This window comes from Pavona decussata, unplaced genomic scaffold, assembly GCF_977016875.1.
Source record: "Pavona decussata unplaced genomic scaffold, jaPavDecu1.1 SCAFFOLD_174, whole genome shotgun sequence".
In the NCBI taxonomy this organism is placed as follows: Eukaryota; Metazoa; Cnidaria; class Anthozoa; order Scleractinia; family Agariciidae; genus Pavona; species Pavona decussata.
Genome location: NW_028145585.1, coordinates 1960069 through 2031059, shown reverse-complemented (window position 1 = coordinate 2031059; position 70991 = coordinate 1960069). Strand labels below are relative to the sequence as shown.

Below are 70991 nucleotides of genomic sequence, written 5' to 3'. Positions count from 1 at the left end.
CGTCTGATTTTAAGTGCACGCTGTTTTGACTGAAGTGCCAACTTGAAGTCTTCCATTTCATGTTGTGTAACCCCAACTGAATGGTAGCTCTCAGCAGTCAGTGGGTGTTTTTCATCAAACAATTCACGTCTGATTTCAAGTGCACGCTGCTCTGACTGAAGTGCTGACTTAAAGTCTTTCATTTCATATTGTGTAACCCCAAGTGCATGGTAGCTGTCAGCCGTCAGTGAGTGTTTTTCACCAAACAATTCACGTTCGATTTCAAGTGCTCGCTGTTTTGACTGACGTGCCGACTTTAAGTCTTTCATTTTATGTTGTGTAACCCAAAGTGAATCGTAGCTATTAGCCGTCAGTGAGTGTTTTTCACCAAACAATTCACGTTCGATTTCAAGTGCTCGCTGTTTTGACTGAAGTGCCGACTTGAAGTCTTTCATTTTATGTTGTGTAACCCAAAGTGAATCGTAGCTATTAGCCGTCAGTGAGTGTTTTTCACCAAACATTTCACCTCTGATTTTAAGTGCACGCTGTTTTGACTGAAGTGCCGACTTGAAGTCTTTCATTTCATGTTGTGTAACCCCAACTCGATCGTAGCTGTCTGCCGTGAGTGAGTGTTTTTCACCAAACAATTCACCTCTGATTTCAAGTGCACGCTGGTCTGACTGAAGTGCCGACTTGAAGTCTTTCATTTCATGTCGTGTAACCCCAAGTGAATAGTAGCTATCAGCCGTCAGTGAGTGTTTTTCACCAAACAATTCACGTCTGATTTCAAATGCACGCTGGAATGACTGAAGTGCCGACTTGAAGACTTTCATTTCATGTCGTGTAACCCCAAGTGAATGGTAGCTGTCAGCCGTCAGTGAGTGTTTTTCACCAAACAATTCACGTCTGATTTCAATTGCACGCTGTTTTGACTGAAGTGTCGACTTGAAGTCTTTCATTTCATGTTGTGTAACCCGAAGTGAATGGTAGCTATCAGCTGTCAGTGAGTGTTTTTCACCAAGCAATTCACGTCTGATTTTAGGTGCACGCTGTTTTGACTGAAGTGCCAACTTGAAGTCTTCCATTTCATGTTGTGTAACCCCAACTGAATGGTAGCTCTCAGCAGTCAGTGGGTGTTTTTCATCAAACAATTGACGTCTGATTTCAAGTGCACACTGGAATGACTGAAGTGCCGACTTGAAGTCTTTCATTTCAAGTCGTGTAACCCCAAGTGAATGGTAGCTGTCAGCCGTCAGTGGGGCTGACGGCAGTCAAACGCTGTTTGACTGAAGTTCCAACTTGAAGTCTTTCATTTCATGTTGTGTAACCCCACCTAAATGGTAGCTCTCAGCAGTCAGTGAGTGTTTTTCACCAAACAATTCACGTCTGATTTCAAGTGCACGCTGGAATGACTGAAGTGCCGACTTGAAGTCTTTCATTTCAAGTCGTGTAACCCCAAGTGAATGGTCGCTCTCAGCCGTCAGTGAGTGTTTTTCACCAAACAATTCACGTCTGATTTCAAGTGCACGCTGCTCTGACTGAAGTGCTGACTTAAAGTCTTTCATTTCATATTGTGTAACCCCAAGTGCATGGTAGCTGTCAGCCGTCAGTGAGTGTTTTTCACCAAACAATTCACGTTCGATTTCAAGTGCTCGCTGTTTTGACTGAAGTGCCGACTTGAAGTCTTTCATTTTATGTTGTGTAACCCAAAGTGAATCGTAGCTATTAGCCGTCAGTGAGAGTTTTTCACGAAACATTTCACCTCTGATTTTAAGTGCACGCTGTTTTGACTGGAGTGCCGACTTGAAGTCTTTCATTTCATGTTGTGTAACCCCAACTCGATCCTAGCTGTCAACCGTCAGTGAGTGTTTTTCACCAAACAATTCACGTCGTATTTCAATTGCACGCTGGTCTGACTGAAGTGCCGACTTAAAGTCTTTCATTTCATGTCGTGTAACCCCAAGTCAATAGTAGCTATCAGCCGTCAGTGAGTGTTTTTCACCAAACAATTCACGTCTGATTTCAAGTGCAGGCTGGAATGACTGAAGTGCCGACTTGAAGTCTTTCATTTCATGTCGTGTAACCCCAAGTGAATGGTAGCTGTCAGCCGTCAGTGAGTGTTTTTCACCAAACAATTCACGTCTGATTTTAATTGCACGCTGTTTTGACTGAAGTGCCGACTTGAAGTCTTTCATTTCATGTTCTGTAACTCCAAGTGAATGGTAGCTATCAGTTGTCACTGAGTGTTTTTCACCAAGCAATTAAGGTCTGATTTCAAGTGAACGCTGTTTGACTGAAGTGCCAACTTTAAGTCTTCCATTTCATGTTGTGTAACCCCAACTGAATGGTAGCTCTCAGCAGTCAGTGAGTGTTTTTCACTAAACAATTCACGTCTGATTTCAAGTGCACGCTGGAATGACTGGAGTGCCAACTTAAAGTCTTTCATTTCAAGTCGTGTAACCCCAAGTGAATGGTAGCTGTCAGCCGTCAGTGAGTGTTTTCCACCAAACAATTCACGTCTGATTTCAAGTGCACGCTGCTCTGACTGAAGTGCCGACTTGAAGTCTTTTATTTCATGTTGTGTAACCCCAACTCCATCGTAGCTCCATGCCGTGAGTGAGTGTTTTTCACCCAACAATTCACGTCTGATTTCAAGTAGACGCTGTTTTGACTGAAGTGCCGACTTGAAGTGTTTCATTTCATGTTGTGTAACCCCAACTGAATCGTAGCTGTCAGCCGTCAGTGAGTGTTTTTCACCAAACAATTCACGTCTGATTTCAAGTGCACGCTGCTCTGACTGAAGTGCTGACTTAAAGTCTTTCATTTCATATTGTTTAACCCCAAGTGCATGGTAGCTGTCAGCCATCAGTGAGTGTTTTTCACCAAACAATTCACGTTCGATTCCAAGTGCTCGCTGTTTTGACTGAAGTGCCGACGTGAAGTCTTTCATTTTATGTTGTGTAACCCCAACTGAATCGTAGCTGTCAGCCGTCAGTGAGTGTTTTTCATCAAACAATTTACCTCTGATTTCAAGTGCACGCTGGAATGACTGAAGTGCCAACTTGAAGTCTTTCATTTCATGTCGTCTAACCCCAAGTGAATGGTAGCTGTCAGCCATAAGTGATTGTTTTTCACCAAACAATTCACCTCTGATTTCAAGTGCACGCTGTTTTGACTGAAGTGCCGACTTGAAGTCTTTCATTTTATGTTGTGTAACCCCAACTGAATCGTAGCTATCAGCCGTCAGTGAGTGTTTTTCACTAAACAATTCACCTCTGATTTCAAGTACACGCTGTTTTGATTAAAGTGCCGACTTGAAATCTTTCATTTCATGTTGTGTAACCCCAACTGAATCGTAGCTGTCAGCCGTCAGTTAGAGTTTTTCATCAAACAATTTACCTCTGATTTCAAGTGCACGCTGCTCTGACTGAAGTGCTGAATTAAAGTATTTCTTTTCATGTTGTGTAACCGCAAGTGAATGGTAGCTGTCAGCCGTCAGTGAGTGTTTTTCACCAAACAATTCACCTCTGATTTCAAGTGCACGCTGTTTTGACTGAAGTGCCTACTTGAAGTCTTTCATTTCATGTTGTGTAACCCCAACTCGATCGTAGCTGTCTGCCGTGAGTGAGTGTTTTTCACCAAACAATTCACGTCTGATTTCAAGTGCACGCTGGTCTGACTGAAGTGCCGACTTGAAGTCTTTCATTTCATGTCGTGTAACCCCAAGTGAATAGTAGCTATCAGCCGTCAGTGAGTGTTTTTCACCAAACAATTCACGTCTGATTTCAAGTGCACGCTGGAATGACTGAAGTGCCGACTTGAAGTCTTTCATTTCATGTCGTGTAACCCCAAGTGAATGATAGCTCTCAGCCGTCAGTGAGTGTTTTTCACCAAACAATTCACGTCTGATTTCAATTGCACGCTGTTTTGACTAAAGTGTCGACTTGAAGTCTTTCATTTCATGTTGTGTAACCCCATGTGAATGGTAGCTATCAGCCGTCAGTGAGTGTTTTTCACCAAGCAATTCACGTCTGATTTTAGGTGCACGCTGTTTTGACTGAAGTGCCAACTTGAAGTCTTCCATTTCATGTTGTGTAACCCCAACTGAATGGTAGCTCTCAGCAGTCAGTGGGTGTTTTTCATCAAACAATTGACGTCTGATTTCAAGTGCACGCTGGAATGACTGAAGTGCCGACTTGAAGTCTTTCATTTCAAGTCGTGTAACCCCAAGTGAATGGTAGCTGTCAGCCGTCAGTGGGGCTGACGGCAGTCAAACGCTGTTTGACTGAAGTGCCAACTTGAAGTCTTCCATTTCATGTTGTGTAACCCCAACTGAATGGTAGCTCTCAGCAGTCAGTGAGTGTTTTTCACCAAACAATTCACGTCTGATTTCAAGTGCACGCTGGAATGACTGAAGTGCCGACTTGAAGTCTTTCATTTCAAGTCGTGTAACCCCAAGTGAATGGTAGCTCTCAGCCGTCAGTGAGTGTTTTTCACCAAACAATTTACGTCTGATTTCAAGTGCACGCTGCTCTGACTGAAGTGCTGACTTAAAGTCTTTCATTTCATATTGTGTAACCCCAAGTGCATGGTAGCTGTCAGCCGTCAGTGAGTGTTTTTCACCAAACAATTCACGTTCGATTTCAAGTGCTCGCTGTTTTGACTGAAGTGCCGACTTGAAGTCTTTCATTTTATGTTCTGTAACCCAAAGTGAATCGTAGCTATTAGCTGTCAGTGAGTGTTTTTCACCAAACCTTTCACCTCTGATTTTAAGTGCACGCTGTTTTGACTGAATTGCCGACTTGAAGTCTTTCATTTCATGTTGTGTAACCCCAACTCGATCCTAGCTGTCAACCGTCAGTGAGTGTTTTTCACCAAACAATTCACGTTGTATTTCAATTGCACGCTGGTCTGACTGAAGTGCCGACTTAAAGTCTTTCATTTCATGTCGTGTGACCCCAAGTGAATAGTAGCTATCAGCCGTCAGTGAGTGTTTTTCACCAAACAATTCACGTCTGAATTCAAGTGCACGCTGGAATGACTGAAGTGCCGACTTGAAGTCTTTCATTTCATGTCGTGTAACCCCAAGTGAATGGTAGCTGTCAGCCGTCAGTGAGTGTTTTTCACCAAACAATTCACGTCTGATTTCAATTTTACGCTTTTTTGACTGAAGTGTCGACTTGAAGTCTTTCATTTCATGTTGTGTAACCCCAAGTGAATGGTAGCTATCAGCCGTCAGTGAGTGTTTTTCACCAAGCAATTCACGTCTGATTTTAAGTGCACGCTGTTTTGACTGAAGTGCCAACTTAAAGTCTTCCATTTCATGTTGTGTAACCCCAACTGAATGGTAGCTCTCAGCAGTCAGTGGGTGTTTTTCATCAGACAATTCACGTCTGATTTCAAGTGCACGCTGCTCTGACTGAAGTGCCGACTTGAAGTCTTTTATTTCATGTTGTGTAACCCCAACTCCATCGTAGCTCCATGCCGTGAGTGAGTGTTTTTCACCCAACAATTCACGTCTGATTTCAAGTACACGCTGTTTTGACTGAAGTGCCGACTTGAAGTGTTTCATTTCATGTTGTTTAACCTTAACTGAATCGTAGCTGTCAGCCGTCAGTGAGTGTTTTTCACCAAACAATTTACCTCTGATTTCAAGTGCACGCTGCTCTGACTGAAGTGCTGACTTAAAGTCTTTCATTTCATATTGTGTAACCCCAAGTGCATGGTAGCTGTCAGCCATCAGTGAGTGTTTTTCACCAAACAATTCACGTTCGATTCCAAGTGCTCGCTGTTTTGACTGAAGTGCCGACTTGAAGTCTTTCATTTTATGTTGTGTAACCCCAACTGAATCGTAGCTGTTAGCCGTCAGTGAGTGTTTTTCATCAAACAATTTACCTCTGATTTCAAGTGCACGCTGGAATGACTGAAGTGCCAACTTGAAGTCTTTCATTTCATGTCGTCTAACCCCAAGTGAATGGTAGCTGTCAGCCGTGAGTGAGTGTTTTTCACCAAACAATTCACCTCTGATTTCAAGTGCACGCTGGTCTGACTGAAGTGCCGACTTGAAGTCTTTCATTTCATGTCGTGTAACCCCAAGTGAATAGTAGCTATCAGCCGTCAGTGAGTGTTTTTCACCAAACAATTCACGTCTGATTTCAAGTGCACGCTGGAATGACTGAAGTGCCGACTTGAAGTCTTTCATTTCATGTCGTGTAACCCCAAGTGAATGGTAGCTGTCAGCCGTCAGTGAGTGTTTTTCACCAAACAATTCACGTCTGATTTCAATTGCACGCTGTTTTGACTGAAGTGTCGACTTGAAGTCTTTCATTTCATGTTGTGTAACCCCAAGTGAATGGTAGCTATCAGCCGTCAGTGAGTGTTTTTCACCAAGCAATTCACGTCTGATTTTAAGTGCACGCTATTTTGACTGAAGTGCCAACTTGAAGTCTTCCATTTCATGTTGTGTAACCCCAACTGAATGGTAGCTCTCAGCAGTCAGTGGGTGTTTTTCATCAGACAATTCACGTCTGATTTCAAGTGCACGCTGGAATGACTGAAGTGCCGACTTGAAGTCTTTCATTTCAAGTCGTGTAACCCCAAGTGAATGGTAGCTGTCAGCCGTCAGTGAGTGTTTTTCACCAAACAATTCACTTATGATTTCAAGTGCACGCTGGACTGACTGAAGTGCTTACTTGAAGTCTTTCATTTCAAGTCGTTTAACCCCAAGTGAATGGTAGCTGTCAGCCGTCAGTGGGTGTTTTTCACCAAACAATTCACGTCTGATTTCAAGTGCACGCTGGACTGACTGAAGTGCTGACTTGAAGTCTTCCATTTCACATTGTATAAACCCAACTGAATAGTAGCTATCAGCCGTCAGTGAGTGTTTTTCACCCAACAATTCACGTCTGATTTTAAGTGCACGCTGCTCTGACTGAAGTGCCGACTTGAAGTCTTTCATTTCATATTATGTAACCCAAAGTGAATGGTAGCTATCAGCCGTCAGTGAGTGTTTTTTTTTCATAATAGTAAGAATAAGGTTTTCTACCATTAACTAAAACTGTATTCCTCTACTACTGACTCGTTTCCCCCTTTCCATTCCAACCAGTGCACATTTTGAGATGCCGCGGGAATTCCAAACCAGCATCTTCACTACATATCCTAAGGGTTTGTATCAACAAATCGATATTTCGTTCACTCTTTGACCGGCAACAGCCTCATGGAGCAGTTTTCGGAATAATGGCATTTTTCTTTCCCTGCTCTCAATTTTCATATCATTTTAACAACATTTACGGTTCTTAATTGAAGACTGAGCAATCCCATTGGGAAGCAATTCTGGCTATCCACTTCTATACTTATATGACAATTTTATTGGGCTACACTCAGTTTAAAAAAAAACCTATGTCGAACATATACATGGTATGTAGTGATGAGAGTTTAAAAAGGGGAAAGGACGCGAAAGGGACACTTAGACCATCCATGGTGCCTCAGGTTCTCCTCTTCTCTTCACTGGAGACGAGATTGTCTCTTTTTCTCCATCCGTAACCAAGACAAAAGAACCTCTGACTGTTTTCTTGTAGGACGAGAAGGATATGACGCCGAAGTTTGCGAAGACCCGTAGGCTTGATGTATTATCTTAGTGAGGTCAGTCCCCTTCCGCCGCCATTTAATCCACTGGCTTGCTAGACGATACCACTGGATTAACAAAGTGAGCATACATGAACTGAACACTGTCAGTGGCCAGCGCCACTTTTTACTAGAGATACCTGGGTTACCAGGAATTTTTAAATGACTTGAAAAAAGCTTAAGCATATAAAATAACTTTTTGGGTCAGTTATTAATAGAGAGTTTAGACAATTCAACACTGAGAAAATTAACGATAGTAAACAGCATGACGTTTCGACGACTTCAAATCTTCATTGTCAAATGAGTAAAATGGAAATAACGGAAAAGCATATTTATAGGTATTGAAAGTGAGAAAATAAATAAGCATGAAAGCATTCAGATAAAGAGTTTCGCGCGAATGGAATCCGCTTGCGTGTTCAGCTCCTGAATGCTTTCATGCTAATTTATTTTCTCACTTTCAACACTTATAAATATGCCTTTCCGTTATTTCCATTTTACTCATTTGACTATGACAATATGAAGTCGTCGAAACGTCATGCTGTTTTACTATCGTTAATTTTCTTGTTGAAATGTTTCTCTAAATCGTTTCTTATCAGAAGTTTAGAAAATGTTTCACAACACCACGTTATAAGCCATTTTCAATGTTGCCAACAATTATATCTAAACATCGTCTGCTGCTAAGAGCAACAAGAAGGCTTGCATCCCAAACTAGAAAACTAACACTTTTTATCTACCTTAAATAAACCGCTTATAAACAGGTTTGGAGGCCCACTGATCGTCTTAAGCCGCGGCCTTAGTTAGACTCTGTTTAAATAATTGGCCCTATGTGTTTTCCATAAAGTAAGTGCATAGAAACATCAACTTGTACTTCTATGCAGCAACGAATAGCGGTGTTTTGTAACATAGCCAGCTAACTCATTCGACGCTTTAACCCTCCTGACTATTCCTACAAACGCATGGCAGTCTGTATCATTTTTCTACATCAAGGTAACACAGAAAGCCGCAAAAGTTTACAATAAAAATTTGTCTCCCAAATCAGCACTCTTAATCCCCAGGGAATTAACGAACGATTTTCATTCGACTTGTTTATTCTTTTTTTTTTTTTTTTTCACGTTCCCATGCTTCCACCAATAGCGTAGCTCCACTGCTTACTACATAAGCCACATACAACCCACAATTCCATGATTCGTTTGATGAACGGCTAACGCTCAAAACGTCAGCACTCGAATTTCTTTACGGTGGACAAATTTCCTCATCAACTCTGTTGATAAAAGCAAACATTCGTTCCCACTCCTAAAGGTACAGCCCACAGTTTCTTTACAAACTAACCCCCTTAACTCATAGAATAATTTGTGTTATTTTAAGTGATGATTTCCTCTCTATTTCAGTGTTTCGGGTGCATTAAAACCAAAGAAACTTCATCTGCTCGAGTGAAGACAAGCAAAAAGAGAGTAAGTTTATATTTCCTGCTAGAATAATTGATTAGATATGTCCTATGCTTGGTAAACACATTTCCAGTTTCGTTTGAAAACGGAACTTTTTCTTTACGGATTGGTCTTTCGTCGGCACGTATCTGGTGTAAACAATCACCAAAAAAACAACTTTTGCAAAAGCGATCACAAGCAGTAAACATCTGAAGATGGCCCTTTTCGAAAACAATGACTTCACAAGATCGTTCCACGGCCATCATTTGCGAAAAGTTCCATTTTCGGTGAGCGATTTCATCGGATACGTGTGGACGACAGGAAAAAAAACAGAAAGAAACGCTGGCGTTTTCAAACGAAAACGGACAATCGGGATGAGCAAATACCATTCAAAAACGGTAGATGTAAGTTGACAAATTTTTAAAAAGGAAAAAAGCTTTTGCGTTTTTTAAACAAAAACAGATACATGTGGACGGGGCCTTTACAAAACAAACCAAAATTCAGTAAACGAAACTAAAAATCTACCAGCGTGGGTATAAACTTTTCATTCAATATGATTGTTAGACTATCAGACAATTTTTGAATGATTAAGATGGGACATTAAATAACCTATTTTATTTCAATTGCCCTGCATTGTTTTAGAATGTTAACATAATTAATTTGATTTGCTATCTTAAACGTTTTGTTTCTGTTGTTTTCCTTTTTAGCGCCGAGTGGTTATGAAAAATCTTATCCACCGTTATTTATCCGCAAACAAAAAGGCCTCAAAAGAGGAAGCAATTGAGGAGATCCCTCTCCCAGACGAGCTACAGACCGAGGAACCCAAAGAAGACGTCTGTTCCCCAGATGAGATACAAAACAAACTGATGGAGGTCACAAGGACACTGCAGACACTGCAATTCGCGGTGAAGCAGTTCCAGGCTCCGACGGTAAGATACACACTTAAGTTCTGCAATACTTTCGAGTGGTATACCGTGAAATATCCCACGAGTGACTTGATTTTTCTTAGGATACACACGAGCCTTTAGGCGAGTGTGTATACAAAGAAAAACCAAGTCACGAGTTGGATATTCACGGTATACCATGAGAAAGCATTGCATAACTAATTAATCCCATGCCACTCATTGAATTAACAAAAAACGTCACTCTTCAATGCTTTCACATGAAATACAATCAGTGAAAAAATATTCAAAAGATTGGCAACGTTTCTTGAAAGCACATAATTTTAATAAAAATTTAAAAAGTATAAATAGGCACTGCTTATTAAATGTTTAAAAGCCTTTTAGCAAAAGGTAAGAAGTTTTTCAGGAAAAATTTGTAGGCCGCGAGGAAAGCCGGGATTTTTTCGTGGAATACTACCCGTTGTATACCGCTGAATATGCAACAGGTTTCTAGCTTTCTGATTGGCTGTATTCTCTGTGGCATGAGATAAATACCAGTAATAAACAAAGTTTAGGGAGTACAGTAAGATGTACAGGCTCTCTCTCCTTTTCCAAGTTGGTGATGATGTCATCCGCCCCCGCCAAATTTTGGGGGAATGCCAGATACGCGTCCCAAGATCGATTCATTCATTTTTCCATACAATCTCCACTCCAATCTGTATTAGGAGTCCGTTCTTTCTACGTGGAACGCAACTAGTATAACAGATGATTAGGAAGCGCGTTTGAGGCCGTGCGTCTCAACATGTTTCATAGTAACTCAGACATTTTCTTTGGCAACGCAAGATAATTAACTTTGCCGGGTAAGAACGGTAACAAAACGATGAAATGAACAAATTTTTAAGAGTAAAAACTTGATATTGGAGCTTTATGAAGATGATAGAAACGTAGCACAGCATCGTTCCTTCAGGCTTTGAAGTAGTATGCCCGGGAATTTTTTAAGAATGACTGAATAAATGCATTTACCTTCTTCTAATTGATAACCGTACGTTGAAACGGAAATGTAACACCAACGCAAGAGTCTCTTAGCGGATAATCAAAAATGTACAGCGTAAATATACTTCCAGTTTATATTCAAATTTGAATCGCTGTTGTATGAAAATGTATGTCTTCTTCTATAATGTATGTCTTCTTGGATGAATGTCAAAGCCAAGTTCAATTCTGGTGATACCTTTATAGGCGCGTTTGCTTTCCATGTTGTGCAGTGGCCTGTTTAGTGATAGCATTAGTGCCATTGAAATGTTGGATATACACTGTAAGCCCTGTAATACAAGCGAGATTTGAAAACTTCTGTCGAAATTTAACAAAATTTAAAAACTAAATATTGAGTGCCAGTATTTTGGCCATTTCACTGGCCACTCCCGTCAACAAGACATTTGTCAGTAATAATCGGAAATAAGAGGATGATTTTCGGCCGGAGACTTTCCGGGAAACCTTTCCGAAAATCGTCTGTTTTGAACATTCCTAAGTGAGTGTAATATCACTGAAACTGGCATGTATAAATGTGTGCTGTGTAGGCAAATGTTATGCTTTGTCGGTTGCCGGTCCTTTTGCTACATCTTTTTAATATAGGCATATACTCCAATGAGTTCAATTATACAAATATTGCGATACGCAGACGTTTTACCTGAATTCGAGTCACGTTTAGAGCGACAAAATAAGTTCGGGCGGGTACCGCTTTTTTATGGTAGACTTTGGCAAACTTTTCTGTATTCACACGAGCCTTTTAGCGAGTGTGTGCAGTCTAAAGCATTGCATATTTAACTGAATTAGGACATTCACTGTCTTTTATTCTTTTTCAGAAAGAGAAAAGGGACCAGGAAACCGAAGTTAGACATGCAAACGGAAGTGAAGAAGCCGGATTCTAAAAAACGCTCAGCTTGTACTCAGTTTAGTTCATTCATACCCACGCGATGATTTTCTTGCATAGTTCGTGTATGATGGTAATATTGATATGGAGGTAACTAATTCTAGTGAGCGATGAGCTGTCCACTTTCATCATATATGTAGGATATCTCCCTGCCAAAAAGCTGTGAACGCAGCATCTTCCCAACGTTTCTTTGACCAAGCTGTAGCCTGCGTGACAGGCGCTAGAAAGAGGCAGCGTTTACACGAACGCGGTTTCATTTGTAACCGCATCGCTTTCGATGCGGTTACACATTCCGTTTACACGACGCCGGTCGAGACCGTTACCGAAACCGGGTCGATTTGAAAACGCTGACAAAAGTGGAGCGTTTTCAAAACAATACGGTTTCAGCTGTCGTCTAAACGGCGAAACTGCATCGATTTGAATATGGTTATCATTTTGGCACGAAATTTTACTTGGGCGCGAAGATTCAAAATGGTGAACCTCGGCCGTTTTACAGATTTTGTACTCGTTAGTTACTTTCAAACGTTCAAGAGGAGTTCTACTTCGTCGTCAGTCCATGTGAATTGTGCGCTATTTCTCGCCATGTTGCCAAAAACATAATGGCGGCGTAATAATCGAACACAGATCCCCTTCCTCAATAATGAGTGCCTGGGAACCAGATCGGCATAACGTTAGCAATGAAAACGGTGAGATTGGCACTGTGTAAACGCTTTGAAACCGTTTCGTTTTCGATGTGGTTTTAAGGGTCAGTATAAAACCGTGGCGATTAGAAACCGCGCTTGGAAGGGAGAAGGGAAATCGGGCGTGTGCGCGACCCGCGGGGAATGCGAGGGAGAAGGGAAAACTTTCCCCGCGAGTCGCGTGGGCGACTCCCTTTTTTGCGAAGAATAAAGGGAGGCGACTATGACACGTGACAGTCTCTTACAATATTAGCTGAAACTGGTTATCTTTAACGTTTTGCCGATGGCACCTTAAGCCAAGAATCATAAGACAACTTGAATTGAAAAGACATTCACAAATTAAAATCCTGCAAAACGATTGTAGTCAAACCACAAATTGACTCCAGAAAAGGAAAGACATAGACATGTTTTCAAGGACATGCACCGCACGATATTCGTATTAATAGCTGTGGATCTACTGGAGAGGATGCGTTGGAAGGGAAGTACGGACCACTAGTTTGGTAAAATTATGGTCCACTTCAAATGGGAACATTTTTGCACCCCCTGCCCAAGCCCTACCATTTTCCGCAGTGTTTCCCACAAAAGAACAATTCTTAATCCGCCAATGCATAGCTTCCCTTTCTATAAAAGGGGATATTCCAGTTTCTGTTGGAGAGAGCTTAACGAGTCCTTACCTCCGCTACCCCACCGCCCAACCACCCTTCGTATGGTTTCTTTTGGAATGTCAAATATCTTTTTTTTGCCCTGGGTCGAGAGCAACTGCCCAAGCAATTGTTTGATTGTTGGGGGGGGGGGGGGGGGGCAATAATAATAGCCAACGTCCCCCAAACCTTCCCACAATCGCTTGGGCAGCTACTCTCGACCCAGGCCATCACTCTTTTTCAAAGTGGACTATGCAAGGCCCGTGTGTAGAGCAACAGGTTTTTTTTTCTATAGGCGCTCTCAGAATGAGTGTTACCACCAAGCTTAAAATGTGGTAAGAATAGAAACCAAATGCTATTTACAAAAAATGGTAGAAACTTTATTGTACATTGACGAAGAAATATAATACCGTTACCTCAACATCCCCTTTGCCAAATTATATTTGGGAATTCCAATACATAGAAACTGGTATCGATATCAAAAAAGTATTAACTCAAAGATTACACGAGTAAACATAGAAAAGAAATACTCAAGGAACTTGTACATCTGTATGTTCGTTAAGACTAATAACATTGGACCATACAATTAATCAAAATTAAAATAATGCACTTAGTGTGTATGTACACTCCTGTAAACAATTGGTTACAGAGATTCTATATTCGTCTGTAATGGCGTAATTCATTCACCCTTTAAACCCCAGTATCAACAGACATACTCTCCTTACTAGTCTTGATACATTTCTTATGATACTGGTTGGGAGAATATGTTTCACATTAAGGAATTTTATCTTTGATGGATTAAGTAGTGACCGTTTGTAAGGAGAAATTATCAGCTGCTCGCTACTGGGACTTAAAAGCTTAAAAAAAAACTAATGACGGATAATATATCATAACTTGCTTCCTCACTGTTATACAGCGATTGAACGTACTATGCCCTTAAATGTAAAGATTCTTTTCGTTTTTAAAGTAGCCGAAATATCTTTCTTCTCCGAATGCAACAATTTATCTACTAAAGCAATAAAACTAATAACTGCGAGCTCTTGTTCGAGTTATCCCAGCAGAATAATTTAATAGTTTTATATCCTACACAACTCCTACATTATGAGAAATGTTATTTTAGTTAAAACTATCCAAAGGAAACTCTTCTTATCGGTTAAAAAAAACATTTTTTTCAGTATCAGTTTTCGCGCGACTTCTCTACTCATACAATAACTAAAGTAAATAAACCCCTTCAGACGGCTGGTATGTCGGCTGATAATGTCCGTGGCTGATATTGTCCGAAAAATGAATATTTGGCCGAGAAGCGAAGCTTCGAGGGCAAATGTGAAATTTTGAGGACAATCTCTCAGCCAAGGACATTATCAGCCGACATACCAGCAAGCCAGAAAGGGGTTTATTTATTTTATAACCCTCCCATTTTTTTTATATCGTGCGAAAACCGCATATTTGGTTGACATTTTTGTACCTTCCGGAACATCATTTGTGACCAGCTTTTTGCTGTAACCATGACCGGACATCTACAAAACGAGTTTGATTTTCTTCCATGTAAAATAATAAAGATGAAAAGGTAAAACTCTTGAACTGGCTTTTTTTCCGCTGGCTTTGTTTCTTTTCAATGGAAATAATAGTAGGGCAAATATCGATGCAGGCGGGGGTTATTGCGTGTTAACCGTCCTGTGAATTTGCACCACGTGACGTAAAGTAGCCAATAAAATCGCGCGAAAATTGATGGGTGGGTTATAAAGGCTGATAGCTCCGATTAGAGAGCCAGTCAGGGTGCGCAAATGTTCATATCTAGGGGCTGTTTATAATAATTAAGATTATTTTTTTCTAAAACCGGCTAACACCTTACCAAACTGAGACTCAAGTCAACAATAATCTGAAATTTGTGTCGACTTGCGAGTCAGGATGGCAATCAATTACACAAATATCGCCTGAGTATTGTTTGAAGTGACGCGTCGAGTGAACAGAGAGAAATAACGTGATTTGTCCACTCCCACAACTACTGCAGTGTAGAACAGTTCAATCACTCTATTATAGAGCTTGTGCTACAACTGTGGAGTTATTTTGCAGCATTGACAATTAAAAGTATTAAATTATTATATACACAGTTTCTATCACGTATCCCGATACTACGTCATGTAAATTACATTGCGTCCCCTCTGTACTACACGTAGTGACTTTTCTTATTCAGTTTACGAGAAAACACGCTAACTACAGGATCGCGTGACCTACTGTCTTGTTTATTAATTTTCATGTTCAATATGGGAGGAGTCTCTCTATAAATCATAACTGTAACAAAGTTAACGACGGCAACTACTAATTTGAAACTACATCTGGCAGATGGGCAATTCCTCAATGAAGTACAATGGGTTCACCAGCATTTAACTAGCTGTTTAGTGGATAAAGTTGCGTTTTGCTGGAAGTAAAAAAAAAAAAAACCGTTGAATATTTTTAATCTCAAACAAGGTTTTAAGGCAATAAAGCTACGTAATTGGCAATTTTAGCCGCTAAGAGATGGCAAAAACTTTATTAAAATTGATTTCCAAGCAGTTCAAAATAAAAGCATCGCATCGCCGATTTTGGAAATGGTAACGTGAAGGGAAATTCAAGGTTTGTATACTATAAAAGACGCTTGAAATCAGGTTTGATAACGTTTTACCATCTGTAACGTCGCTTGCCATTGGTAACCGCTTTAAACTAGGTTTACAAAATATATAAGTAGAAAAATACCAATTTTGCGCCATTAGGTTTGGTATTAACAGAGCAATAACTTGAAAGGTCCAACCCATGGAGGTAAACCACTGAGCCAAGTTTGTCCATTTAAAAAGGCACTAAATCAGATGGCCGGCGGGCGCCTGCTAATGAGAACTCCATCTTGTTCGAATAAGATTTTTGGTAGTGATGAAAAGCCAAGAACTTATTTTTAAAATGGCGCTTAGACATTCAACTTATTCCACAATGTAAAGAAAAACTTGCATCAGTTTCAGGCATTGATTTCAGTCACTTACGCTCTTCTTCGCGGCGAAAAGCCACGGCTGACGTTACAGACGTGGCCAGCGTAAGGGGAAAATCATCACAGCCAGGTTATGTTTAGAAACACTTTAAGCCGCGCCTCTTCACTTCGATTGTTTCGTCAACACGAATCTGCATTCTTGTAATATCGAATCTGCATTCTTGTAAAATCGTTTCAATTAGTGTTTAGAAAAGCCTTGCATGTACTTCATTCACATCATCTTGTGCAAGTCGCTGTAAATTAGCGCTGAGTTGGCGGGTCCAAGAGGAAAGTGTTTTCTGATAATACTCTCTCGTCCTGATATTCAGCACTGGATGTCAGGAGACTATCCCACAATGACTTAACGTAAGGACGTAGAATGGCGGCAAGGACTCCAGACCACAACTTTAAATACTCTCTACTTGAGTTGCTGGAGAAAGCGCAGGGTGTCCAGGGGTCAGCGATGGCCTGTTAAAAGGCTCTCACTCAGTGGGGATTAAAAGAAAGCTAACCTGAGAGCAAACGCGATAATAAAACACGCGCAGATTGAATTCGAGGCGAATAATGAAGATCTATTTTGATCATGAGTTTGTCTGGGAGTCGCCATCTTTAATTCATTCTCTGTTTTATACTCAGAATACTGCAATCAAATTCACGAAGGAAGCTCTTAGCTTTCTGACCGGTTGTCGTGCTGCATTTCTTCATCCTCACGTTTAAAGCTCTCCCCTTTAGATTTAAATGCTGTAAAGATACAGCGTTATTCTCGTAATTTCCTTTTCTCCTGGGCTGAGTAGCTCGAAGCATGGTTAGCGCTAACCATTGGTTAAGAGGTATTAAAACCTATCGGTTGTCATGGTATTTAACCCGGGTTAGCGCTAACCATGCTTCGAGCAACTGGGCCCTGGGCTTTACTTATCTTTCGCTCATTCTCGTCCTTGCTGGATCTATGTTTAACTTCCTTCTATTGTTGTTTATTTTATCGATCTCACTTCTCCCAACAAGGACGTCTAGCTACGTTCATTAATCAAAGCGAGAAAGCAGTGAACCTTAACTGGGTAGAATCAAGAGGTATAAGGGCATCAGATCTATCAATAAATATAAATATCGCACTACTGTAGCTTCTGTGCCAAGGGTATTGGCACATATTTGAAACGAAATACCCTCAAGTGGATGTTGATACTATTCCCAGACAACCAGCGGTTTGGCATCTTCTAGTTCAATCTAAGGCAGCTTCATCAGCGGAAAGATACACCAAATACACGAAAAACAGAGAAAAGAAACTCAAGGCAGTTAGTGGGTGTTTTTCACCTTAAAATTCACATGTTATTTCAAGTGCACGCTGTTTTGACTGAAGTGCCGACTTCAAGTCTTTCCTTTCAAGTTGTGTAACCCCAAGTGAACGGTAGCTATCAGCCGTCAGTGAGTGTTTTTCACCAAACAATTCACCTCTGATTTCAAGTACACACTGTTTTGAATGAAGTGCCGACTTGAAGTCTTTCATTTCATGTTGTGTAACCCCAACTCGATCGTAGCTGTCTGCCGTGAGTGAGTGTTTTTCACCCAACAATTCACGTCTGATTTCTGAGTACACGCTGGAGTGACTAAAGTGCCGACTTGAAGTCTTTCATTTCATGTTGTGTAACCCCAACTGAATCGTAGCTATCAGCCGTCAGTGAGTGTTTTTCACCAAACAATTCACCTCTAATTTCAAGTGCACGCTGCTCTGACTGAAGTGCTGACTTAAAGTCTTTCATTTCATATTGTGTAACCCCAAGTGCATGGTAGCTGTCAGCCATCAGTGAGTGTTTTTCACCAAACAATTCACGTTCGATTTCAAGTGCTCGCTGTTTTGACTGAAGTGCCGACTTCAAGTCTTTCATTTTATGTTGTGTAACCCAAAGTGAATAGTAGCTATCAGCCGTCAGTGAGTGTTTTTCACCAAACAATTCACCTCTGATTTCAAGTGCACGCTGTTTTGACTGAAGTGCCGACTTGAAGTCTTTCATTTCATGTTGTGTAACCCCAACTCAATCCTAGCTGTCAACCGTCAGTGAGTGTTTTTCACCAAACAATTCACGTGTGATTTCAAGTGCACGCTGTTTTGACTGAAGTGCCGACTTAAAGTCTTTCATTTCATATCGTGTAACCCCAACTGAATCGTAGCTGTCAGCCGTCAGTGAGTGTTTTTCACCAGACAATTCACGTCTGATTTCAAGTGCATGCTGGACTGACTGAAGTGCTGACTTGAAGTCTTCCATTTCACATTGTATAAACCCAACTGAATAGTAGCTATCAGCCGTCAGTGAGTGTTTTTCACCAAACAATTCACGTCTGATTTCAAGTGCACGCTGCTCTGACTGAAGTGCCGACTTGAAGTCTTTCATTTCATATTGTGTAACCCCAAGTGAATGGTAGCTATCAGCCGTCAGTGAGTGTTTTTCACCAACCAATTCACGTGTGATTTCAAGTGCACGCTGTTTTGACTGAAGTGCCAACTTGAAGTCTTCCATTTCATGTTGTGTAACCCCAACTGAATGGTAGCTGCTGGCGGTATCACCATCCTTTTCACCCAGTAGTGTGACTCTTACATCCAGTGCTCGCTTTTGTAGATGAACAGCATTTTTTAAGCTGGTTTCGTCGGACTGTATATAAGGAATTTTCAGAAACTCTTCATTCCCGAGATAAAAGTAACGATCAGCCATCTTAAGAAGCTGCTCTCTCATATTGGCAAGTCCATGTCCAAGTGAATGTTTCTGCGATCGAAGACTTGAGTATTCACAAGAAACCTTTAGCCCAAGCTGGTACAACTGGAGTATTGACTTATAATCTTGCAGTAGGGATTCCTTCACTTGTCGGTCAGGATCGTTGGAGACGCCAGATATTTCTTCATTCTCTTTAGCTAACAGCTTTCTCCTTATTCGGAGAGCAGCTTCAAATGATGCAACAGCAGAATCCAAGTCTCTGGTTTGAATCTGAATTTTTCCCGTCTCAAGGAAGCTGTTGGCTGTTTCCGTGTGCCAAATTTCCTGTCTTATTTCGAGTGCTTGCTTGTGTGCATCAAGAGCTTAGCTGTAAAGGCGCAAATCACATTGTACTAACCCCAGCTGGTAGTAACTTTCGGCTGTTTTCACGTGTTTCTTGCCAAAAAAAAATCAGCCTAATTTCTAGTGCACGTTGGTGGTTCTGAAGAGATGACTGGTATTTTCTACGTTTCCTCTGTACCAGACCCATATGAAAGAGACTGTCACCTATCGCTGTATGCGTTTTATCTAGTTTTTGCTCTCGAATACGGAGAGCAAGCTGGTGCATTACGAAAGCTGACGTATAATCTTCTTTGTAAAAGAACGCCTTTCCCTGATCATAATAGATATCGGCTGTTTCTGAGTGGTTTTCTCCAAGCAGGCAAACGCCGGAAAGTGCAGTGTAATTTGACTGAACAGCTTTGTCATAGTTTCCCATCTGACAGTGCGTGCGCCCTATTTGGTAGAAACTTTGAGCGGTATCTGGATATTGAGTACCATACAATAGCTGTCTAGTACCAAGTGCACGCGTGTGATACTGAAGTGCAGAGGAATACCACTCCATTTCAAAAAGGGTGACACCTATTTCATGGCAGCTGTTGGCCGTGTCAGCATGGTGCTCACCAAACACCTCTAACCGTGTTCGTAATGCGTGATGGTGAGAACGAAGTGCTCCTCGGTAGTCTTTCAAACAGAAGCGTGTTTTTCCCAGTTCATGGTAGCTGTTTGCCGTCAGACTGTGATACGTGCCCATCACCTCAAGTGCAATTGGAAGTGCATTGTTGTGCGAGTCCAGAGCCCTTTCGTATTCTTCCAAATACCATTGTGTGATTCTTAACTCATGATAACTCCTAGCTATGTCTCTGTGTTTCTCATCCAAATTCTCCACTCTAATATTAAGTGCACTTTCATGAGAACTTAATGCAGAGGAAAAGTCTTCTATTTTGCATTGTGTGTGTGCATCGGATATCAAGTGCACGCTCTTGGAAGTGAAGAGCCGAATTGCAATCCCCCAGTGTCCTCAGAATGATCCCCAATTCATGATAACTGTCAGCTATCTTTGGGTGTCGCTCATCATATAATTCCCGTCTGATATCTTGTGCCAGATTCTGCGACTGCAAACTTGCCTTGTAGTCCTCCATACGGAATTGAAGAGCAGAGAGATGAGAGTAGTTTTTCGCTAAAGCTTCTTTATGCTCAACTTCAGAAGAATCATCTTCAACCAACTTGCTCTGACATAGAACCGTTTTCTGACGCTCGACCGCGGCTTGAATTGATCTTATTGCTTCCTTGTATCCTGTCATCTCTGCAAGTACACCAACAATTGACTGATGAACAAAAATCAAACCAGCCTTGGAATTTCTGGAAAGTTTTGCATCAACTTCTTTCCTCATTTGCAGAACGTTATTTTCAAATGATTTCATGGTTTCCGTTTTGGAGAAAATTTTTGCCGCCTTGGTGACGAGGAAATTTACCTCCAACACGAGTGGCAGATTTTCTTCTTGTGATATCATTTCTTCCTGGGTTCTGCAACCACTGCTTGTTTTGGGGAAAACAAGAAGGCTATTGTGAGCGGCTGCTTCACATGCCTCGCTTGCATTTTTGTAAAATACCACAGCCCGTTCAACGTTGTCTTCGGATTTATAATACAGAGACAATATCTGGAAAGTGAGAATCTTTAAAATCTTCAAAAACGGGTCACCAGCATCAAGCAAATACGCAACGGAGTCTTCTAAAAGCATAACGCCCTCCTGAGTTCTTCCATTCGCGAGCTGGTGGACACCACGGTAGCATGAAAGCTTTCCCTTCTCGCCATCTGAAGTGAGCGCTTCAATTTTTTTAGTGCAACTGAAGAGCCGCAATGTTTCCGCTTCTTCCTCTCCCCAAGTTACTTCACTGAATGCTTTTGCGAGAACTATTTGGTCTCAAGTCGCAATGTTTCCGTGCTTCTTTGCTTCTGACATTGCTGAGTCGTAGATCTTGTTAAAAGAAACTCTGTCGCTCCACAAAAGCGTGTCCAAACACAGCACCCCCGAAATCAAAACATTAAAAGCTCTGTTGCGTGTGGCGCTCTCTGAACAGCCTCGAATTAGACTTGAGACGATGCTTTGTTTGTTTTCATGAAAATCAAAACACGCTGACGAAGAATGCCCTGAAAAAAATCGCTCATTCAGATCGTTAAATAAGCTTAGGAAGTGATCAAAGAAGCGAATATTTGAGTCGAGAATTACTTCGCTCATTTCCTGTTCTCCCTTTTCCCTTCCGAACAGCTGAAGAATCCTGTGCACTTTGTATGTTCCTGGTTGTAAACCTGCGTCTATGAGTGCTTTTCGATGAAGACTTCGCAGTGTTTTTTCAGTATCTGTCTGCGCCATCCCTAAGACAGCAGCAGCAACCTTCAAACCAAACGTACCAGGAATCACGGACAGGGATACAAAGGCTTCTTTGTTATCTTGAGAGAGTGTCTGGTATGAGGAATCCAGAACTAAACTCAGGCGAGAAGTAGCGATTTCTTCCGGGTTATCCAACCTAGATAGAACATTGTCGGTGGACCTAATAAACTTATCTATGGCTTGGCTCAGTGGCAACTCATTTTGGGGAAAAGCATTACACATAACGCAAATAAGAATAGGCACATGCCCACAAAATTGCGCGATTCTTTTGCAGTCTGCATTACTAGCTTCAGGAAGCCATTTCTGCACTAGGTTCTGAGAGGATACGTTGTCTAGTGATTCAACTCTAACCTCCTTTTGACCGAGTGATTTCAACACACTGAACTCAGACGATTCTGTAGTAGAAATTATAAAAGTCACTTTGGTACAATTTGTCAGAACATCCTTCATGAGACGGATAAACCCATCTTTTACTTCCGGTTTCAGCAAATGATCGGCATTATCAAGAATGAAGTACTTGGGTTCTTCGATCTTCCTAAATTCTTGGAGAAGGAAGTCAACTACCCGTCTAGAATGTCCTACTGACTGATAACTACAAAAGCGAAGAAGGGCCGATATGAAGTCGTCTTTTGTGTGAACATCATAAAGGTCAATGTGATAAACTTTCTTGCCTTGACATTTGAGATCATGTCCCGCTGCTATGGCAACTTGAGATTTTCCGAATGCTGGCGGACCATAGATCGAAACAATTCGGGTGGATTCTGACGTCGCGTATTTCATGGTCATCCGTCGTTCTCTGTGACGACCAGTAAAGTTGTGATCATTTGGAGGCAAATTAGGCTCGACAAGCACTTCACCTTTACTTCCTTTAAAAGAGATGCAAATTCAGTTCAGTAGTCTGTTGCATGCTAATTCCAACCTGACAAAATATTAAGTTTCTTGAAGAACAGAGAAATTAGGATCGAGAATCGAGGATCGGACTTTGTTGATAACCAATTGAAAGTAAGTTCCAAGCCATTATTAATTTTAACTCAAAGGTAAGTAGCTAACTACATAGGTCAATGTGGTGCTTTAGTGTAATTTTGGGCTCGAGGACACGATTTAGCTTTACTGTATACACAGATAACACTGAAGGATTATAACTAGTACTTGTGATCAACGATCCTCGATCCTCGTTCTCCGTGCCTGTTCTTCAAGAAAACTGCCGCGCGCGAGTTGCAACATTTTCATCTCAACTGTCTTAATGTATTCAATAAAATATGCATGCAACTTGATGGAAGAAAATTAACGGCTTCATGTGTGACACAATGATTTATTCGGGATATAAAAATATCGCCCCAGAAAGCAAAAATCACCTGGACATAGAAGAAATTTAAATGATGTATATTATTCAGTGTGTGAGTGAATGACACCGCAATATCCATCACATTTATTCCATTGCATAGAAGAAATTGTTTTGATATAAATATACCTCAAAAAGGCATGAGTATATCATTAAAACTTGATTTATAAAAATGTAATTTGAAATGAAAAAAAAAAAATGGTCAACTTGATATTTTGTCACATTTTGACTAGTATACTCTTGTTTAACGAAGATTAAATCGGATCAAAAATAGTAGGTTGTTGCTGAACAAGTGCTCAGTTGGTCTAAAATAAGACATTTTAAGTGCACAATAAAAAAAATCTAATCTGTACAGGACGTTACCGCGCCATACGAACATTTGGTGGTGTGTAGTGTGCTGAGCTGGGTAGGTTCTACCTAACTTAACATTCGGATCACTTCCCTTGTTTTTTTAATCATATTATTATTATTATTATTATTATTATTATTATTATTATTATTATTATTATTATTATTATTATTATTATTCTACTGTCAGGCGAAACAAAAATATAACCCATCAAACATAGCAATGAACAAACTCAGTTGCAGTATGGCAAACGACGAGAAAGTCACAAAAATGGAAAACATGCACTCTGTCAACACTATACTTTTACTGCTGTAATTTTTGTTATCGAAGTTCCAGTGTCCACGATTAGCTGCGTAAGCTATAAGTACCCGACACTTAAATTCATTCATTCGTTCGTTCCCTGATTCATAATGCTTCGCGAGAAAGGAGATTAATAATAAGACGAAAATAAAAAATCTAACAAGCACGTCTGACTTTACGCATAGAGACCTCAACAGCAGCAAAACAAGGGAAATTTACCTGGTACGTCACGTTGAAGTAATTCTTCACTGATTTTCTTTAACTCTTTCACTTCATCTTGCAGTGTCTCCACATCGTTCTGGGTCATATCTTTCAGGACTAACAGAAAATGGGAAAGGCCGTAAGCTCAGAAGATTGCCTTGCAACGCTATACTCAGAAAGAGAGTGAGAACCTACGTAAAAACCACCTTTGCTCAGTGTGGTTCGTGCAAGGAACTTCTTGCGAGGATTTTTTCTAACAGTGGTATTTGTTAATGACTGCCAAAGCACTTTGTGGTGTGCCCGGCTAATTTTCCTTGACAAGACTGAGGTCATTATTTTCATGGGAAAAATTATCCTGCCACTGTTTTGCTAGCTTCCAAAGATTGCATCTTCAGGCCTGCAATTCTGGGAGTGCTCATGCCACCTTAACAATTCTTTGTCTATGTGATGCAACAATCTGCTGGATGGGAGAACAAAAGCTAGATCCTACCAACTTCTTTTTTGTTCACTCTGAACAATTTCCTCAAATGGGGGAGCACCAGTCTAGGGAAAGAGTTGCGAAACAACGAGGCCAAAAAGGTAACCACGACTTGAATAATTAACCTTGAGTAGGAAACTTATAAGACGGAGAGATGAACAGAGCCGTACTTGGTGATTTAACCACCCATTGAAAGAACCGACACTGTGGTAAAAACGCCTTAATCGGAAGGGCTGCAGGGAATGCAGGGTCAAAATCGCTGGAGGAGGGGATGTTCATTGACTCTTTACAATAACACTAATCTTGCCATTTGCCCAAAAAATATTTTAGGTTTTGAAAGCCATGATATGCCTCTTCAATCTTTCATTAAAGTTACATTTTAAGCTCTTTGGTCACTCGGCCATTATCCGCTTTGGAACGAGGTAAATTTATTGATCCAGACTCTCACTGGTACACCCGTAAGGTCAAGGAAGCTATCCAAGTAAGACCTCACCCTAACAACATCAACAGGATAGTGGAATTGAAATTCCCGAAGCGTGGATGCCCACGGTCAAAAAACACAACAGGAGAGTGGTACAATAGAGGACCGCCGAGGGGACAACTCGCCGGCACAATGAGGATCGAAATGCACCAATCACAGCCGACCACCGTGATATAAATGGTACCGCGTAACCAGTCGACCTCATCGCCTGATGAAGACTAACCAGTAAGCAGTCGAAACGTCGCGATTTACAACTCCAAGGGACTACATTGTTGAACAAACGATTAAAATTAAAATTAAATTTTAATACTTATATAGCGCCCTTTAACATCTAAATGATCAAAGGCGCTTTACAATCCAAGAAAGCTAATATTTACAAATCAAATCAAATGTCGGTTTTTGAGGAGAGGGGAAAACCGGAGTACCCGGAGAAAAACCTCTCGGAGCAGAGTAGAGAACCAACAAACTCAGCCCACTAATGACGCCGAGTCCGGGAATCGAACCCGGGCCACATTGGTGGAAGGCGAGTGCTCAACCACTGCGCCAACCCTGCTCCCCAATAATACACTTATTGTCATTATAGAGATATTTAGTTGTCGCATAACCCAAACCCTTTTTCAGGGGTTTTGCCCGATAACTCCAAAGGAATAAAGTATTTCAACCTGTTGCTTCAACCTATAAATGTGCTAATGGTAGTAACCCTCTGTGCCAAGTTTGAGCCAAATCAGTGATCTGAGTATTATCACATCCTGCTTGGTCTTCTCGTGGAGACGCCTTTAATTTATCACTCATAAAGAAGCACAATAACCTGTAGTATTTTGCCTACACACTTATCAAATCACCTCTGGTAAATTAGAAATTTTATAGAACAACATATTAAAAAAATAGAATTTTTTTATTTTATTATTATTATTTTATTAAGTATTATTTTGAATGCAAAATCCTTTTCAAATGGGTCCCAAATCTGGAACTTTGGCGGCACACTCCAACCCAAAAAAGTCTAGAGTGTGACTTCACGCCAGGCGCACCGGACCAAAGAGTCGGTGTAAGATATTTTTGCGGTTATTTTATCACCTGATCAAACGTTTCAAGACAAAAAGTTTGGTCGACTGGGTGTAGAATACACCGCTCTTACTGAGACAAGATCCAGACGCTTCGTAACATGAGCTAGTAGCAAAATCCAAACCTTGCTTCTTAGCTATCCCAGCAGTGTAGGCAATCGATTGTTCAATAATCAAACTCAATCTAATCCAATCCAGCTATCAGCTAATAGGGAAGTAGCAACCAGTTCATGTTGAAGGTGAGCCAATTAACTGTCACGTCTCTTATAAAAAAAAAAAAAAAGAATGCCCTCTCACGCCTATTTCTTCAAAACTTTGAATCGTTTTTTCACATTCCACGTCAAACGGGCACTCTTAGCACTCTTGATATCCTTTTACTACGCACTTAATGCTAACAAGCCACATTTCGGTGCTGGTAAACTAAATTCTCCACCTCTATTTTAGTAACACATGTTAGGTTAAGTTCATTTGTGCTTGGTTCTCGAATAAAATCTTAATAAATCGAACTCAATCCAGTTCAATTTAGCCTCCCACGCAGTCGTTCTTTAGCGTTAGGGGACTCGTAATAGAGAGGTTAAGCACCACGTTTACGGCAAACGGCAAACAGCAGAAATGACCACATGACAATGTTTATCCTTCATTTGCCGCTCGCTGTTTTCAGTTTGTCAGAAAAATTGAGTGTTTTGCGTTAGAATTAAAGGCCAGAATTATCTTGTACTATTTTCATCTACGAACTCATATTTTCAAGAAAACATAAACGCGAATCTCACGTTTGCCGTTTGCCGTAAACGTGGTGCTTAACCTCTCTATTAACTCCTCCCCCACAAAGGGAGGAGGTAATACGAGTCCCCTAAAAACGACTGCGTGGGAGGCTGACTTTAATTGGGTTCGATTAAAATTACGTTTGCATGATTCCATTCGCTTGTCTACACTGACTCAAAGAGTGCCTATGCATCTATCATTTAACGAATTTTTTGCTAAGTTGATTGATGACGATATTTGGTTTTCCCTGTCAATTTTATAGGGGGTTCAGTAAGGGGTCAGCATTTAGTCCCCCAAATAAACTTTTTCACCCATTTTTTCGGTGGGAAATCGTTGATAACTGCCGACTGGCACCAGAGTACCCTCGGTCGGCTTTCATCTCACGAAAAAGACATCTGGGATTGGATGAGTTGGCAACTTCACAGGAGCCCACTACACTCTTTTTGTGAGGAAAATTTGTAAATACAATACAATTACATGTTTTTAACTAAACCGTATCAAATTCTTCCTTTCTTAAAACGGCAAAACTACTCCAATAAAACGATAAAAACCTGCACTAGCCAAATGTTCAATGCAACGAAAAGCGATGGAGCACCTGCACAATGTTTAACAGAAAATCTGGACACCAAACACCCAATAAATTGTGAAACGGGAATGTCATACGCTATAATCAAAGAATTATTTACAAGAATATTTTCAGCCTAACATCGGCAGAAAAATATGAATATGCACCCTGGGCCGGAAAAATCATATTCTTATATATATAAAAAATAGAGTGTATGCAACTGGACATGAAATCCCAGAGAAAGTAGCCCATCATAAAAATTTTTGCGACAACTATACGATTTTAAAATTTTTCATAGAGAAGACAGATCCTCGCAGTTAGTACGCAACTTAAGCAGTTGCGAAAGAAAAGCGAGAGAACAATTCAAGCTTGAATGGGATTTGAACCCATGACCTCTGCGATGCAGGTGCAGTGCTTTACCAACTGAGCTATCAAGAGAACTGGGAGCTGGTTATGTTGTGAGTTTGTAATAATATTACATTATTATACCCGCTAACACGCTTTGACCTTAAATTCCTAGTACTTCCTTCTAGGAACTGACTTCATATTCTTGTATGTTTTGTCTGTCATGCTTTAATTAATAGTTAAATATTCATTAAATTGCTGTAATGTAAAGAAACAATTGACAGTTTTATACCATCAATAAAATAGGGAAATTTCTACAGGAACTCTGAAATTTCGCTGGCAATGTTCAAAACTGCCATGTTAATTTCAAAACGCTGTTCAAATTTCAAAACTAATGGTCACGCATGCTGTAGATTGACCGAAACTTAAAGTAAAGATGTTATCATAATATCAACAGTTGAAACAAATTCAATGTATCAATTTTAAAAAAATTCCACAGTTAACCTACTCTAGCCCTTAAAATAGGCCATTGTGATGCAGACACTACTATCACATTTGAACTGCACTGCAGTTTCATCTGATTCAACTGAAACTTAAGATAATCTGTAAGTAAGCTAAAGAAGATAAACGACCATTGAAGTTATCAGAACAGCATGCAGGTGTAAGAAGAAGGTTTAAAATGGATTGAACCCCATGACCTCTACCATTTGAGTTGTGAGATCATAAAATTCCCATTCAAGATTCATGAAATGACCATCAAGCCCAAATGTTTGTCCGCCTTTCTTCCTGAAACTACTTTTAAAGTTTCGTTTGAAGCTGCAATGGGCTTTCATCTATTGGTAAAATGTGACCCTTTGCATTACTTTCAATAAACAAAAGAAAGATGAGAACCAATTAATTCTGCAAAAGGACCACACCTTTTCCAGCAATAAAACTGACCTTGATTACTGTGAAGCCATTCTTGGAAAACATAGGGATCACATAAAATATTCGCCACAAGGGAGAAAACTGATTAATTAGTCATTAAACTAACTTAACTATATGTATTGATCCTGGCCCTTCCTTAAAATAACCTTGAGGAAAGATATGTCTGGCTTATTGCTTAACACCTTTGCTCATTTCAAGAAGTGATAACACTGAAAAGGTGAGGTGAAATCAGGAAGGGACATCCTGCGATTAAAGCATTTCTGTGAAGTTTTCTGAACTAAAAAGCCGATTTCCGTATTCTGGATGCACGCGAAATGAGGTAATAGAAAAACAAAGCAAAAGCAATAGGGGAGGGGAGGAGAGAGGGATTTCCTCCCTCTCCTCTCCCCAACCCTCCCTTTTTTTTCTTTTGCCCTCGTCCTAATTTCTGCGCGGTGAAACAGTGAAAAACGTACAAATCAAAATGCTAGCTGTGCAGGCTAAGGAAAGGAGGGAGGGAAGTTCTGTTGAGGTGACTGATTCTGGTTCGGGGACCAATTGTTGTCAAATCTGAGGAAGACAGCCTGGGTATTTTGCAGAACGCAGAATACTGAGCACCAAACACCAAATCCATAGAAGTCCTAATAATGTTAATAATGTCATAACAACGACTTAAAGCTAACTGTATGTATCATCAGTGCTTAACCCTAAATACTACTCAGACGTGTTTAGGCCTAAATAGTATTGTTCGTTGCTTAATAACCCTAAACTGCTGACAACAGATAGCGTAAAATGCCACGTTTGGTGTTCAGCATTCTGTGAAATAAGCCCTTAAGATCTGCGGATCATTTCTCGCCCTGCAATTATTTTCGGTCCAATTGGCAATCATTTGTGGGCCTGTACCCAAAGCATTCTGAAAGGGGACACTCTATTTCCTACAGGTGCATGAACTTGAACTAGCTATATATTTTCAAGTTTGTTTTGTTGGACAGCATACATCGCAGTTAATGTTACGCCGGACTTGTTTGTTGAGCATTTATTAAAATAACAAAAGCAGTATACCGTACAGTACGTGTCATAGCAGTGCTTTTCTAGTGAATATCTCTACTTGTTGGCTCGACGCAAATAAACGCCGGTACCTCGAACAAACGCTTCCGGCGTTTATTTAAAAATTAGCAGTTTTGACCCGGCGTTTAAACGAGGCCGGCGTTTAATCGGGGTCCGGCGTTCAATCGAAAAAATACGGTCAATTATATTTGAACTGTGGATGAAATATTAACTGGGAGAAAAGATTAAAGAGAAGAAAGATTCTCACAGTTACTTACGCAACTAAAGCAACAAGGTTAAAGGGGGTTGACAGGCTAAACATGACTCCCGCTGTTTCGTGATGTAATAGGTCTTTGACCTTTAGAGTTTAGCTTTAACAAGTATGTCTTTTAGAGATTTTCCTCTTCTGTAGGAGATGAGATGTGGTTCTCTGTATATTTCTCTCAGCAGTGGTTGATTTTAGATTAAATGCCACTTGTTTTTGTTGAAGTGCCGACTTTCTATCTGTAAATTTGACTTCTGCGAGGACTTTGTTTACCAGATTATCTGGATAGCCTCGGACACGCAAGTGTGATCTGAAATCTTAATGCTTTCTTCAAATGTTGCCTTTGAAGAGTTGGTTCTAAGACGGCCTAAGGGCTTCGCCTTTGATAAATCCTTTTTTCATGCCTGGAGCGTGACAGGAAGAGAAATGTGTGTATTGAAATGTCTCAGTCGGTTTAAAGTGCGTGCGGATGTCAAAGATTGAATCTTTGTAGAATCTCTCGCCTTTAAAGATAGTAGTGTCTAGGAAGTTTGTTTTCTCTTCTGATATTTCAGCCGTAAATGTTATGGTCGAATGGTGCCTGTTTGCTTCTAAAATAAATTGGTCTATTTCCTTTCTTTTTGTGTCCCACAGGGAGAACACGTCATCGATGTACCTGCTACTGCTACTTTTGTTCCCATTGCGGTACCATGAGTTTGGAGATTTTTTCCATTGAACTGGAAGGAGTTCTCCTGTAGTATCAGTCTAAGCAAACCTCTGAGTGAATTTGTAGGAATGGGCGTGTCGTTCTTATAGAAAGCTTCTTATGCTTTGCATGCAATGTTTATTCCTTCTTCTTGAGGAATATTGGTGTACAGGCTGGTAACATCCATTGAAACTAGGATCGCGTTGTTTTGAACTTTCCTCTTTCCTATAAAGTTGATAAACTGTGTGGTATCTTTGAGGTAGGAATCGCAATTTGCGAAAAAAAAAAAGCCTGAAAAAATTTCAGGCTTAAAGTAAGTACGAATTTTTTTAGGCTTTCTTTTCACAACTGCTTAAGTTGCGTAAATAACTGAGAGGATCTTTCTTCTATTTCATCTTTTATCTGCAGTTAAAATGTATATTTCATATATTCATATTTAAAGTATGTTTAATTTGTTATCAACTTGTTTTGAAACATTTTTGTTAATCTGTTCAGCCCACCCAGATATAAGCCACTGGCGGCTCCATCCATTAGATACATGTCTGATGAGCTTTCCGAAATCTCTGCTCACAGGGATTCTAAATTCAGGGGTTGCCAACTTGGAAGACACCAGTATGTCTCCGATATGGATATTTTCAGAATTTAAACCATGGCAGGTGCCCACAGAAATCACAGCCTTGGGCTGCAAGAGCCTGCCAGCATTTGTTACGTCAGGTAAAGCACCACCTGGAACTACAGAATGTTTGGAGCATTTTATCAATGCAATCTTAGGCTTTCCCTGGTCATCACTACCCATTGCTCCAAAGTAGACTGGACCAATGTATTTGTGGTAAGTCTTGAAAGGTTTGTCGAGATAGAAATAACAGCTCAAGAACTCACAGTCCTCCACAGTCACTAAAAGAAAATCAATCGGGAGTTGGACTTTGCTCCAATCTGCGAAAGTGCTGAGAAGATCGCTCGTCTTGGGAAGCTTAAAACGGAGTCGTGGTGGCTTGTCATTGCAATCATCAGAGCTACCATACAGGACACTGACAGTCAACATAACAGCAAGAATTAGATCAAATTCACTCATGTACTCTGATAAGGGCCTTGTGCATGTTGAAATTGAAAATTAAAGGCAAAGCATGTTTTGGTAAACACTATTTTGTTTAGTTCATTTTTCTGAACTTCTTTGAGTAATATGGCAGAGCACTAGAACAGTAAATTTAATCCTATTGCTCTTCATGTATAAGATAAGCAGTAATCGTAAGAGTCCTTCCTAGTCATTATAGAAGTGCGCACAAAAATAAATAAACAGTATTGGAGGTGAGGTGCTGATCCGGTGGTCAATCGCACTATCATGACATTATTTCTAGTTTTGATGGTGTAGGAATGGTATGATATTCTTTAATGATTCTATCGTTTCTGAATCACTCTGCAGCTTACTAGGCAAATTAGTATTTTTATTTAATTGACAGTTCGCCAATAGGAACAAATAAAGGAAAGCTTCCTGGAAAACAATTTATTCAGTTTATTAAAGATCTGTTTGCAATTCTCTTTACATGAATCAGGCGAATAAAATCAAATTGAAATGGTCAAACTTATGTGCCAAGGTCAGTGTTACGATATGTAGATTATGTGACATACTTGTAATTGTTTGCATACTAATTTTCATAGTTACATGTGTGTTGTCAGTGGTTCGGTATCGTGAATACAGTATAAACTTACTTTTTCGTATTCGCTTGTCAGTTGAACTACCCTTTAGCTATTGATTAAAGACTCAAACATGGTGTTAAACATCAGTAGTGTCAAGACTTGTCAACTGCGAGAATCATTTTATTTAGAAGTGACTGACAAAGTATTGATGAGGAAAAATTAAGTCTTCTTTTTCTGGCCAGCACAGTACATTAACATAATCTGAAATGCAGGGCTCGAAATTGCGACTCTCTGGTTGCCAATGCGACCAAAAATTGAATGCTGGCGACTAGATTTTCAGACTGGTCGCCAGCTGGCGACTCACGTTTTGTCCGATAACCCAGGATAAACAGTAGCGAGCCTCTTAAATCATTAAATCACTGAGGAGTTTATTCAGAACTGGTAGCTAGAAGACGACTCTCCTTCCAATTCGCCACTAAAATTAAATGCGGAATACAACAAGAAAATCAGTTTCACACTCTGTTAATTAATAACACAAAATGTACTTCGATACTTTGATCGGAAGTCAATACATAACATTTAGTAGGGGCCATCTTGCTTGAGCAGCTTCTTTCAAAAATGGGATCGCGGGCGCACTTTAACACCATGTGCTTTTTGTTTGCCGGGAAAATAATGGCGGCAGATGCAAATCAGTTACAGGATTAACATAAATTTTTAACGGGTCGGAGATGAAGATTCAGCCAGAAGACGATGGGTTGAAATTTTTTATAACTAGTTATAAAAAATTTAAACCCATCGTCAGTCATGAATGACGAAAACGTTGACTTAGGCAAATTACCAAAGGATCTCCTCGGAATTAGCTTGATTCCAGATATCGGTAATGAACCTGGACATCGCATTGCAGTTCAAGCAAGTTAAGAGGAAATGGAAATTGTTTATACAACTCCACCTCACTGAGTCTATGTGGAGATGCCAATGAACTTTATTTCAATGCCGAGTATTACGCAACTGTTGAGCTCACTGCTGAGCTCACGGAGATTCCCGAATCTGTGTTATTTCCGGTTGCTTTGGGTTGACGGGGTCAAAAATTGAGTCAGTACCCCTTTAAGAATAACCAAGATCCTCTGAATTTAGTGGCCAGTGAAACCGTGTGAGTCGCTCTCTTTATTTCATTCCAGCCGGAGAGAGCAATATATATAATGACCACCAAACTCGACTTTTAACATTATTTAATCTGATTATTTTTTACTAGACTTTATTTAATTGTGAAGGGTCTGCACCACATACATACCCAGAGGAGGCAGCTGCCATTCCAAAAACTTGACAATGGATTTAATACTTTTGCATCACTTGTAACTGAACACCACAATTTGTAGACCTTAAAATCAAAGATAACATCAGGAAAACAGGAAGCATAAGAATATGAGTTTAAACCTGAATAAAAAAATACAAAAACTTGTTCACTGCGCTTATCCCTAAAAACAAATTGCGCAGTTCCAGAAAATACCCATGCTCCCCCCACGGAAGTTTTATTTGGTCTTGAAATCACCACCCTCCCGCCCGGGGAATTCCAGTTTGGCTTCATACTTTGTCTCTAAAATTTTGACTTTTAAGACCCTCTCCCCCTAGGAATTTTCAATGACCTTCCATGCAGTGGGTATGACTTTTTTTCTGGAACTGCACATTTTGTAGAAGTTTAGTGAGATCAAATCATTTGATTGGAAGTGATAGATGAAAATCAGGGATGAAAATTATGCAATATTTAAACAATGAACTGGGAATGAAAGAATAAATAAGAGACTTAATTACGGTTATATATGTATACAACTTAAGCAGTTAATTCATTGTAAAGAGAAACACTCAAAAAATTCAGGCTTGAATGTGATTTGAACCCATGACCTCTGCCATGCCAATGTAGTACAGACTGTTCTACCAACTGGGCTTAATCGCCTCAACCCTTCAGAACTCTGGCCTGAAGAATGCTGGATAGGGAACTTGAGTAAATTTTCAAGGGATGCTTTTGTGAACCTTAAGTATTCAGAGCTTAATTATTTACTTTACATTTCTCTAAACCCAAACTCACCGAACTTAAGAGACTTAGAGTGTGGAAAGAAACTAGGGTAGCAGTCATGTAGTAATCTTAATTGGAATAGCTAGTCAACCATGGTAAACAGAGGTTTGTCATGCTATTTCAAACTATCTTGCCCCAAAATATCTCCATCTTCCCAAGGATAAATAAAATTAAGAAAACATGAGGGAGAGGAAGCAGCAAAATTTGGTATCACACAAACTTTCGGTTGCATCGATGGGACTGCACTCTGCCTTTGCGGCTGGTATTCGCTGTAAAGCTGTTTATTAAAGAGTAATTTGTCTGGTGCTCTCTGTTCTCGTCTTTCCCGACCGTCCTGGGACGGTCAAAAAACAGTGAAATCCCCGATCGTCTGGGATTTTCCCGACATATGAAAACTGGGCTTTTTAAAGGAATGAGGCCACAGGCCCGCAAAATTTGGACAGTGGATTTAGTGCTCAGTGCAACAGAACAATTTACCTATAAACTGGAACATACAAGTATATAATTTACTAAAACCATTACAACGCCTGAAATGTGCACGAATTGTACGAAACTCCTCATTATTCAAATAGGGCTAACAATACAAAATAGATTTTAACAGTACAACTCAAAAAATAGTTAACTGGAAAATATCTTTTAAGTTCTCTACGATACTAAACGCAAGTCCATTGAAACTACTTTTTTTCGATTCAGCTTTGAAACCAAAGATCAAATAAGAGTAAGAGGAGACGTGAATTTTAATTTTTAATGCAAACGCAGGGAAATTAAAGAGCGGGTCAGTTAAGACTTTCGCAAGTTTTTTTCGAAAAAGGAAAGAGAATCGGTCAAAGCGCTTGAGATGGCGGTCAAGTCTCGCCTATTATCGTCGCCTTTGATCTTAATCGGATCTTACTCTAAAGCATAATTTTTTAGTGTCGGTCGTCCAATACGTTATCGTGTAATATCTTGATTTTGTTGTTCGTTTTCATTTTGCCGCTGATTGGACTCTTAGGCTTTCTTTAAACAAGTTTCACAAAACACACTGTCGTCGGCATAGACCTGCAGAAGACCATTGTCTCCCTCATAGACGCCTTGGGAATAGCTGTCAATTTTTCCGCAATTTGGGAAAATTTGATCTTGAGTAATTCGTCCGTCTCCATACTTCAATTTAATATTTCCAGTACTTCTGTTGTTTTTGCGTCCATATGCTGAAGACTATGGAAGTCGTCGCTTTCCGGTTCATGGCCTTGACCAAATCAAATTCTGTCGAAATCAGCTTCTTCTTGATTGCGGTTACTTGGGTAGATTATATGTAAGCCTTCTCCTTAGCTAGACACCACAGCAACCCGAATATCAAGAATGTTCACTGGACCAGTAGTAAGGCAACATAATCACCTCACTCGCGGATCTTGGACATCCGTCGAAGATACGACTCCCACCCACCAGGATTCACGAATTCTCTGAAGTGAATTCGAATGCGTTCGGGATGGGAGCGGCTGGGTTAGTTCGGGGAAAGCTTACTACATCAGTGCGAAATTGCGATGTTTTGTCAGGGGGCTTTCCCATTTGTGTAACTTGGTCTGTTCCAGTTAACTTTTTTGACTTGGACTGTTAACATTTATTTCGTATTGTGAGCCCTATTTGAAAAATGAGGAGTTTCGTACAATTCGTGCACATTCTAGGCGTTATAATGGTTTAGCTATTTACTGTACATGTATGTTGCAGTTTATAGGTAAATTGTTCTGTTGCACTGAGCTGCTGCATTATAATTTTTACAGTTGTGAAATTTGCATGCAGATAATTTAAATATAACGACTGGTTTCATTAAGAAAAAAAATGAAGTGTATAAAGATTAAATCCACTGTGCAAATTTTAGTCCATTCCATATTAGTCCAGTCCATATTATGGTCAGGCGACTGGGGATCACTTGCGGTCCAATTTGGGGATCATTTCCCGTCCGGGATAATTTGCGGGCCTGGGGCCCGTTTCTCGAAAGTCCCGGTAACTTATCGGGCCCGGTAAGTTGCCCGATAAGTTTACGGGTGTTTCTCGAAACTCCCGTTATTTACGATCCCGGTAAGTTGCCCGGTAAGTTGCCCGGTAATTTACGGGAGGTCATGACCTCCCGTAAAGTGCCCGTAAAGTTTACGGGAAGGAATATTTTGTTGCAAGAAAACAAGATGGCCGCCGGAGGCGGTCATTTTTGTCCCGGTTTGTCGGTCGCATACTTACCAAGAGCGATTGATTTTAGACAAAATAGAAGAAAGAGAAATAATGGAAAGATACTGGTTATCCAGGGAAGTAATAAATTCGCTTGTTGACGAGTTTACTGGAGGAAACCTTTCGAGAGATACCGTACAGTACGAGAAGCTGTCCGCTGTCCGCGAAAACACAGGTAAATATTTTGCAATTTTAGAACTAGAACAAACTCCTAATCCAGTTGGTTTCAGTCGGTAAAAACCAGAGCTACAGTAATTTGCTCAGTGTGTTTCGAATTTCGGTTATCCCGGGAGGACTTGCAATTTTGCCCCGTAAAGCATATAGGGTGTGGACAAAACCTGGGCCCGGGCCCATGGGCTAGCCCATGGGCTACCCCATGGGCTACCCTGTGGGCCACCCTATGGGCCACCCTCCAAAAGATGACTGGATTAATTATTAATTATTAATTATTAATTATTAATTGTAACACGTGATTGCAAATATTTGCTTATATTTGACCTTAAAAATTAGAATAATGTACGTAAAAATATATACTCTTACAAATTACCATTAACGCTTTAACTTGACCAGCACGAAATAATGTAAGTGTATTTTTGTGAGTCTTACAAAAAATGGAGCCGTCACGCAACGTATCAACAAGTTGTTGGGGGTTGTTAATGGAAAATGTTGATTATATAAGCCATCTTAAACTATTAGTTAATCCGAGTGTGTCACTTGCTTTATTTGATTAAAGGACAACATGACTTTGACTTCAAACAAAAAAGAAAAAGCGAGTGAGCGGCGTAGCTAGGATTTCTCAAAGGGGGGGTGGGGGGAGGGGGTGGCACTGTGTCAAAGTGAGGGTTCATGTGTAAACGCCAACTGGTACGTACGGTGGTACGTGCCGTGTACGCCAGATAATACCAGAAGACAATAGAATCATGCATTTATTTTGAGATCTTAAGATTACAGATAAAATTGCTAGTTATCAATTCTTTTTTCTAAACAAAATTAAAGGATATCATACCCTGCGAACATGCTCCTGGCGAGGGCTAAAAAAAAAACATTTTTGCGAGCGCGAAACTGAATAATTCGGAGAGCAAAGCGATCGGGGCGAAACAATCTGTTATCTATCTGTTATCTATCTTTTCCTTCCCCCGGGAGCCTGTTCACATGCTAAGGAGAACATGATAAAAATGCTAGCCAAAAAGTGTCCCTCCCCCTGAAAAAGTAAGCGGAGGAAGGGCGAACCTACTTAGAGCCAATGAAACAATCTGAAGTTATCTATCTTTTCTTTGCCGAGACTTTAAAAGCAACACTTTTAATGACGTGGTTACGGTTATTCATGGGCCAACTAGGCCTACCCTCCCAAAGATGACTGGATTTATTATGGCGTTGAAAATTCAAACGTGATCTACTACATAATGAGGAACCCTGTCGGGCTTAAACGTTACAAAACGTTAAGTTATTAGAGGATCTTACTTCTTATGAAACTAAAACTTCAGAGGGATTGATAATCAAAACGGTAGATTAAAAAAGTAATGACAAACGGGTCGAAATGTAACTGTCATGCAAAACCAAAGGGGACTAAAATGTGACCTGTAAATGTCAAGCAATACTGTTTACGTAATAACCAAAGATGACTAAAAGATGACCTATAACTGTCACGCAATACTGCTAAAGAAATGACCTACAACTGTCACGCAAATCCAAAGGTGACTAAAATGTGACATGTAATTGTCAAAAGATGACAAAAAACCTATAACTGTCACGCAATGCTGTTGAAGTAATAACCAAAGATGACTAAGAGATTACCTATTAGTGTTTGAGTAATGACCAAAGGGGTAGAAATGACCTGTCTCGCATTGCTGTTTAAGTAATGATCAAAGATGACTAAAAGGTGACTTATAACTGTCACGCAATACTGTTTAAGTCATGACCATAGGGGTCTAAAAATTGATCTCAAACTGTCACCCAAAACTGTTTAACTGTTAAACTGTCATAAAGTAAATATGGCTGTGAAAGGTGTCCTTCAGCTGATAAGTAGACCTAAGTTAGTGTTTTGACGTCACAGCCCGATTAGCACCAGGTCCTATCCAACCGGAAGTGAAATTTCACGTTTTGGAAACAAGAAAGTAAGTCTACTTTATTTTCGAACCGAAGAATTAAGGACGGTGCCTACTATTGTTACTGCGCATACGTTCTGCGCATCTCGAGATAGTCAGGTTTCCTATGGGTAGTGCGCACTAATACAGGGATATTTTTGCGCGGTTTAAAACTATGCAGAGAAAGCAGAACTTATTAAATGCTTTTGGTATCTCAAAAGAAAATTAGGGGTAACCATGCATTTTTCAGAGATAATTAAGCTTCAATTTAGGAAAAAATCCCATACATTGCTTTATATTTTGGCGTTTTTTAGAGATAATATTGCTTAATTATCTCTAAAAAATGCGTGGTTACCCGTGGTTACCCCCAATTTTCTTTTTGGATTCCAATAGGCCTTGCTGAGATCTGCTTTTCCCGCATAGTCATAAACCGCACAAAAATACTTCGGTATTAGTAGGCACCGTCCTTAAGTTAAATACCCTATGAAGTAGGCTATCAAGTTGGCCCAACCGGAAGTGAAAAATTTTCCTGAAGGCTCAAACACAATGAAAAAACGACGATATTTTTAGATTTCCATGTCACGATATTATGCTGATTACATAAAGCAAATAAAATCTGTTACACAACTAATATAACCTTTCCTTAAAAATAGAAATTTCATCACTTGAAACTGTGCTGGGAATCTGCAGCTTGCTTGGATCAAATTGTGGATTCCTTCCTCTGATACAGTGTCCATACACATGGTAGTGCTTGTTATCAAAAGTGTTTTTAAACTTTCCCATGTTCTCGATCCAGACGAAATCGTGTTCTTTATGACGGATACAGTATTTACCATCAATTTCCTCTTGAGTGAATTGGTCTGGCCCATCTCTGATATTCCCCCGGCATCCAGCGGCACATTTTCTGATGCGGTTACTCAGTTCGATCACCTCAAATGGTGTGGTTGTTGTTGGTCTTACAGTAGGTTTAGCAGGCCTGCTTTTGCGAATGGTGATGCGCAATGGATTAGTGGAGGCTTCAGCAGTGTAGGCAGAGGCTTCAGCAGGTGACTGAATATCGTTGCTTGCCACCAGGTCTCCCAAGGTCTTTGTTGTTACCTGCCTTCCTCTAATGACGTCCGGTGACTTTCGCCTACATCTCCTGCTTGGCTTCTTTGCTCCTGCACTTTTATTTACTGCAAACGTCGTAAGAGCAGTCAGATTGTCTTTTTGGTCTTGTTTCTTGTACCAGGTGAAATACGCTGGCAGGTTTCTGTTCTGGGAAGCTACAGCAATGGTGTGGGCACACAGCTTTCTTGACTTGTAACCTAAGCACTGGTTATCACACACGTATCCAGCATTTGATACTGCCTTTACTATATGGGGGGTCTGGGACGAGTGACTTCTTACCAAGAAACTGCTTTCGTCGAATCCTTCGCGTATACCGCTTTCATCGCAAAGTTTCTGGGCTTTTTCAGCAAGCATGTTGCGATCCTTCTCAGCAAAGAAGTCAGAAAGAGGCTGCAAGTCAATCCTTCCAATTGATTTCTGTTGACTTTGCTTTTGAGGCGGGGCAGGTCGATAGCTGTACACTCTTTTATAACTTTCTGGATCAACCAAAACCTTTAAAGACCTCGTTGCCTTATCGCGATGACCAGGTTGGTTTTCAAAGTAATTGGCGTTGTCCTTGACAGAGTCCTGATATTCTGGCCTCAGAACGTACGGACTTGAAAGCCCTAGAAAGGTGCGTTGAACGTCAGAGCGCTGTTTATCTACAAGCCCTTTTAGGTCATCGATGAAACTGGCCATATCCGTTGGTCGAAAGTCTTGCCAGCGTTTAATAAATGCATTTGCGCACTCAGGGATATTGTTCACTGGAACTTCATCTTCAAAACCTGCATCCTTCGAGGCTTTAGCAGTGATGTGGTGCCATATATCGTCTGCTTTAAACCGCCTGAAATATTTTGAGAAACAAGGCGCTTGCGGTGTTTCTGTGAATTCCAGGTGGTCCCATTTATCCGTCAAGGAATCTAACTGTGTGTTGTAATCTGTCAATGAATTGGCGTAGACCAAGCCCCCGTTGCCAAAAATGTCATTTAGAATTTCATTTGTGAGGGATTGGCTAAATCTAAGTTTCCGGCATTTTTCTTCGATGTTTTTGTGAGCATGCACTTTGCATAATAGGGAAGGAGAGTTTGGAAAAACTTGCGCAAGTGCTTGCCTGAGTGCTTCCTCAGAGTCGGAAGAATAACCCTTGAGGCTAACCTGTAGTCAAGGTACTTCTGCAGTAAGCTTCTGGAATAATGTCACATAGGTGCTTTTTTCCTTTAACATGCAGAGCATGACTGGACCAACCATCACTGGGCATGTTGGTGGATTACTGCGCTTTGTGTACATGGTGGTGTTACGATAAGTGGTGATCAAAACAAAAAATGGTCCCAATTCAAAGGTTACGTCGACATATAAAAGAGAGGTGTGTCCGTTGACCTCGTTACAACAAAAGTTTACTATATCATCGACTTGCTCGTCTGTAAACAAAATAACTTTAGGAGACTCGTTGTCCAGGCTATATGATCGGACGAACTGTTTGTCTTCTGTTTTCATTCTCTCGGTTATCGCAAGTATCGGATCTGTGATACGTCCTTTACCGTCTTTATTCTTCAGATATTTAGCTTGTCTCTCATTTCGTGGTAAAGCTCCTTCAGAATTGCAATTTTCAAGGCCACCAACTTTAGTTTCCACGTCATGCACAGCCCTCTTTAAGCCCTTGCCTTTTTCCTTGGCTACTTCTTGTAAACTCTTGCTTGTGCTCTTGTAAGTTCTTAAATAGGGTATGCTGCAAGACTTGGCATTTCCATGCTGCTTCACCTTCACTTCGTGCTCTGGAGCACCGACAAATTCATATTTTACGAAGACAATATTATGGTGCTTCCCATCTGGATTAGTAACGTCCACGATAGTTTTATGAAATGTCTTATCGCTTGCATTCACAAACGGTCTGCGACACACTAAAAAACCATCGGTATCATCGCCACTGATTCTCACTACTTTACGAACCTTTCCGGTTTTGTCCCTTCTAACCTTGTAGCTTTTCTTCCTGGTTTTCGTTTGGATCCACGAACCTAGATCGTCCGAGAGCAAGTCTTCGCAGTCGTCGAGTGCATCAATGTTTACCAAAAAGCCGACATTGTGCTGTATTCTAGTTGGATTGGAAGATGAAACATACTGATCATACCATTGTTCAGCATTTAGAAGTAAAGGCACCACCGAATCATTAGATCCAGCCTTGTCAAGTAAGTTGTTTGGCACAATTGGTAAAGATTTTCTGTTCAGGTAAAAACTGGGACTTTTGGCTGCAGAACCTTCATCTTTAATCCTGTAAATTAAGTTATTATAAATAACTAAATAAATCAATTACAATTACAATTTCCTCAAATGTGATTGGTGCATAAACTGTATAAACTGCTGTGTTTTGCGCTAATTAATTTGAAACGTTTTAATCGGACAGTTGGCTGTAATCGAACAGTTACATGAGCCCGTAATGTTAAGTCCTCTCAACTTAAACCACCAAACACATATAGTAACCGATTCCAGCGATTAGCTTGACAAGGATTTTCTACTATTGAAAACTACTTTTTAAATGAAACTTTTATCGTATCGCACAATTCTATGTGTAATCATGCTCGTGATTAACAAATCGGGCTCCCTCCGATTCGCGGTCGTCCGATTTTGTTAATCACACACGATTACACACCGAATTGGATTCCACTCAGTCAAGTTAGCTTGTCTTAACAGCATTAAGGAGTTCGATTTTCCAAAACCTCACGACAAGATAATTATTTCACTGATTTTACTGTTGTTCGAATTTTAATACAGCATTTCATTCTCGGTACGACCCCATGTTGAACATACTAATGCTTACAATGTACCTTCCTCCTTCTATTTCGTCACTGTCGTTACCCTCGTCACAGTCGTCTGAAACATCACTGTTAAACAAGGACATCTGAGGCTGCCTTGCAGACGTACTTGCTCTCGTATCAGCTTCTGTCCTGAAACAAAAGGTAGAACACGACTGATAAGAAAAATAAATTGAGGTACCTTACTACAGTAATCCGAAACTTAACAGGTGGCGAAAACGACATGATAATCTGGTGAGTACCTTCACTTTGACACAGTGTGATCTCCCCCTCCCCCCCCCCCCCCCTGGGAAAACTCCTGGCTACACCCCTGTACCTTCCTAAATATGTACAATGCCACAAACAACGGAATTTATAGAACTTACATTGCAGAAGTGCCAGAGCTGCCATGTCCCTGGATAAATACAACAATACTCAGTAAAGGCAATGGTTCAGTGGTAAATTCACTAGTTTGAAATAAAGCGTGTGAGTGTGAGTAAGTGTACATAACTGCTTTCTCCAGCGGAAGTGGTAAGAATGCGACTGAGTAATAGGCCATATTCGTATTCTCGGTATTGGACTGCAACTGGCCTGCAATGGGGACCCATGCGGTGGAATATAATTTCATTTACATTTGAAAAGACTCCCCGCATTAACCCAAGTTACAAACTAGTTCCAGTCCAATGCGAAAATACGAAAAGTCTATTGTCTCTGAGCCTTTTTAATTATAACAAAGAAGACTTTTCCAAAAATAACAAAGTTGTAGTTGAATACCTGTAGTTGGACACCCAATCAAGAATCAAGAATTTTGTTATGACTGACGCATGTTTATCATTGTGAAGATGTTGTTAATAGGAGTCGACTGCATTAACGGCCTCAGTACGAATAAATTTGAGTCTTAAAAGGATCACGACGGTCAGCCGAGGAACCTAGGATTGTGTTAATGATTCCAGAGGATGAATTGATGTCTTCCTAAAATGGGTGTCGATGATTCGAAGATTTTCTGTACACATCTAATGGGTTACGACTACCCCTTATAATTATGATATAAAGGTTAGTGTTATACCGAGTGGTATCCTCATTTTTGATGACATTTTTCGGTTGCTTTAATTACACTTAGTTGGTGTGTGATCACAACATCTTCGGATCTTTTCCGGTCGTCTTCGGTTATCCTCGGCAATCTTCCAAAATGTTTGGAAATGTTCGGGAAATGTTCGGAAACGTTCGTCTGGCCACAAACATCGTCATATACTGTGAATATTTGATATACCTGAAACTTTTTAGGGGCTCCTTGCAAAATCTTTTCCCTCCTTGCTTTGACTTCCGTGTACGCTGTAATTCGGCTCACATTGATTGCTTCCTAAAATGGGTAAGGACCATGGAGTTCCTAAGTAATATTACAATACAATCTGTAATGCAATGATTTATTAGTATACCAAGTGGTTTACAATCCTATTTTTGCAAAAAACCGCAATTTTTTTAAATTACTTGTGCAATTACTCCCTGAATTGTACTCCTCTCGATCCAATTACTATTAATAATAATAATAATAATAATAATAATAATAATAATAATAATAATAATAATAATAATAATTAATAATAATAATAATAATGAAAAAACAACAACAACAGTAACAATAATAATAATAATAATAATAATAATAATGAAAAAACAACAACAACAGTAACAATAATAATAATAATAATAATAATAATAATAAAAGAAGTAGTTGTTGTAGTAGAGACCGGTAGAGAGTTTAGAGGTATTTTGGCATTTATAGACAAAGTAACATCTCTTAAACGAGGCATATCTTCTAAAGACAACCCTACCTGGACATCACTGTCAGAATCGTCGCTTAAAATGATGTACTTTTCTTCGTGTGAAACTCGTGATTTTTCTCCTTTACCCGTCTTCTTCTTTCCTTTGCCCTTCGAGCGCTTTTTAACTGGCGATGCATCAATGCAGATAGGAGACGCAGGCTGAAATATTATTATCATGTTCCTGATTAGGCTGCTTTAAGAGTCACACACTGAATATATAAGATAAACGACTTTGAACAGCACATGTTATGCATGCCATGTATCTTCTCTTGCATGGTATTCAGAAGCGAGTTTATCTGCAATTTGTGGCCCAAGGTGAACTTCATTAAAACTACCTTTCATAAATCAAGCGTTTCAAAGTCCAGTTTTTACATTTTTACAAGTATTAAATTTTACAAAATTGCTTCTGTCATGACACAGTAGGGTTTATTTATTTATTTATTTATAAACATTATTTAAAGGACAGGGATGCTTGTCCTACCTTTCAGGGGTTAAAAAAGCGGTATTGGTACCTCTTAGGGTGTTAAGTTTTTGCGCTATCTTTTAGGGTATGACAGTATGACAGGACATAGTGAGTTGTTTTAGAATTGCCCGACGTAACTAATCGAACCAAATCGAAAATCTCAATGCTAACAAAAGGAGGATCTACAAGAAATCTGATCAGCCAAAAAAATGCATAAAGACAACCGACAGACTGCAAGGCTGATACTGCGGAGGAGACAATTATTTAACATGCATAAAGCTGACCAATTATATTGTTATCGACTCCTTCCATTTTTTCGGAAAAACCATACAAAAGTTACCAAACTTTTTTTATAGGACTCTACGCAGTTTACCTTTTCACGTGCAGAGTGACCGAGTCCCGGAGCTGGTTTCGCCAATTCGAAACTCTCATCGGAGTCACTAGCCTGAAATAAGGAAAAATAAATATATTAAGGAATGAAAAATGTCGGCAAACATATCGATCAGGCCATGGTAGATAGATTGAGTACATACAGGCGCCATATGTGGTACGATATAGAAAAGTAACGGTCTTTCTTTAAAGTCATTTTTATTACTCTTTTAAATGTCTCTGAGTCTCAAAGAAAGCAAGTAATTGAACAAAACGAAGGTATTTCGTCTGACCAGCTTCAAGAAAATTAAAAGACGACGTGCCAGGAAAAACGCAGGATACAGATCGAGAGCGCACAAGCGGCCCTACGTGGTGCGATATCTAAAAACAGCCACCGAAAATTTGACGGTCAATTTGGAAATGGTCGACTAAAAATGTTTGAAACAATTTAAAAACCAAAAAGGGTCCACAACCCGTCTGAAGTTCTTGACTTTTTTTCAGTTTATTCCATTGCAGGTTTTCATGTTATAAGCATAATACAAAATTAATGGACAATGAGGTGACTACCTGATTACGACAATTCATATAAGCATCACTGCCAAATTAAAATGCCCAAATTTCTTGTGGCAGAGTCTTGGACTCCATTGCTATCTACTAAGGTTATGTGATGAAAAATATTGACTTACCATGCTTGCTTTAATAGCCTTATGCAATGCCGTGTCTTCGTCTTCTGCCTGGAATTTTGTCAACCACGATTTACCCGATTCCTCTGATTGCGCTTCATCAGAGGAATTTCCACTAACAACTTCAGAATACAGCAACTTTTTAGCCATAACGAAAGATTAACTGAGAAGATGGATTTCGCTAATGCTAGAACTAAGGAACGCAGCGTCAGATGATATCACCGTACCAAGTATTATCCGACTGGTCTGCCTTCAAGTCTAACACGTATTTCGCAGTAGGGTGTAGAAATCTGATGTATTGTGACATACCACCAAGGTAATCGAAAGAAAAATGAAATATTGTGCAATAGAGAGATTTTTCTCTCTTGTTTCATCTTGTTCCTAGATGTTCTTAACTGTGTAGATGCTATCTTTTATGTGATGTAAACATGCGATCTCTGTTGTTTTCAATTTCACAAACAACAAATAAACGCTTAGTCAAAAACGTGACAAAATCTGGACACCGCAGGCAAGCGGATACATCTCTCATGCCCTCTCATCTTGAAGTTTGTTTTAACACCTAAGCCATGCCTGTTTCTTGGGTGGCCGGCACGTACCAAGGAACTCTAGTTGGCGTTTACCCATGATTAACATATGCACGTCATTAAAAGTGTTGCTTTTAACGTCTCGGCAAACAGGGGTTTCGCCCCGATCGCTTCGCTCTCCGAATTCTTCAGTTTCGCGCTCGCAAAAATGTTTTTTTTTTAGCCCTCACCAGGAGCATGTTCGCAGGATATGATATCCTTTAATTTTGTTTAGAAAAAAGAATTGATAACTAGCAATTTTATCTGTAATCTTAAGATCTCAAAATAAATGCATGATTCTATTGTCTTCTGGTATTATTTGGCGTGCACGGCACGTACCACCACGTACCAGTTGGCGTTTACACACGAACCCTCACTTTGACACAGTGCGACCCCCTCCCCCCCCCCCCTTGAAAAATCCTAGCTACACCCCTGAAAAGTGTTGTTTTTGAAGTCTCAGCAAATGGGGGAAGGAATAATATAGGGAACAAAAAGAACGTGCTCACCAGTGAAAAAAAAAAAAATTCTGATTAGTTCATTGGTTCTAAATAGGCTCGCCTTCCACCGCTTTTAGGGGGAGGGGTGCCTTCCTCGAACAGTGGCTAGCGGCTAGTAATCGGGTATAGGTTCGCCTTCCGCCGCTCACTCGCTTTTTTATTTATTTATTTATTTATTTTTTAAGTCAAGTCATGTTGTCCTTTAATTCTGTTAACTAATAGTTTAAGATATCTTATATAATCAACATTTTCCATTAACAACCCCCAACAACTTGTTGATACGTTGCGTGACGGCTCCATTTTTTGTAAGACTCACAAAAATACACTTACATTATTTCGTGCTGGTCAAGTTAAAGCGTTAATGGTAATTTGTAAGAGTATATATTTTTACGTACATTATTCTAATTTTTAAGGTCAAATATAAGCAAATATTTGCAATCACGTGTTACAATTAATAATTAATAATTAATAATTAATAATTAATCCAGTCATCTTTTGGAGGGTGGCCCATAGGGTGGCCCACAGGGTAGCCCATGGGGTAGCCCATGGGCTAGCCCATGGGCCCGGGCCCAGGTTTTGTCCACACCCAAGCATATACTTGCCCGTGCGTGCACGTGGCCCTTAGATGGTTTTTGTTTGAGATCTAAGCTGGCTTTTTTTACGTAGAAACTGCTTCCGATCGTCCGAAAAAGTACAGTATGAGAATTACCGAATTAGCTGCATTTACTACGAAAATGGGGGGAAATAACTAACGTGTTTGAAATGGAAAGATGAATATAACAAAAAGGAAATCCGGCTGAATTGAAACTAAAGCCACTCAGTACTCAAGTCATTGATGGTTGTAAATAAACACTTCATAAATTTGGGGAAAAAAACGAAAGTGATGGAGGTGTCATTTTCAACTACAAATACAGGAATTTGTGTTACTGACCTAGTGTAACATAGGAGTTCACAGGACAAACAAACAAACAAACAAAAAAATAAAATAACTGGGGGCAAGGGTAGGGTAGGGTAGGGTAGGGGGAGGGGGAGTAAATAAAAAACGTATGAAAATATTCTTTGGGCCATAGAAAGCAGATGTACAACTGAACTGCCCAAATAATGTATTGAATGAATGAATGAGCAGCCACAACTGCAACTGAACAGGCAGACATAAGCATGCCAAACCAAGCAAGTGCCAGCATGGTACAGACAAGAACAGCTGCACGAGAGATTTTCGGGCATGAGGCCCACTCTTAGACATAACCAAAAAGGACAGCTGAACATGCACTTAAATAATTTTGTGAACAATAACTTGAATAATGTTTTTAAATTGTTATTGAATAATTATTTTTCAAGATAATTTTTATTGAAAATTCTTTTTCATCCACAGGGGTTCAACTGACAGAAGAGGGCTAACTGAGAACATCAGGAGCAGGGGAACAACTGATGGAAGAAGACTGAGTGTGAACAACTTAATTGAATTTTAATGAAAATTTTAATTAAGAAAAATGTACATACATGAGTAATTGGGAGAATTAAATGAGCTTGAAAACTGCACTGGCAGTAAATCCTTTACATGTGATAATTAAACTCAATTTTACTAAATGTTTACATAAGGTTAGACATACTTAAAAATATGGGAACTGCTAATTCTTTTAAAGTATTTCAATACTTTCTTTTCCTTGTAATATAGGACTTCATGAAAGTGAAACTGACTATTTTTGTTAGTGAAACAACATGAGAATGTAAAAAGTTAAGTAGCCACCTTGAAATGACCTGGCATACAACATTTTTGGCATACGTACAGTGTGGTTCTTCTGTCAGAAAATTATATGGTTCCATGCTCACTTTGTAATTTGAGGGCTCCAATCTGCCAAACAATTAGCTTCTGACTTAAGCCATTAACCAAAACATAATTTAAGTCCCACTATTCTTCCCACCCCAAGGGAGGGTACTCAGTTATATTTGTTGCTGATGTATGAAAGCTTTTGTGGGTTTGAAGTTAGGGATTTTCAGTTGGACTTCTGGGTGGCTTAGGTTTAATTTTTTTGGCAGATTTATTTGGTTAAAAACAAAACAAAACAAAACAATTTTTTGGTGTTGATAAATATGAAGCAATTATTGTATCAATTTTAAATAGAAGAAAGACCTTCACAGTTATTTATGCAACTTTCTTCTATTTAATCTTTCATCTGCAGTTCAAAAATATGTTTCATACATTCACAGGGATGTATCTTTTTGATTTACCAGTTCATATGACAAGCAGAAAAAAAGAAATTACAAAAAAATCTGATAGCCTGCATGAATAATTATTGAGATGACTTGTAAAAAGTTTGATGTAAAAGATATCCAGCAAGAATATTACCTGTTAACCTGGCTATCAGATTCCAGTGGGATAGTATACATTAGTATTGTTGAAATTAAAGTTATATTTTGGAGTTATATGGCCCCAATATTCAACACTGTTCAAAGTCACAGGTCTAATGAACATGCGCTTTAATTACCTGTTCTAATGCAGATATAGACGTCTATAATGTTCAAAGCTACAAGCAATAATAATTACACGGAATGCCCGCAGGGCATGACGTGTCTAGGTTTCGGTCGGGTATCTTTTTTTTCATCGGTGTCGCAAATGTGCACATTAATTTATGCATTAAACTCTGTCCTCCCCTAGTAAGGATATTTTGTTCTGATTGTCTTCAACAGAAGCGGCCCAATCAAAATCTATTTTTCAGGCACATATCACGAGAGAGGGGACCCACTCATCACTTCTGTGTGACGTCAAATCATCATTTGATTTATTCATTAAAACTAGATTAAATTCTTCCCTCTCCCAGAAGGGATCTATTGTTTTGATTGTCTTGAACAAAAGCGGCCCAATCAAACTCCATTATCTGCGCGTATATCACGAGGGAGGGGACCCACTCATCTCTACTTGTGTGACGTCAAAGCAAATCATCATTTGGAAAAGTTGTTTTCGTTCAGTGGCGGCCACATGTCTGAATTTAAGACTCCGGATCTGCCGTTTTCAGAGAGAAAACCAACCTTTTTCAAGCAGTAAATTGAAATAATAACTTCTAGGTAGTACTCGACAGTTGAAACGGCGGAAATTGGGAGAGTTCACAGCAAAGAAAATCCGCTTTAAAAAACAGATCGGAATGATCAACGCGAAGGATTAGAGCTAGAGGAGGCCAGACCAGTTCAGCGGGGTCATGACGTTATTGCATAGCTATTTCTGGTATGATTCCTAGTAACACAACGATAAGTATCACGCAATATATCTGAATAAAACCATTCAGACAATTATTTCAATGGCCAAGGGAGGATATTTTTAAATATCTGCAAAACATACAATGGGGAATAATTGGGGCTACATTAAGCATTCCGTGTAATGCCATTAGAGGGGCATCTTGTTATTTATTGCAAAAAGGTTGATACACTCTCATCATTTTTCCTATTTCCTGCAAATAATGCACTCTAAAAGGGCAATGAACAATGTATTACTCTGTTAGCCCCCTCCCCCCCCCCCCCCCGTTCCCCAAGTTTTCAGTGTTGAGGCTTGCTGGGTTGAATGTCACTGCGCATTTCATTCAACATAGAGATTCGAGAAACAGGCAATACAATGGTGAGTGTCTAAAATGTACCCATTAATGGACAGTGTATCAATAATATTACTCTTTTCAATAATTTTTTTTTCTGTAGAGCTGGTCCTTAGATGTACGCCAAGAGTTCTCCTCCTCCTCTCTTTTGTTCTTTGAAATGATTCATTTCTAATTCCACCTTTTGCATCTTCATTTTATAGTATGCAGTCACTGTTTCAAAGTGCAAAAGGAAAAATAATTGTTTTGCCTAGAATTCAATAAATTATACTTTCTAATCTCCACATGTTCAGCACATGTTCGGAGCTATTAAAAAGATGCATGTGGTCGGCTGCTAAGAACCTTATCAATGATAACGATGATGATGATGATATATCCTGACCAATATCTTAATAGCTATGTATAAGTAGCATTTTCGGAAAGGTTCCAAAATGCTATAGGGTTCCTTAGTTCTGCCAACTCAATGTCATTGACTCACTAAATGTTTTTCGGCCTATATTGATTCCTGAAAAACTTGCAGCTAAAATTTATTATTGTTACTATTTTTATTTAGCATCTACCCCTTAAGGGTATAAACTAATTACTTAAAATATATTGGAGACACTCAGTGGATAGGCTACATTGTATAACTTAATTCTGGAACATAAAATTGAGATCTGCAACCTATTATATAATTAGTCACTTGAATACAGCATTAGCTTTTGTTCATTTTTTATTAATAGACACTAATAATTAAAAATGAATATTCACACTTAATGTACTGGTGATTAGATTATTTTGAAAATATCAATTATTGTATGGTTCGAATATATTACTACCAGCTGAGCTTGAGCAAGTGTCTAAATTGGTGGCCTTTTCCTTGTTTGCCCCAGTTGGTGTTGTGCCTGTCCATTTTTTTTTTTATCCTAAAAGGTTAAATCATCAATAAATTATTAGTACTATTAGAAGTGTTGTTGTCCTAAACATCATTTCAGTGATCATCACCAAAGGTCATGACTGTAATCCAATACAGTAGGTTAATCTTGGCTGACCAGAAGTATGGCAAAATAGTCATAAACTGACCACAATTATGCTCCCACTGATATTAATTGCTATCACTAGCATCCTCCCTTTCCCCTCTCCAAGATAATGCATGACTGGTTTTGGAATGAGTTTGATTTTTGAACAAAAAATCACAAATATTTGTATTTTCAAGTGAGCAATTTGGCAGCCAAGTGTTATTCAGGTGCAAATAGATTTATTATTACCAGTAAATTGTAACAGCAGCAGTGCAGTGTTACCAGCTGCCAGACTGACTTCCTGTATCAAGTTATTTAACAATTATTCCACGAGCGCGCGTTGGATATGAGATGATAGATAGCCAACGAGGCACGTAGCGCCGAGTTGGCTATAATCATCTCATATCCAACAAGCGCAAGTGGAATAATTGTTTTATTAAAAACAACCGAGAAATATTGCTAGATCTTACTGATTTCGCTGTGCAAGAACGACCAGAAGGCAATTTAATGGTCGCCATTTCTCGGCCATGGTATAATTGCTCATATACCATGGCCGCTAAGCCAATCAAATCCCTCGAATTGCATTATACAATGATGCAGTTTTTAATAAAATAAGATAACAACTTTATCATACTTGTAACATTATTATGATCAAAGTTGAATATTAATACCATTAATCTGAATCCAGACATGACAGCCACTCATTGGTTTCACAGTAGGGTTCAGGCACAGGAACAGAGACTACTTTTTTTAGCGATTGAGCAACTGAGCATGTATTAGTCATATAAAGACTATAGCAATCCAATAAAATTCCGCTACGTAGAGTAAAATCACCAAGTGTTGCTTCATACCTAATATCTGTAATCTAGAAATTGGAATTGGCTCACCATTATCATTCAGACATGGTTTATTTCTAAGAGTGTAATTAGAATTAGTCATTTCCGGTTTGATGTATGTGTAGGATTTCAATAAACTGACTAACCAAGAACCAAAAATACAATATTTGATTTATAAACAATAAAAGGGATAGCTATGGTTATCTGAACGTACATAAGCTTACCTTTAACACCACCAAATGTTTGTTGCACAACCACGAACTGACCATCAAAGAGAAAAGCAGATCGGAATCCAGCAGATCAATACACCTTCCTTCCTCCCACACTGGCGCGTTCTAAAATAATGTAAACATGGCATCTCCAATTCGCATAACCATGTGAAGTATCATCATACAAAAAATACTTCACAGACGATAGATACATGTACGATGGCGAAAAGCGAAACTGTCGAATCGAGCTACCAAAGGCAACCGATCATATCTTGCAAATTACATGATAATGCAAAATAATGATCTCTCTTGGTTGCTCTCCTTTGACAAAACGACTAACTGAAAGTTAAACTTAGCACGTATTGCACTGTCCTTCAATAATTGATTAATCATGAAGACAGTCCTATCCATATAACCGTGCTTTTCCATCGAGTAGTCCCAAGTCGTTCTCATTCTCTTTTGAACGAGCGTGTAGCGCGCGCAAGAGCCTGGTAACGATCCCCTATTTTACCGGGCCCGGAAATTACCGGGAAAGTTTACGGGTGCTTCGAGAAACACATTATCGGGCCCGGTAAAGTTTCCCGGTAAGTTGCCCGATAAGTTAACGGGCCCGGAAATTACCGGGACTTTCGAGAAACGGGCCCCTGTACTGGTGTAGGCCTCAATGCAACCTTTAAGTGATTAAATTGCGAACTTTTTCAAAATTGCACTCTTTCGTTGTATTGTCTTGGCATGTTAAGTGTGAATCGCTAGTTTTCTAATTTTATTTTTTATTATTGCAGTGTTTTATCTCATTACTTATTTATCACTTATTTATTAAAATAAGTAATGTCGAGGAGCCGTAAATCACTAGTTATCAGTAAAGTTGGCATCCTCATTAAAAATTCAGTAACATCATTCAATCAAACTGTGGCAAGAAACTGAAGCTGACCAGTCGTCGTTCACAGCGAATATATCTAACTTGTCGACTCACTTCGGAAGAATCGTTTATCCTTTACATATAAACAACTTGTACAGAAAACTTGTTGGTCGTTAACACGACCGAAATGAGACCAGTCAAGGACAACGCATGGAACCTTTATTCTTCAGATGCTTGGCACGAGAGCGAGTTCGAAATAGTCCAAAAAAAATTTCATTTCCTGTCAACCTTTAGTTAGCTTTTTATTTTACGAATTTGATTGTATCAGTTTTAATTAATGTAGTTCTCTCATGACCTGGCATTTCTCCGTTCGTGACAGGTCCTCAAACTCAGATAGTGAGCGATTGTTTCGATAAAATTTAGAGGACCAAACATTTGATCTTTCGCGTCATCAAAATGCCCACCCTGGTAGCAGAGCCTTTCTTTTGCATGCTCGATTTTGGCGTTCTCAGTAAAGAAAAATACAAAAGGAGGCTATGCTCGCAGGGTGCAAAATGCCCGGTGTTTCTCATTTCTTTATACGTTGTGACAATTGATTCATGCAAGCCATTTCAGTCTGGCGTAATGTGAATACACGTGTCGCCTTTATTTATCCTTAAGAATTAAAATGAAGTGATTAAAAAAAGTCAGTAATTCTCGTGCAATCACTTTAGAGTAGAAGAATACCGCCGCGCAACGTTACGATTCATTAGAGCCTCCCATGTATATATCGGTCTTCTATATTTAAATTACAGAATGTTGTGGGACAGAAACAGCAAATAGGCAGGGGGCATACACACGGTAATGAAGATGATAGGAATTTAATAAGACCGAATTAATTTGATTTTCAACAGGGCTAGTCTTTCTTGAAATGCGAAGTGCTCCCGTAATCACATTTTTGCAATTTTCACAAGTATCTGGCGGCTGGAATTGTCCGTCCACAAAAAAGGGCATCTTTTACTCAACACTTTGGGGAAAGTTCTAAAAACGGCATTTAAGTTATAAGCCTAACGTCCCGCTTTTCATTTTAATCAGACAGGAATAATGCAAACAAACCAAACAGACAGCACGATACGTCTGCATTATCTAACCCGTTATTTCGCTTTTGCCTTACTTTAGTATTCCTCAGTGCAGGTTCCACTCGAACAGTCGATTTCAAGCAAGTTTGTTCCAATTAAATTACAATCGTACACAGTAATAAACTGGTTAGCGCTGCTATAAAGTGAAAGTAGGCGGCGATACTCAAACTGCACTTTCAACTCGTTCAACTCTATCCTTTGCAGATGTGTGTATTCGGTACTAGAATCGTTTTCATTTGTGAATCTGTAACTAAATAAAATGGAATAAAAACTATTAAAATACCAAAAAAAAAAAAAAAAAAGGCCTAACGTCCCACTTTCACTTTAACCAGTCAGGAGTACGTTTATAGCAAACAAACCAGACAGACATTTTTAATGGTGCGACGACGATACGTCTGTATTATCTAACCCGTTGTTTCGACTTTACCTTACCTTAGTATTCTTGCCGCGGGTTTCACTCGATCGGTCGATCTCAAGGATGTTTCTTCCAGTTAACTTATAATCTTACACAGTAATGGTCATGGTTTCACGGCTACAAAGTGAAAGTCGGCGGTGAAACTCAAACTGCACGTTCAACTCGTTTCAGTAAACGCTTCATTGATGAGGAGGAGAACTCAGTGGTGCGAGGTGGTAACCCAGTGGGTCAAGCTATAAATACTCTTCATTGAGTGCGAGCCATTTTTTTAATGACAGTTTTGAGACTTTGACATGTTATCAACGCAATAGATATTTCTTAGTTGATGAAAATTTTGGCCTTTTTTTTTGCTTTAGATATGTCGGCAGCCCGGTTGCAGTCTTTTTTATCGTGTATGACAATTGAAAGCTGCTGTTTTCTATCGCATAGTATCCTGTTGTATTGCATCAGATTATGAGGGGGTCCTTTATAAATAGATTTGGAAATCTATTAATCTATTACGCGCTTGCTTTGTTTTCTGGCTAGATGGCGCTATCAATCACTAGTTTTCAAATTACAGTCGAACCTCCCGAAAGCGACCACCCATAATGTCAAGGATATGTGGTCGCTTACGGGAGGTGGTCGCTTACCAGAGGTCCGACTTCCGGGGGTCTAGTTTCGGGTAATTTACATATGGTAATTGCGGAGACCTTACCCTTTTGCCAAGTGCTTATCGAAACCCAAAGAAACAACTTTTCTTTAGACTGCCTGATTTAGGAGCAGAAAGTAAACGGCATTTTGCAATGTTACATTTCATGTGTAAAACATCTCCAACTTTCGGGTTTGTTTGTTTGTTACATAATCCCGTTGACGTTCTTTATCGCCACAATTTTTCTGTTGAGTAATACAAGGTTGAGAGAGTCAACACCGGTCATGCATGTACATACATGCAATTTACAAGATAAGAGAGTTTCTTTCCTACAAGGGATTCAGCCTAATTAAAGTTTATTTCAGTGTACACTAAAGTGTATGTGTATGTTATCAATAGTTTCAATGCTAAGCTATTTCGGGAGACACTTCCGGTAGCTCCGGCTGTGAGATTTAAATACGGCGTCCGCTGTAATGATGTGGCCAATATGTTACAGCGACACATTTTCCAATTTCCGCCTGTAAGAGATACAGCAGATTGTGTGTCAAGTGGTCGCCTACGAGAGGTTCCATCTATAGTGATTTGACTTGAAAACTTTTGGTATTTTGGAAAAGTGGTCGCTAATGAGAGATGGTCGCTTACGAGAGGTGGTCGCAAAGGAAGGTTCGACTGTAGTTCATAAGTCAATGATCAAGGCAAGTTGTATCCAATCATACGGAGCGGCGATGAATGCTTTTAATCAAGCACCTCAACCGTAATACAAAATAACCTTTCTGAAATGCCGTTCGACTAACAACATCTAACTGTGAGAAATTTAATTCAGGCAGGAGCTTTTGCACCCTTGTCGGTTGGGAAAGGCAACATTATTTAAAGAATATATAGATCATCACAATTTTTTTTGCTCCGCCGCGCAATGTTACGATTCATTAGACCCTGCTGTCTATCAGTCTTCTATATTTAAATATATGTTATGGGACAGAAACAGCAAATAGACAAGAGGCATACAGACGGTAATGAAGATGACACTGGAATTGAAAAAGACCTAATTGATTTGAGTTTCCATAGGGCTACTCCTTCTTGAAATGAAAAGTGCTCCCGTAATCACATTTTTGAAATTCTTCCGTGAACAGTCAAGTTTGTGGCGATTAGAATTGTCCGTCCACAAAAAGACACATCTTTTATTCAATACATTTGAAAAAGTTATTAAAACGTGAAATAAGTTATAAGTCTAACGTCCCGCTTTCATTTTAATCAGTCAGGCATAAGTTTATAGCAAACAAACCAAACCGCAGATATTCTTAATAGATGCGACGACGATACGTCTGCATCATCTAACCCGTTATTTCGACTTCACCTTACCCTAGTATTCCTGTGGGTTCCACTCGATCAGGCGATTGCGAGGACGTTATTTCCAATTAACTTATTATATTACACAGTAATAAACTGGTTAGCACGGCTACAAAGTGAAACAAGGCGGCGATGCTCAAACTGCGCGTTCAACTCGTTTCAGTTAACGCTTCATTGATAAGGAGAACTCAGTGGTGCGAGGTACTAACCCAGTGGGTCAAGGTATAAATACTCCTAATTAAGTATGAACCATTCAATATTTAATGACAGTTTTGAGAATTTGGCATTTCGTGTTCAAATGAAAGCTGTTTTTTTCTATCGCATCGTATCGAACCATGTTGTATTGCATTAACGTAGAGGGCAGGAGCGTAGCTTCCATATACGCACGTACGCCTGTGCGTACAGCTGACATCTCGGAAAAATACATTTTTTATCGCCTGAAAAGCGTTTACGTCATTAAATTGGCTGACTGATAAATTGGTTGAGACTCTAGACCATGCAAACCCCCAATTTTATTCCGCAATATATATTCATTTGCCCTTATAGCTTTGTTAACTTATCCTGTGTAAGCGTGCACTGCTGAACATAGCTTTCAAAATACCATGACTGACAAGAGATTGAGCTCCCTTCCAATTCAATTCTACACATATATGAGCACAAGGTTCATATTCACGATGTTAGAGTTTGCTCGTCTAAACGGCAGATGTATCGCCCTTTGCTGGTAACCCCGGCTTGATGGCATTTCCGAGACCCTCAATTTCAAACTTTTAGAGCCCCCAAGTAGTAAGCACCTCCGGCGCTAAAAATTGTCTTCCCGCGTATTCAAAATCGCACGCTTTGTCCCTTAACAATGTCAACAATTCATCGAAGGAGCAATCGTTTCCGGGAAAACGGTAATAAAAATTTTAAGAATGAAATAAGGTAAAAGGAGTCCATTAGTAAAGCAGAAAAGCAGCGAGGAACCATCTCCCGGCTGTTATGAGCGATCCGCGGGCCGAAATCTCGGGGTGCATCGTCATAGTACAACGCTCTGGCAAAGTGTCCAGAAGGAACGGTGTCAGCTGTTTTTTTCTCTCTTCATCAGCCATTTTGTCTTAAACATGCCATGTGGAAGGCACAGACCCCCCTAGTAGTAAGAATCTTCGGCGCTAAAAATTGTCTTCTCATGTGCACACCTTCAAAATTGCACGCTGCGCCCCTGCAGGGGTCTTTATAAATAGCTTTAGAAAACTATGACGCGTTTGTTTTGTTTTACTGGTTAGATGGCGCTATCAATCACTAGTCTTCAAGTTAATTCATGAGTCAATGATCAAAAGCAAGTTCTATCCAATCATGCAGAGCGATGATGAATGTTTTTAATCAAGCTGCTCAACCATAATACAAAACAACCTTTCTGAAATGAAGTTTGACTAATTACAACTAACTATGAGAAATTTAATTCATGCAGGAGCTTTTGCACCCATGTCGTTTAAGAAAGGGCAACCATTATTTAAAGAATACATAGATCATCACAATTTGTTTTCCCTGCCGAAACTACGAAGCGTTTTTTTCTAACATGCACCTCTTATTGCTAGCCAAGCCTGTAACAATCGCAAAACCAGGGCATCTGTCGAAAACTTTTTTTTTTGTTCATAACAGTAACAATAAGGTTTCCTGCTATACTTAGATCATTTCAGTATTAACTAAAACTGTGTTCTTCTACTACTGACTCGTTTTCCCATTTTCATTCCAACCAGTGCACATTTTGAGATGCCGCCGGAATTCCAAACCAGAATCTTCACTACATATCCTATACGCAAATGCAGAGCATACCTCATTAAAATGGAATTTCTAATGTAATTATTTTGACTTTTGTTCTTGCTAGGGTGGTGTTGAAACGGTGTGTGTGTGGGGGGGGGGGGGGGTGGTGGGATTCAGAGAGGCAGGCTATAGGCGGTTATAAAGGCGACAGGTATAGCCCTATATAAAGGTTTCATAGTTTTAGAATACGTGGGTTCCTTTGATATGGAAAGTCAAATTAACTTGTTTCTATTGTTTAGCCTTCCAATGCAATTCAATGCTCCTCGGAAAATACAGGGATTTTCTTCTATGGACCAATTTAGAAAAGACTCTACGCGTTGTCGCAAAGCCAAAAATAAAGTAATCATTGACACCAAATACAACTTATACAAAGTAAATAGATCGCACCACGAGTCTGGTCTTTTGGAACGGGGTCTTTTGGTTTAGAAAATATACTGCCGATAGTCTGGAAGGGTTTTAAGGCAACTTTGATGCCATAGTTAGTATAGTTGCTTAAAATCCGTCTGATCGGCTCTAATGATTCCCTGCCAAGATTGTGACAAAAGTCATATTGGCAAGACGAAACGCAAATTTGCCACTCGAATGAAGGAACACCAGAAAGCAGTTGAACATAACGAACGAAAAAGTCTGCATTAACTGAACATTGTCTACGTTTAGGCAAGAGACTAGTCTCTTGGTTTAGGACGCTCAATCTATTGGGAATCTTTCAAGATCCTACGAACAAGTTTAAATTGGCGCAACAGGTGCCTTTAAGAGGAATGGAAAATTAATATCAGCAAGAATCCAATCAATCGGGACGGCGGCATGCACTTGCCACATGATTATTAAATCTAGCGCTAAAGGACAAAACTTAATATAATTATAGTTCAAAAAATTTGCATTTCCTCTACATGTTTGCGCTACTTGTAAATTCTTATCACTTTCCCCTGATGAAGGCTGACGTTTTGGCCGAAACGTTGGGTTTTTATAACATTTGATTTTGTATACGTTTTCATATTTTTAACCAGAGAAACGTTTTAACTATCATGTGAATCCACCTGGTTACAGATCTATTTTTAAAATTAACTATACCGATTAGGGCAATGTCTACTTTTTGCCATAGACGTAAACGGTGTGGTCGAAGCCTCTCATAAATCGTGAAGTAACCTTCACCCTAACGTGCCTTTGACCGGGTCCACCGCTGATGATTTTTGGGTCGCCGCCAGTGTCATCATCCCAGTTATCTCTGGCCACAACAGCAGTGATCTCTTTGCCCCCATTGTATTCAAAAACGTGGGTCACGCTACCAAACATTTTAAAACCAGAGCGCTTTTGCTCTTGGTGCAACAGGATATCTCCGGGTTCTGGTTGGCCTATAAGTAGGTTATGTCGTCCACTACCAGAATGTAGTAAATCGTTCACCTTTCCCCATAGCCTTCCAGCTGAATCGACAAGCATCACAGCACCATCAATCACCTTAATCACTGGATTCATGTTACAATCTGGAGAAAAACATAAATTCGACATAAATCCCACATTGATATAATATATATCTGCCCTGATTCAACAGAACATACCCAGTGGACAGCCATGGGCAGCAATTCGCTAGCACTTACTCTCCGCTCCCCCTTTGGGGCTGTGGCTAGCCCAGGGGGGCTGGTGGAAAGACCTCCCGTCACCGATCATGTCTTAGCTTTGTTCTCTTTCTACTCTGCCATTGATTCTGTCATTATTCTACCGTTAATCTGTTTATTGCATAGAGGGCAAAATTACTGAACGCTGATTGGTCGAAACAGAGAGCATTTTTTCTTAATTTTCCTTTCACCGATGGCACAATTACTCACTCCTGATTGATCGAGCGGCGAAAAAACTTGCTCCTGATTGACTGAGGACGCCATTTCTACATTTTGTTGGTTTCTTCATTTTGTGCCGCGACAACGACGACTTCTTTCAGGTTCCATGGAGTTTGACATTTTAAGCCGGGCTGTTTGTGCCAAAAATACTTGGAAAGCAAGTGCTACAGCTACAAAAGAAGTTCCTTAAGGTGAACTTTCGTAGCGGAGCTCCGCGCGCGCCCATAAATAAGAGCACTTGTAAACCCATGAATGCGAAAAATTTGGCTTTGTTTGTGACGTCACTGTCCGACCGTCCATCCCAGTACGCGGGTACGTCAGCCCTTCCACGTAAAGCCATTGTGAAGTGCCACACTCAAGTTAACTCTGTGTGGAAACCCGTGTTTTTTCCGCGGCGAGAAGTTGTATGGCCAACTGATTTTTAGAAAAACAAACGGAAATTTTGAAGAGAGCTATAAATTCATGTACTCGTTGAATATGTTGACAAACGTGGAAAGAAGAAGAAACTAGAGAGAAAGAAAACGAAAACGCAGGCGGTGAATAATCAAAGTTCAACGTAAAAGACTGCGACTGACGAATGCCAGCCGTTAAAGTGTACCTAACCCCAAATTTTTCTCCTCTTAAATAAATCTTTGCTCCTGTTCGAAACATATTGCGCTATTTGGCGCCTTTATCAACCAAATCTTGACTTTTTAAAGACTGTAAAAGCTACGAAATCTAGCCATAATCTTTCCCATGACTGCGCTAGTAAGAGGCATGGGTCTATTCTTTACTTGACGTCACAAACTGATTTGCATTGTATTAAGTCTTTGTGAAAATGCATGCAAAGCAGTTTGTGACGTCATGTAAGGAATAGACCCATGCCCCTTACTGGCTCGGTCATGGGACAGATGACGGCTAGTTTTCGTAACTTTTACAGCCTATAAAAAGTCAAGATTTGATTGAAAAAAGGTGCAAAAAGCCTCAATGCGTTTCGAACAGGTGCAAAGATTTATTTAAGCGAAATAAAATTTGGGGTTAGGTGCACTTAAAGACAGATAGAGTATTTTTCCGTTTCAATCGGCTCGGTGCACCTTGCGGAAGCGGACTGAGATAGTAAGCACTTTTTTATTATTTTTTTGTCGGTTTGTGAGCGTATGGTATCCTTGAAATCCTACAATCTGACTGGTTCCGGGAGCGGCAAGATTTTCCTACCTCTTTAACAGTCAGTATCTTTGATCTCTTAGAACAGCAAAATAAATGCGATATTTAAAGAGCTGTTAATAATCATATGCTAGGTGCGATCATTCCCAATGAAAAAGAACGAGTATATAATTTGCGTAGGAGAAGGATTCACCTTCCTAAGATAAAAACGAAGACATTCAAGAAAACATTTGTAAATAGACTTATTTTTAAATATAATTTAGTATAGTATTTTTCTATCCTGAATTATTGTTGTATTTTATCGTGTATTTCTACTTTTTCACTGTAACTTAGAGTATGTATTTTTATCTTTCGATTGAATAAAGACTATTATTATTATTATTATTATTATTATTATTATTATTATTATTATTATTATTATTATTATTATTCCTCGCGAAGCGAGGTTAATAAATTTGTCGGGCCGAGCCGGAGCTAAGGAGCGCGAATTCGAGCGAAAAATATATTTCTATATTTCGTTGAAGTTGCCGCACTGTTGCCTAGCAACAGTGAAAAACAAACTATGAATGACGTCAGACTGTCTGGTGTCGTCTGGAGCAAAATTTGCATACATCCATAAAGCTTGAGTGCCGGGTCAAATTTCAACCGCAATGTTCATCAATATTCACCGGATACAGAACTATCTCTCCAGAATCTTTTCCCTTTCTTCCAGAAATCTTTTTTTGTGAAAGATTACATTGAGGAAATAACACGTTTTGTGGCCGCGGTAAAATAATTTTCCGTGGGAAATAAATTCATCCAACACGACAGCGCTTCACGCACGTTGTTCATTTCGTCACGTCAGAAATAGATTTTCAACCGCAAACTAACCTGTGGAACCTCGAAAAGACCATGCTCATAAAAATAGTTGCTATGTTCAGAAACCTTTTAATCTCCTCATTTGATGCTACAATACGAGTAAAGAGGGCTTTCCACCCAACCCCAGCTTCGCGAGGTTTTGCGAGTCACGTATTTCTAGTTATTTTTATTATTTCTGAACACGGTTACGGTGACAGCACGGTAATCAGAATCCACGGGAAATCTTGAAGTGAACTGAATCATTTTACTCCGATCCGACGCGACGAAACGTTGGATTTGTCTTCTTGAAGTGAAACTATTTGGTTTCGCTAGCAGACCCTTTTATCAACCAATCATAACTAAATTGAAAAAAGGATATTTATTGATTATCGTAGAATCTCTTGGCTTGCAGTACTGAATCCTTGCTTGGAGATGGCTAAACTCCGTTGGTTAAAAACTCCTTCGAACACAGTTAGGCTTTGCTCGCGGAAATAAAGCCTTTTTCAGAAATTGTCTGAACAGGTTTTATAAACTGTTGTGACAATTGTCAGTAATGGCTCCTCCACTCATACAAGGGAACCCAATTAGGTACAAACTCCTTTCACGCAGTCTATCAGGCAAGATATGACCTTCTATCTACATGGCTTCTAATATTTCTTCTTATAATATGCTTAAGCAGTGATTCAATAGTTACTGTTTATCAAGTAATGCCATGGGCTAGTCCAAAGAGCTGGTGGTCCATGGACCAGAATTTAGAGGAACCCAAACACTCCCAACAATTCGACATCAGATCAGGCTCAGTACCTGGGTCAAAAGCGGGTCCTGAAATTCTTAGCTTTCCTTTGTTTTCTTCATGAAGATGCTGCTGCTCCTCTGAAAAAAATTTATCTGGTGTGACTACAGGTGACTTGAGTTCAACGAGGGAGACTGCTTTTGGTAGTTTTACTAGGAGAGCCTGTAAAAAACAACTTATTATAAACTCTGTCGCAACATTTTAAAATTTTTCTTGTTGTAAGACAGACAACATTAGAGTTGCAGACACTAAGGGTTAATCTCTAGCGCTCCTCTCATATCTATCAAGTGTAACACTAAGAGTACTCTTAGGAATTAAAGATTAAAATGTCTTTGACTCAAGAGCCAAGAGCGCTGTGAAAAAAAGACTAAAAATTTTCAGAACTGTTAAGGCAAGACATTGATGAACCACCTCTCCACTACTGCTCAATAGCTATCATTTCAATAGCTATACTTAAGGATTTCCCATAACGACGACCAACCAATGACTAAAGCTAACACTTTTACTCTTGGAGTGAATTTATGTATGGTCGATACAGCTACAGGGCAATTCAGTACCTGAATTAGCAGTAAGTCTATTGCTTGATTTTCAAAGAGAGAAGATGGGAAACAAATAAAATAAAGACTGTGGGCGAGTGGGTAGGGCCCTAAACTTCAACCGTGCATCAAGTCCCACTCTGAACACTACACGTACTTGAGAATTGTTCCAGGGCACACTGGAGCTCGACTTCGTGGTCGCCCATGAAAAATAATCAACTGGTCTGCCTCCCACCGGTTAGTATTCTCAAATGCTTATGTCTCATTTCCAATATTTGTTTGTTTCATTATTACTAAAAGGCATTTTTCTAGGAGAGGAGTTATCAATACCAACATCCTCATCATCATCATTTTCACTACCATCATTATCGTCATTATCACCATTATTATTATACCTTGAACCAATCCTCGCATCGTTTGGACGAGTGCTACACATTGTTCCTTTCCAACTGTACTTCTTTGCATAGGATGCTCTAAGCAACTTGATCTCCTCAAGCCGCATAGTGTGTCTGGTGTGCACACCTTTAATTGCCTCTGCCCACTTTGTTGGGTCATCTGAATCAACTATCCATGACTTCCCATAAGGAATGTTCTCTATTGCTCAAGCAAATCCGGACTTGCTACTAACAAGAATGGGTAAGCCAGCTGAAAGGGCCTCAAGGGCAACCAGACCAAATCCCTCTGATTTGGATGGCATGATAGCAAGATCCACTTCACACATGAGGTCTTTTATGCTTTCCCGGCTTTGCACAAACTTCCTCACAGTCAGCTGCTCTTCAGCAATGCCACTTTCGAGGAGTCTTTTTCTTAGCACTTCCTGTTTTCCATCAGCTGCACCCACGAAGATAAGTTGATAAGGTTTCTTTTTAAGACGGTGATCAATAAATGCTTTGACGGCAATGTTGTATCCCTTTAGCTCAAAGTCCCCATCGTCACCACGACCACACAACAACACTTTGAATTCAGCCTTCTCATTGGGAGGTTGTTCCAAATTTCCAAATTCCCTGTCAAAAAGTCCTGGAATAAGTGTGAAAATATCCTCTTATCTTGCACATCGCTGCAGATAAGCAGAGTAGGCTTCTTCCAGTCTAAGTCCAATAGGTACAACCAAATCAGCATCAGCAAGTTTGCAGAGATCTACTTCATTTTCATGTTTTCTTTCACCTTTTGCAACGGGATTTGAATAGATTTTGTACTTGCCGAGGTCTTCTGGAGCTGTGTGTACCACCTGGACCCACTTACAATTGGCAAATCGATTAGATTTATCTCTTATGACTTGTCCTTGTCGACCAAGCTTGACACCATGGCCAACAACAACATCCATTGTAAGATCTTGAGGTAAGAAACTCAACCAATCCAAGGGTTCGAAGCCTGGGCATTTCTTTGCGTCAAAAACAGTTATGCCATAACTTTGAGCTTCCCTTTTGTCTTTATCTGTGCAAGCACCTTGAGGAACTAGGAAGGAGACTTCCACTTCAGGATGTTCCGACAGGTGAATTGCAAGCTCTCTGTTTAATGTTGACAAACCACCAACTGATGAAGTCCAATCACTACCAAGAAGAGTAACTTTCAATTTTGCACTGATGGCAGAATCTGCCTTTTGTTCAGGAACTTGTTGAGACATGTGTGCAGTGATGACCTCAGAACAAATCTGCAAGAGACGTTATGTTGACCCTCAGAAGGAAACAAATGCATGTACTATGCAATAATCTTTTGCCTTTTGTTTTAATGGCCACAATTAAGACCCACATGCTGGTAAACAAAGATAACCACCAACTTGCATAATATGCAGAACAACAAGAACCCCAAGTAGCTTGCACTGTCCAATGGTCACATTTTGGTATAATGTGCCAATTTGGGAGAATCACAAGTTAGAAGAAAACTGATGCTTAGACCCTACAACGGCTCCGTAATGTGAACCTTCTATGGAAGCTCAAGGACATGTTAGATCAGTCAACTTGAGTAAATTCATAAATACACCAATAGCACGGTGTTAACTTAACACTGAATCTGCGTTGCTTCTGGGCAGCAGAATTATAACACTTTACTGAGGCTGAACAGCAGCCTATAGCTTTATTACACAACTAAGGCAATCAGAGGGCCAATAACTAAAGTAAACTAATCAGATCACTCTATTGCCAGTCCAATATTTTTCAAGTATTGGACCGGGTATTGTCCCGAATGATCCTGCGTTGTGTCCCGATTTCAACTTAAAAGCAAGATGGCGGACGATGCAAGTTTTTGTCAGACGCTGTTTCTGCTGCTGGCAGAAACAGACATCAGGCAAGAGACAGCTTTGAAATCATTCAGCGAGGAAAACCAGCATCGGTAGATTGCCTAACGCAAATTTTTCCGAAAACTACGTTTACGCGGAAAAGCGTTTACAAATCGGCTTATTTTAGCTTTTAGCCACCAACGTCAGATGCCCGATGCCCTCAGCGGAAGAAACGAGTCAAGAACTACAAGGTTCACCAAAATAAATTTTGATGATTCCTACTATTCCGTCAATGTTCTTTTGGATTTCAAAGTTCAGAACGTTGTGACCTTCGTCAGCTGTTAAGGTTACTCGTCAAGCCCTTTTAAAAATGCTCTTAAAGCCGTCTCAGCTGGCCGTCTTCGCTAATGCTAATTTCATCCATAATGGGCCGCAAATTCCAGTTCATGATAGGCCCGGTTAAAATTGTTACTAGAAATACGTGACTTGCAAAACTGCGCGAAGCTAGGGCTGGGTGGAAAGCCCTCTTTTAATACTCGTATTGAATATCAAATCAGGGGATTAAAAGGTTTCTAAACAAAGCAATTTTTTGATGTGCACGGTCTTTTCTTAGTTCCACTGGCGAGTTTGCAGTTGAAATCTATTTCTGACACGACGGGCGTGCGGTGCTGTCGTGTTAATATTTCCCACGGAAAATTATTTTACCGCGGCCACAAAGATGTGTACTGTTTCTTCAATGCAATCTTTCACAAAAAAGATTTCTGGAAGAAAGGGAAAATATTCTGCAGAGATATTTCCATCCAGTGAATATTGATGAACATTGAAGTTGAAATTTGTTCCAGCACTGAACGCAAAAACTTTCCCGATGTATGCAAATTTTGCTCCAACGTCTGACGCTAGTCTGTCTGACGCCTGTTGCTGCCTAGCAACCTTCCCTTTGTCTGACGTCATTCAAGCTTTGTTTTTTACCGTTGCCAGGCAACATTGCAGACACCTTCAAAGATATATATAAATAAATTTTTCGCTCAAATTCGCGCGGCTTAGCTCCGCTCGGGCCTTCGGCCAGGCCCGACAAATTTATTAACCTCGCTAGACCAGCTCTATTTAAATTATATATTTCTGACTCGCCCTCGCGTGTTTGTTGACTGTCACTGGCCAGTGGCTTTTCAAAATACAAACCACAGCGATACCAAACTCTTCAGTTATCTTTCGGAAGAGTATCGATATGAAACTATTTGGAAACTGAAACCCCTTTTTCTCGTTAATCACGCGTCATCTCTATGCCCGAACATGAAAGCTCACTCATTTGGCTGGTAAGTTGTCAGCCATGCCACAAAAGCTTGCAATTTAGTTTATCTTCGGTCACAACTTTTAGGGAATTGGCAGTTCAGGTAGTTGTCTTCTTAAGTTTGTCTACGATCGATTGAACGGCGCAAGAACGAGTTTTCCTGAACAGTTAGCCGCTTGTATTTGACACGAGTCCTTGCCAAGTCGTCTTGTTCAACAACTGCTAAAAACAGTTTTTCAGTTTTAACTGAAGTTTCTTAAAAGAAACTTGTCTTGGTCTGGAAAAACTGCAAAGCGAGAAGCTTACGGTCGTGTTGCGAGTATTATTTCAGTCTTCTGTGTACGACAAAATTTCTAAACATTGTTTCCTTGGCAAAATTAAACAGTCATAAAAACTTAAGAAATTCATCTTTTTGAAGTAGAAACTTGTCAATAAAACTTTTGTCAAGTAGCAAAATATGCAGTCACATGAACCAGCAATTCAACAAGTTTTCGTCAACAAAATTTTAAGCTTTCGTTCCTTGTCTGTACTGCAAAATGTGTCATAATAAAGTTTTATTGTTAAGAATCCCTGTTCAAAACCTGGCGCGTAAAGTATTGAACATGGAAATTTCTGGAAAAATCTTTTCGATCGAAAAACGTGCCCGTGTGTAAAAATGCGTGTGTTGCAGTCGCTAAAGGAACGAGGCTTCCCCAAAGCTACTATTAACTTTTAATACCGAACTTCTTCAAAATTGCATTATTTCGTTTCATTGTCTTGGCATGTTTTCATGATAGCGTGAATCCCTAGTTTTTTGATTTTCTTATTTCTTTGCACTTTAATATCTTAGGCTTTTAACGTTTATAGTTAAGGAGTTATGTTGATTATTTTTAGCTTAATGGTTTAGTCTTAAAGAGGAACCATTAAAATCACTAGTTTTTGAGTGAAGTTGACATCCTCATTTAAGGTTCTCAATATTCATTCAAAACGTGGCAAAACCATTCGTCATTCACCACGAAAACGTCAGTTGTCGACTCACTTCGGAAGAATCGTTTGCCCTTTACACACAAACAACTTTTAAAGAAAACGTCCTAGTTGTTTACACGATCATTTACAAATGAGACGAGTCAAGGACAAATCATGAAAACCCTTCTTCATGCCTGGCACGAGAACGAGTTCAAAGAGTCAAAAACTTGCTCATTTGCTATCGGCAACCTTGGCTTTTTGTTTTACGACTTTGATTTGATACCATTTTTCAGAATTGATATGAGTATTCTCGTGAATGGCATTACTCCGTTCGTCACAGGTCCTCAAATCACGTCTTTAGCATTCATTTGTTTCGATAAAATTTGGAGGACTAAGCATTTGTTTTTTCACGTCATTAAAATCCCCGATGTTTCTTTATACGTTGCGACAAATGAATCATGCAAGCTACTTCAGTCGGGCGTACTAACTTAGAAATTAAAATTTAGAATTAAAATGAAGTGATTAAAAAAAGCCAGTAATTCTCGTGCAATCGCATTAGAGTGGAAGAATAACGCTGTTTAACGTTATGATTCATTAGAACTTCCTGTGTATCAGTCTGCTATATTTTAAGACGGTATGGGACAAAAACAGCAAATAGACAGGAGGCATACACACGGTAATGAAGATGATAGGAATCGAAAAAAGACCTAATTGATTTGAGTTTCACTAGGGCTAGTCTTCCTTGAAATGAAAAGTGCTCCCGTAATCACATTTTTGCAATTCTTTCACAATTAAGTATGTGGCGATTGATATTGTCCGTCCACAAAAAGATACTTCTTTTACTCAATACATTTGGTAAAGTGCACATCAATTAAGTTATAAGCCTAACGTCCCACTTTCACTTTAACCAGTCAGGAGTAAGTTTATAGCAAACAAACCAAACAGACATTCTTAATAATGGTGCGACGACGATACGTCTGCATTCTTTAACCCGTTTTTTTGACTTTACCTTACCTTAGTATTCCTGTCGCGGGTTTCACTCGATCAGTCGATCGATTGCAAGGATGTTTCTTCCAGTTAACTTACAATCTTACACAGTAATGAACTGGTTTGTACGACTACAAAGTGAAATTCGGCGGCGAAACTCAAACTGTGCGTTCAACTCGTTTCAGTAAACGCTTCACCGAGGACTGAGAACTCAGTGGTGCGAGGTAGTAGCCAAGTGGGTCAAGGTATAAATACTCCTCATTGAGTGCGAGCCATTTTTTTAATGACGGTTTTGAGAATTTGACATTTTATCAACGTATTAGATATCTCTTAGTTGATGAATATTTTGGCCATTGTTTTGCTTTAGATATTAATTATTGATGTAGGCAGCCCGGTTGCAGTCTTTTTTATCGTGTATGACAATTGAAAGCTGCTGTTTTCTATCGCATAGTATCCTGTTGTATTGCATCAGATTAACGTAGAGGGGTCTTTATAAATAGATTTGGAAATCTATTAATCTATTACGCGTTTGCTTTGTTTTCTGGCTAGATGGCGCTATCAATCACTAGTTTTCAAATTACTTCATCAGTCAATGATCAAGGCAAGTTCTATGCAATCACACAGAGCGGCGATGAATGCTTTTAATCAAGCCGCTCAACCGTAATACAAAATAACCTTTCGGAAATGCCGTTCGACTAACTACAACTAACTGTGAGAAATTTAATAGGCCTTATCACGGTTTTTATAAGGTGGTTATAAGATAAGATGGCGGACGTGCAAGACGCTCTGGAAACTACAAAGAACAAAAGACGAATTTCTAGTATTCCATCAACCCCAAGACGTTCCAACAATAGTCCTGCGAGGAAGCAACCAAAGGGACAAGGCCAAGACGTTCAGAAAGATACGAATGAAAGCCTCCAAACAGAAATAGAGCGCGTAAGTGGAGCCATCTTGGACAAGAAACTCGACCTTCTGGCGAGTCGCTTGGAATCCAAGATTGAAACGAAAATAGCAGAGCTGGAAGCCAAGTTTCAGAATGTCCAAAATGAAATAAAGGAACTGAAAGAAGACGTCAGTGACAGTATTAACCATGTGGAATACGTCCTGAAGCAAGACATCGACTGTACTTGGGAATATGCAGTAAAGAACGAGCAATATTCTAGGAAAAATAATCTGCGGATTCTTGGCCTGGATGAACGGGAGGATGAAAATCTTGAGGAGAAATTTATTGAAGCAATAGCAAACAACTTCAATGAAACAGTTGAGAGTAACGAAATTGATATTATTCATCGAATTGGGCAAAGATTGAGCAATCAAGCGTCATCTGGTAACCCGAAACCAAGACCAGTGATCGTTAAATTCGTGTCCAACAAGACTAAAACAAGAATCTTGATGAGACGGCGGCAATTGAAAGGAAAACCTTTAGTGATAATGGAAGACATGGCCAGTGATCTTGCCAAGCGGCTAAAATAATTAAAGAACAAGGATTCAGTAGAAAGTGCCTGGTTCACCAATGGCAAACTGAAATAAAAACTGAAAGATGACCCCAGGGTCAATGAGCTGCGAAGCTGGATCGATTTAAGCAATTTAAAGTAAGATGGTAAACAGATGATTTTTTGTTTTAAGATAGTAATAATACAGTAATCACAATATAGTTCGATTCTCAGCTACATAATAACAATATTGCTAATCACGATCAACTTCCTTTCTACAATTTGCCTGATGACCAATTACAGAGTATAATTCAACAATCAAATCTCACTGAGAATGAAAATATTAAACTAATTAAAAAGTTAATTTCCAATCCATATTCAAACAGTGTTTGAGGAAAATCTTTCTTGACAGTGGATACACAATTAGATCCAGACAGCAATTACAATAACAACATTGTTCATTATGTTGATAACTGTGATTATTTTGACGAAGAAACATTCAAACGATTAACGCAGATATATAAAGATACTAATTTCTCAATTCTACATTTAAATATACGAAGCATTTTAAATAAGCAC

The 70991-nt window shown here is 39.6% G+C and overlaps 4 protein-coding genes, 3 long non-coding RNA genes and 2 pseudogenes across 8 annotated transcripts; 2 read left to right on the top strand and 7 right to left on the bottom strand.

The window, feature by feature from the left end:
• LOC146463945 (uncharacterized) overlaps positions 1-3097 on the bottom strand; it is a 4005-nt pseudogene extending 908 nt beyond the window's left edge.
• Positions 3098-3352: 255 nt separating this feature from the next.
• LOC146463944 (uncharacterized) lies at positions 3353-6937 on the bottom strand (annotated as a pseudogene).
• Positions 6938-7650: 713 nt separating this feature from the next.
• On the top strand, positions 7651-12019 carry LOC146463943 (uncharacterized). Its single transcript, XR_014856805.1, has 4 exons — positions 7651-7684; positions 8991-9053; positions 9734-9955; positions 11767-12019. It is a non-coding gene; the product is annotated as an uncharacterized LOC146463943 (long non-coding RNA).
• Positions 12020-21080: 9061 nt separating this feature from the next.
• LOC146463942 (uncharacterized) lies at positions 21081-29250 on the bottom strand. Its single transcript, XM_085083961.1, has 3 exons — positions 28387-29250; positions 23774-23872; positions 21081-22429 (listed from the first exon to the last, which is right to left on the bottom strand). Exons 2-3 carry the CDS (start codon positions 23859-23861, stop codon positions 21096-21098), a joined length of 1422 nt encoding a protein of 473 aa, XP_084940087.1. The 5' UTR covers positions 23862-23872; positions 28387-29250; the 3' UTR covers positions 21081-21095.
• A 1429-nt stretch (positions 29251-30679) lies between these two features.
• On the bottom strand, positions 30680-56760 carry LOC146463938 (uncharacterized). Of its 2 annotated transcripts, none has more exons than XM_085083944.1 (3): positions 56616-56760; positions 33277-33363; positions 30680-31378 (listed from the first exon to the last, which is right to left on the bottom strand). In XM_085083944.1, the coding sequence occupies exons 2-3, from the start codon at positions 33294-33296 to the stop codon at positions 30787-30789; spliced, it is 612 nt and encodes a 203-aa protein (XP_084940070.1). In that variant the 5' UTR covers positions 33297-33363; positions 56616-56760; the 3' UTR covers positions 30680-30786. The 2 variants fall into 2 exon arrangements, with proteins under 2 accessions (XP_084940070.1, XP_084940069.1); XM_085083943.1 differs by lacking the exon at positions 56616-56760 and adding an exon at positions 54646-54781.
• On the top strand, positions 36180-48149 carry LOC146463940 (uncharacterized). Its single transcript, XR_014856800.1, has 2 exons — positions 36180-36430; positions 47985-48149. It is a non-coding gene; the product is annotated as an uncharacterized LOC146463940 (long non-coding RNA).
• LOC146463941 (uncharacterized) lies at positions 40583-44396 on the bottom strand. The gene is made up of 5 exons (XM_085084004.1): positions 44047-44396; positions 43485-43574; positions 42601-42629; positions 42248-42367; positions 40583-41694 (listed from the first exon to the last, which is right to left on the bottom strand). The coding sequence occupies exons 1-5, from the start codon at positions 44212-44214 to the stop codon at positions 40590-40592; spliced, it is 1512 nt and encodes a 503-aa protein (XP_084940130.1). The 5' UTR covers positions 44215-44396; the 3' UTR covers positions 40583-40589.
• On the bottom strand, positions 50130-52635 carry LOC146463939 (uncharacterized). The gene is made up of 3 exons (XR_014856794.1): positions 52252-52635; positions 51012-51098; positions 50130-50406 (listed from the first exon to the last, which is right to left on the bottom strand). It is a non-coding gene; the product is annotated as an uncharacterized LOC146463939 (long non-coding RNA).
• Positions 56761-57944: 1184 nt separating the features above from the next.
• LOC146463937 (uncharacterized) lies at positions 57945-69139 on the bottom strand. Its single transcript, XM_085083942.1, has 4 exons — positions 69007-69139; positions 63940-65195; positions 63020-63088; positions 57945-59884 (listed from the first exon to the last, which is right to left on the bottom strand). Exons 2-4 carry the CDS (start codon positions 64097-64099, stop codon positions 59490-59492), a joined length of 624 nt encoding a protein of 207 aa, XP_084940068.1. The 5' UTR covers positions 64100-65195; positions 69007-69139; the 3' UTR covers positions 57945-59489.
• Positions 69140-70991: the final 1852 nt, after the last annotated feature.

Bases quoted from the DNA above. Each gene is read 5' to 3' on its own strand.
- LOC146463937 (XM_085083942.1), bottom strand. From the start codon at position 64,099: ATGACCCAACAAAGTGGGCAGAGGCAATTAAAGGTGTGCACACCAGAC. The intron at 63,089-63,939 runs GTATAATAATAA...AATTTTTTTCAG, and splicing joins GATGCGAGGATTGGTTCAAG to AGGAGCAGCAGCATCTTCAT. The intron at 59,885-63,019 runs GTACTGAGCCTG...GTTTTTCTCCAG, and splicing joins AGGACCCGCTTTTGACCCAG to ATTGTAACATGAATCCAGTG.
- LOC146463942 (XM_085083961.1), bottom strand. From the start codon at position 23,861: ATGACCCAGAACGATGTGGAGACACTGCAAGATGAAGTGAAAGAGTTA. The intron at 22,430-23,773 runs GTAAATTTCCCT...TCTCTTTTAAAG, and splicing joins ACTTCAACGTGACGTACCAG to GAAGTAAAGGTGAAGTGCTT.
- LOC146463941 (XM_085084004.1), bottom strand. From the start codon at position 44,214: ATGATAATAATATTTCAGCCTGCGTCTCCTATCTGCATTGATGCATCG. The intron at 43,575-44,046 runs GTAGGGTTGTCT...TACCCATTTTAG, and splicing joins ATTCTGACAGTGATGTCCAG to GAAGCAATCAATGTGAGCCG. The intron at 41,695-42,247 runs GTACATTGTAAG...CTTAATTTACAG, and splicing joins GACGAAATAGAAGGAGGAAG to GATTAAAGATGAAGGTTCTG.
- LOC146463938 (XM_085083944.1), bottom strand. From the start codon at position 33,296: ATGGCAGCTGCCTCCTCTGG. The intron at 31,379-33,276 runs GTATGTATGTGG...GTTGACTGTCAG, and splicing joins ATGGCAGCTGCCTCCTCTGG to TGTCCTGTATGGTAGCTCTG.